Source organism: Melozone crissalis, unplaced genomic scaffold (assembly GCF_028551555.1).
Source record: "Melozone crissalis strain CALT ecotype California unplaced genomic scaffold, PUWL_Pcris_2 ptg000013l_1, whole genome shotgun sequence".
Classification (NCBI taxonomy): domain Eukaryota; kingdom Metazoa; phylum Chordata; class Aves; order Passeriformes; family Passerellidae; genus Melozone; species Melozone crissalis.
The window spans coordinates 5,838,077-5,909,723 of record NW_026535791.1 but is presented as its reverse complement, the minus strand read 5'-3'; the positions used below and the strand labels follow the sequence as shown (position 1 = coordinate 5,909,723).

Below are 71,647 nucleotides of genomic sequence, written 5' to 3'. Positions count from 1 at the left end.
TACAGAACTAACTCCATAAGTTCAATTACAAATCATTTTTCTTTAAAGGGCAATATCTAAAAACACAGGTGCAGATGCATCAGATATAACTTACCTATAACTAAAAGCTTATTATTATATAACAATGTAATATATAACAACGTGCTGACAATTTCAGATTAAAAATGTGGAGAATACATAGTTTTAGCCTCTTAGCATACAAACAAGTAATTTTATTACCAATGCACAACAGTCCAGCTCCTGGAACCAAAAAAACCCCTATTTTTTTTTTTTACTAAACTGTACAAAATTCAGCTGGATACACCTACATACTAGTATTTAAAAAGGGCTTCAATGCCAGCACACTGGCTGAGAAGTCCTGCTAGGTAATGTGACTTTAGGTGCTGGTAAGAGAAACAAAAAATGTTTCCTCTGACAGGATCCAAGTCAAATGAGCATCATTTGCTTGGGTTATAAAAAGGAATTACACTTTACCCACCTTGAATGACCAATCAAGACAAGACCTGTCTAACTGGTAAAGTGAAAGGAGGGTGCAATCACAGTTCAACTTTCTCAAATACCGAGTTTCAATACATAGAATTTCATTACTTACTTAACCTGCTTGTTAACAATAATGCCCACAGCGTGCTGAGTAACATTATACACCCTTCCAGTCTTGCCATGGTAACACTTGTGGGGCATGCCTTTTTGAACAGTACCCATGCCCTGTTAAGAAACATAAAGAAAAAGGGGAAAAAAAAAAGGAGGGGGAGGGGAAAAAGAGGGTTTTTTCTTTAAGAAGTAATTTAAAGTATACATTTCAAATTATTTGAGATTTATTACAAAATATTCCCATTTTACCCCAAAGTTGGAATTCATCGCCATGCATTCTGCATCTGAAGACTACCAAATTTTGCTACGTCAGTTCTGGTAGCTTTCAGTGTCGGTGAAATGACAGATCACTTTGCTTCCAAGACAAGCAAGCAATCACAAGAGACATTCATCATCAAGCTCCAGCACGTGAAGAAGTGTCAATTCTGAACAATACGTTCTCCAAGTCAAACAACAAACTAGCAAATTAAACACCATCTTCTGTGTGACTGCTACAAGAACATGGCATTCCAAATGAAACCAAAGGATTCAACCAAGTAGGAATCCTTGACGAAAGGCTTTCACATTCACTGCAAGTCAGTTGTGAAAGTACAGTTGACTTTAAAAAAATCCTAATATATACCAAGTGATGGGAAATGCTGCTTCACTTTTCCCCCCTTTATTAATATATCTGATGTATCCTGCCATTTATTTCTTGATTTCTAGTTTTAGTATAGCTTTGCAATCACCTAACTATGAACCCCCCCCCCCCCAAATCATGGCTCATAACAGAATATCAACTAAGTGACAGCTGAGGCTCCTAGGAAAGCTGCGCCAGTAGCCAATTCAAATATTGGCTATGGCATACTTCCCTTTTGCAGCTGAACACACCAAAACAAAGCACACCCAAATTAAATGTATCTACAAAATGCCACATACACCAGCATGTGACACTGAAGTGCTACTACTGGTTCAGTAGCACTGTCATTCCAATACTGCCATTCCAATACTGCTCCCCAAGTGAGCACAGGCACTTGTGTTGGCACACGAGACCCAAGCAACAAGAGCCCACCCCAAGGAGCTGGAGACTGCTCAGGACCATACTGCTTCAGCTTTCAGTCACACAGCACTGCAGAAAGTACCTTGATATCCACTATGTCACCCTTCTTGTAGATCCGCATATAGGTAGCCAGAGGGACCACTCCTGTTAAGAGATACAAATTTGGATACTTAGGAAGCCTGGAATTTCACACACACATAAAAAGGAGGAGGGACACAGATCATGCATATGATACAGTTTTCCTAAATACCTCAAAAATCAAACCACGCTTTTTTAAAGCAGTAATTACACACTTCACACACTTCAAATTTTTAAAATGCCCAGCTAAAGAAAAACCAGATTTCTGTTCCTAATGCCAAGATTGAAGAGACATTAAACATTAATTTATCAATATAAATGCAACTGCTTATTGATCAGAGGAAAAACCCCTCTATGTTTTAAGTAACTGCTGAAATACTTTCCCCACCTTCAGATTAATTTTCAAGCACTGACAGAATTAGCACTGCGGCTACTGCCAAACAACCAGAACACCAAAGCATCTGCAGTAAGAGCTCAGAGCTCTGTGTATAGTTCCACAGAGCTTTCAGCCCAAGTTGTCAGGAATCCCTTGGCACAAGGCCTTGTTTCACAGCCCATCCCCAGGGAGTGCAGCTGTCCATGAGGGCAGTGAGTGGATGCAGTGCTGGCACTGCCAAGGACACTCACCATGCTTGCGGAAGGGCCTGGAGAACATGTAACGCGTCCCCCTCCTCTTTCCCTTTGTGTTCGTCATTTTGGCTGGTTACTGTAAAAAAAAAAGGCAAATTATTCACAACTATCAGTTCACTCAACACAAAGCTGATGGAATTTTCAAGTATTTCAGATTAATGGACTCTTTAAGCCTATTCAGAACGACACTGCTTCAATTCAATCAATGGGATTCACTTAGGCATCGGAAGAAATCAGAGCTTACAGGACCACAGCTTAACTCAGGTTAGAATGGATGCCAGCAAGGTACCCAGTTTAACTCCTGCTTACAGCAAGGTCTGCTGAGGTCAAGCCAAGCTACTCAAGAACTTTCTTCACTCAGGTCTTGAAACTTGACTGGAGAAAGTTATTGAGTAGGACCAAAGAATATTCAGCATTAGAAGAGACCCACAAGTACCAACTCTTGGCTCTGTCGAGAACACCTGAAGAGTCACAGCATGTAACTGAGAGCATTGTTCAGAAGATTATTGAATCTCTAGGGCTGGTGCTGTGACCACCTTCCCCAGGGAGCCCATTCCAGTGCCCAACCACCCTCGGGGTGAAGAACCCTGATACCCAAAGTAAAACTTTCCCTAACACATCTTCATGCCACTTCCTCGGGTCCCATCTCTGGTCACCACAAAGACCACTGCCTGCCCCTTCACGTCCACTCATGAAGAAGCTGTAGCAATGAGGAGCAGCTGCTCCTTGTATTACTTTCCCCCAAGACCTCAATGCACAGCCTTCCTAGGGAGCATATTTGGAGGCCTGGCTATCGCCATTAGCATTATTCTCCTTATATCCAGTCTGAGCTTCTCCAGACTTCAGCTGGTTGTTCCATGCTCCTTCCACATGCCCTTGCCAGGCACCAGGATACATCCTCTCGCTGTGAGATGTCCCTCGATGACACCCCTGCCCCGTTCCCTAAGCCCCTCCTTACAAGGCATCCGTAAGGCAGGATCCCCACCACATTTACAGGCCATTATTACATCTGACACAAGGCTCACATGCTCCGCAGGCCTACGCGGCCATCCCGGCGTTGCGGCCCCGAGGAGCCGCCCCTGTGCCGCCTCCCCTGCCCCGGCATTCCCGCCGGGGTGGCCGGGCCCGCCGCCACGTGCTGCAGCGCTGCTGCTCCGCACCGGCTCCCGCCGCGGGCCTCGGCGGCGCCTGCCTCCCTCAGCACCCCCTTGCCTTCCTCAGCAGCCCCCTTCCTCAGCACCCTCTGCACCGCCATCCCACCCGCCCCCCGCAATCCACCCGGCACCGCCACCCTCAACCCGCGGCCTCCTCGCTCCCCCACTCCCCGCCCTAGGAAGGCCGTGGTGCTCCCATCAGGGCCGGCGGCCCCCCGCCCGCCCCCGCCGGCAGCAGGAGCCCTCCGGCCGCGTCCCCGCTCCGTGTCCCCGGCACCCCGCGTCCCCAGCGCGTCCCCCGGAGCGGCGGAGGGGCGCGGGCGCTCACCGTGCGTGCGCACAAAATGGCGCCCCGGCTCCAAAGGAAAGGGGCGGTGCCGCGCCCGCCCTTAACAGCGGGGCCTCGGCGGGGCTGTCCGCGCCGCGCCTGACGGGAAGGGAACGGGCTGAGGGGCAGCCGGCCCCGGGGTGCTGATCCCGAAAAACAGCAGCGGCGCAAGGCGGATCCTGCGGCTAAAGCAGGGACTAACGCCGCGGGTTTCCGGGCTGTGCATGTGTTTTCATGGCAACGGGCAGAAAGCGATGCACAGGAAGTTCCAGCTGAACGTGAGGAAAAGCTTGTTTCCTGTGCGGTGACCGCGCACTGGAACAGAGCGCCCAGAGAGGCTGTGGAGCCTCTCTCACTGGAGATATTAAAGAGCTGTCCGGACGCGATGCTGTGCGATGTGCTGTGGCACGGCCCTGCGGGAGCAGGGAGTCTGGACCAGATGCCCCTTCCAGCCTGAGGCACCCTGTGACTCTCTGAGATGGGGGTGGGAGAGGTCTGGCAGCGGGAATGTCGGGAACAGGGAAAACAAGCGATGTGTCTGTCAGGGACCCCGAGGAGCGAGTCCTGCGGTGAGCCGCTGGCCCGCCATCCTTAAGGAAACAAGTTTGGAAATGCAAGACATAAGCAGCCAGCAGGGTGTTTTACGACGTGAAAGTACTACGCCAGCATTTAAATTGGCGGCAGTGTGAGGCTGCCGGCGCTGCCGTGTGTCAGTCACGGCTGCCCGACCGGAGATCCCGCATTCCCGGGCAGGGAAGCGGGCTGGGAGAAGCATGCTAACAAACAGGCGAAGAGGCTGCGCAGGTTTGGGTTTTCTTAGTATTGTAATGAGGCTTTTCGTATTATGATGCCATAATCTTCAGTTTGTACGGCAGAGTTTTCCACCAGATAAATAAAGCCCGGATTCTCCACGAAGAGCCCTCGCAGTGCCACAGGTTGCATGGAGAAGGAAGGGAGTGGTGAGCAGGTTCCCGAGCCGGCAGAGTGACTCGCTGTGTTTGTGCATCTCCGGTATCGGAGCAGACAGGAATCACCTTGGAAATCACTGGTTGCAGTGAGTCAAGAGAGGGCCTCCTTCCCCCAGGCTAAACATGCAGGGACGGTTCAAAACTTGTCTTTGCTGAGGAGTTGCCCTACTGCAAAATTCTTGTTTTGAATGAACGAAGCACTTATTTAATTTAGGGGAGGAATGATTACTTAAAGTGGGGTATAAAATCCTTTTTGATCCTCTGACTAACCTCACGGTTCTACTGATACTGTCTTGCAAAACTCAAGCCTTTTCAATCATCGCTTTGAAGCAAGTTTAATATTTATGGATCACAAGAATGGATATAGAGGATTAAATTCACTATCATGTTCTGCTTGCAGAGCTGCCTGGCAGGACGTGTTCCGACAGACAGGCACTGTCTCCACATGAAACCTCTTGGAGTAAAGTGTTATATTTAGAAAAATGTGTCTGTACTCCATCCCTTCACCATGAAAAATCTAGAATTTACAGCACCTGATATCTATGCAGAGAAAAATCTATATAATTTAATATGCATTCAGCCTAGATACCATGAAACTTTTTCCAGGCATGAGGATCATTACAGGCCTGAACAGATCTTTGCTGAGAAAGTGCATTGACAACAGATTTCAGAGAGGATATCAAGCAAAGACAGAAAGCCAAATCCTAAAAGGCATTATTGGGTAAAGAAGCTAGGCATTTGCAGTGAGTGAGCTGAATGCCTTAATCTTGCTAGTGATTTACATGGAGGACATATTGCCACATCCACCGGGAAGGAACAGGGAAGAAACACCACATGCTAAAACCCATGTCCACAAGCAGAACACATATGGAAACACGTATGGAAAGTGTCATTCATAAGGGAGTGGTAACTGGGAACTCACTTGAACTCTGCTCTGTTTGTGGCCAAGTAACACATTCAGAATTTGCTACATATTTTTTCCTGAATAACATGACAGGTTGATTCAAGTTTCTGTAATGTTTTTTATTCATAAATTTACCTGGATTAGCACATTCCCAGGATCCTTCTTTAGCTCCACGTTTCAAAGAAACAATCATGTTTCACAGTTTGTCTCCATTGAATCATTCCCTAGGCATGCTGAGTCTGATCCAGAAATCCATCTTATCTACCAGCGTTTGATACATGGTTTCCCAAAACTGAGACCTGTTGAGCAGTTCAAGACTGCAAAGCCTTTGCATATTGCTCACAAAAAGATTTCTTAATAATGGCTGTCTGCAGCAGATAAAGGTGCACAATTTGTGGGGTGAGTTCTGGTCTGGAAGCTGGAGCTAGGAGCCAAGCAGATGCGGGGGAGACCTGCAGCTCTGCATTCCAGACTGCATGTGCTCCCCTTGCTGCCCAGCCCTGCCCTCTCGTAAACCCAGCCTAAACTGCTTTTCCCTGATCAAACCGAAGTTGTAGAATGCAGACTCCAATTTCTCCTAGGCTGTAGGCAAGCACCACATCTGGTTCTGCTCCAGAAACACCAGGTACTCAAGATGGTGAACACAAGTAGCAATCCACAGCTTAACACAAAGATCCAAAACACCCTGAAGGTCCCAGACTGGTGCTCCACCCATTGACGTACGCCAAAAATCTTTCTACGCTAAACTGCTTCCCTCCCACTTTGCCTGGTGTGGAGGTAGAGCAAGACAGGGAAAACAGCTTCAGTGGGAACCAATTGAAAAGTTGCTGGGGAAGGGAGGGCTCATTAGAAGTCAGAGGAGTGGAGAGTAGATAAACATCACTTTGTTTTTCTCAGAGTGGAAAGTACCATGCCAAGCCCCAACCGCTTTCAGTCCCCAAGTTCCCACAGTCAGGATTCTGGTGTCTTCTCTGGGAGAGCCCTATTCTCTTCTGACATTTCTCTGCAGCATCTGTGTGGATGATGGCTCTCTGTAAAGAATAAATGTGCTGTGATGATTCTGCACATGGGGTTGCCAGGAATCCTTCACTGAAATTTTAATGCACAGTGGGATCTGGCTTGCTCTTGTCTGCTATGCTTAGTGGACCAAGTGATACACACAGAGATCCTAAGTGTGACATTCCATTTGTGTTGGGTTATTCAGCAGGTGTGTGGAAGGAATTTAAATTAATGAAGGTTTGTAAAGGGCTTTGAGGTGACAAATGAAAAATATTCCCCTTCACTAAGGTGTAGGTTTCCTGTGTCTCACAAAATGCATTCATTACATGAAAAGATAAAAAGCTGATTAGGACTGGAGTTAAATTTTAACAGAAATAACTGAGAATAAGTGTTAAAGAGGATTAAAATCTACAGTTCCCTTTGTGATAACATTGCAAAACCAAGATCCTAAATTGAAAATGAAGATTGTGAAGTTAATTGGTTACTCATCCACAGAAGTGCAGCATCTATACTGTGCTTTTGATTGAAAAGTTACTGACCAAAGTAATCTGTCACCTCCTCAGCTGACCCAGTTATTCCATTGTTCACTCTTTCCAAAAGGATCATGTTATATGGCATCTCAGAGTCATGCTTCTGTCCCCTTTTATGGTCTCTTCAGCTCCCCCATGATTCTAGCCCTAACAACCAAACTTTTTATTTCTGTAGTTAGTTCATCTCTTTATCCACGAATCCCCTTCTGTAAATGCAAGCTTGAGCCTAGTTCCATGGGAGTTAAAATCAATCAAATTAGTGTCTAATCAACCAACCTCCTTCCAAAAATGACAGTGCAGACAAATTTCTTCAAAGGACTCACTGTGGAATTGCAGAAGTGCCAGTACAGGTGGATATACTGAGCTGGATTGCCAGTGAGGCATATCATGGGGAAAGGAATGAGAAAAATGACAGCCTATGAGAGAAATAAAAAGGCAAAAAACTCTGTAGACCAAAAATTGTGATGGGGCTCAGCATGTCACACATGGGTGGAAGTTTTCATTACACTTATGGTACTTACAAATTTGTTGCCAATTCAAAGTGTTCCTCAATGCAGGATTGACGCCAGAGTGAAACAAATGGCCCTTTTTCCATCATTATCTAGACTGCAACATGAAATCTCAAATACTGAACAAGTTCTGTCATTCCACTGCTTATTTGATTAACATGGCATTCTACCCATACAGAAATCATCAGGAACTTCCAAGGAAGCAGTTTTGTAACTGTGACCATCTTCTTACAGGTACCAATTAATATAAGACATTTATCAAACTTCATTTCAAAAGCAATTAAGGTCCCTTTCTTTCCTTACTAACAAAGCAACTTCTCAATCAATTGGTTTTATGATTCAATGTATCCATTATTCAGTTATTCAACTGGTATCATCATTCTGTGTTTTCTCAAACTTCTTGTGTTTCCACATTTTTGTCTCTCTGTAACCTCTCCTGGGTCCAAACCAGTTACCCAGGAACAAGCAACTCCTTATACTGTCACCATCAGCTTTACTGTAGTTTACCTGTTTTGGCTAAAGGTGATTAGCCACTCCTACACTGATACAGCTGATAATTACAGAAAATTCCTCTCCTTTGTCATGGAGGAACTCAGCTGCTGCCAGCAGCAAATTTGCATAAGGTGGGGATTTTCGTGGGGATTTTCTTTTGGTAATGTATGAGATATAAGTATACAATTAATATTAAAATGTATTTTTTAAAATTTGATCTTTCACAATCCAACCTTGAGCCTTTTGCTAGCCCTCTTGGGAATTACTAACTGCAGCTGAAGAACTGGCTTAATGATTAGGGTGCTATTTTCTCTTCCTTTATGTCTGATCTTATGCGTTCTTCTAGCTGGTAGAACAATGCTTGCCCTTTTTCTGTAATTATTTGCACAGAATATCTCCTGTACACTTTAATTTTACCAAACTAAATTCTCCATTCTCCTGAAGCCTCCACACACGTAGCAGGCTCTGTGCATTTTCTCCCATTCCCACACACTTCTCTTGATTATCAGTGATCCAATTTATACACAACAGTCCCAGTTAACTTGCTGACTGTGAACCCATTACTTCTGAGATACTTTCTGCTGTGTACTGAGGGTAATCACAATCATCAACAAAACAAAGGTGCTGTTTTGCTTTAAAAAGGTCTGATGGATATAAGAGCACAAAGTAAAAATGTGTGTGGAATCATTCTCTTGTCTATAAATACTCTATGGCATTCTATTAGCAAATTGGCATCTGAAGTAGCCATTTGCATTTCTCATTAATTGTTCTGATCACAGCTATTAGCATAATTGTTTTTAATTACTTATGAAATGGCAAAGAACCTTGCTGGAATGAAAGGGCTATATAAAATATTGCTAGTTTCATTTCAGGTAAAGAAATGTTTTCTACTTAGTGTTAGCTGAACTCCAGTAAGCACAAATTTAAATTTCTCTTCCAGCTATGCCAGGTTAAATTTGCTTTTCTGTATGAATGCCTAAAGACAAAGTAGGCTCTTTATGATTTTAATAGTGCTACAAAATGCTGGTTTAATAATGCATGAAGTAACCAGAGTTATTGCAAACTCATTGTAACAATCTTTCAGTAAACATTATTGTCTTGACTTTAGATTTAAATATTTGGATGCCAGAAGAAACTCCTATCCTGCTTCCATAGTATCTTCTTGAAAGAAAAGGAAGGAAGAATCACATCCAGAATCTTACAGGAGTAAAAAGCACACTGTTATCTGCATTAGAGTGCTTCACATGTGTTTATGATTCCACTTAAGTATTCTTTCCTAGGTGCTTTAGCAGAGTTTGGATCTGTGGTCAGAAAATGTTGGCCTTCACTGAGTGATTTCCTTTCTGCCTCCTTTCCAAAGTTGGAAATGGTCTATAGCTTCTGCAGTCTTACACATACCAGAATCTTAAATGATGAACCTGAGACAGAGTCCTTGACATCACAAGGTACAAATGCCTTAAAACAGCTGTATTTTTAAAAAATACATGTGCATTTATTTTCACCCTGTTTTGAACATTTTCAGTCCTGCCATAATTTTCCAGCTTTCTAGCTGATTGAGCCATAAACTTGTTCTAATAAGGTGAATTTCTCAAGTAATCCTCATCACCTGATCCCAGGAACTGTGGTTGCAAGGGAGCTATCAGATATCACAAGGCCTGCGATAAAATAATGCGAGTTGGCTACACTCTGACAACCCCTGTCAGTGAGACAACAATAGCTGCTCTGAACAAAAACTGCAGCCAGAAAGGACCAAATTAATGGTCAGTCAAGGAGAAGTGAAACAGAGAATTAGCAAAGGATAAACTTGGCCAAACTTTGACCAACCGAGGATAAACTAGACCAACTTTCCCATCTATGTAACAGGAACAGTAGGACATATTTATGGATTATATATATATGGGGTTATTGTTAAGGATCAATTAATTGGTATTTGGGAAATGCTGTGGAGTCCTTCATGGAATGTGCAAAATAGCAATGTGAGCTAATCAGCATATGGGCTGCTCCAAGGTAGCTGCAACTTATTCAAGGGAAAGAGTCACGTGAAGGGACAAAACAAGGAAAAATTCCCACAGGGCAAATAGCAATAAGTACTGCAGGGAGAGAGAAGGAAATGAAATTGCAGGGCAAATGGAAGGAGGAAATGAGACCATACGGGACAAAGAGGTGATGCTTGGACTACTGCAGTATAAAGACACAGGGCACAAACTGCAGGAAATGGAGCTTTATTAGTTCTGCTGCTCTTGCAATAACGTGCACTTGATTGGTGGGTTTGGATTTTTTCTTTGTTTGGTTTTTTTTTTTTTTCCCTTTTCTGTTTGTTTGTGGGGTTTTATTTAGCTTTGTTTTTAGAAAAAACTAAGTATAACCAGAAAAAAACAAATATAACCAGATGGGAGTATTTAACTGACCATCTGCAAGTACAGAGGGGAACTGTGGGTTCTCCAGGGTATCAATCTTGCAAGAGAAGAAATCAAAATTATTCTACTTCTCTACTGCTGACAAAGAGAGCATTATTTGAGAACTGATTGCAACAAGGACTTGAACAATAGCTTTAGATCAGCGGAAGCACAAAATATTGCTGTGACATATGTTTCATTAAAACAAAAGTAATTCACCATCCGTTAGTGTCATGAAAGACACGGGCTATTAACAATAAATGCTCTTTAACAAATTTGTTATCTCCACAAAGCAGTTTCCAGTATTTTTTTTCTACCTCTTATTGGATATTATTTCCTACTGCATATCTATCTCCATGCTGGTTTACATATTCCCCCTTAGCCTCCCTTGTATCTTGGTACTGCAGAGAGCTGATGAGTGGGGGAGATTGTAAGGATACAAAGTCTTCACCTGGAGGCTGCCTGTTGTCAGATGGTGCGTCACTGTTGTTATTCCGTGACAGCTAATCTTGCTTTTGGGAAACTGCTGCGCAGATCACAAAAATAAAACCTTGCTGACTGCAACGGGAAGCGTTGCTTGGTATTCTGGTAGGGAACACAGAGACTGAGGAGGCATCTTGTTCTTCTTACCTCTAACAATGGACTTTCCAAGTTAGCGTTAGACACTGTCACTGACTCACGACGTTTCAGATTAAGGAGAAACTGGAGTTACTGAAACAGCGGCATCTCAAGTGCCTGGATCAAGGATCAAAGCCATTAATTTTTAAAAAGTTTCCATTTTGAAAGCATTTCATTACAATATTAACCCCCCCTTTTTAAACATACTTGTGGCCTTATTTATTCAAAAGATTATGTTCAGAACAGTGTAAAAAATAACACAGTTATTATTTTTGTGCCTAGCCCACATCCTTTTATATCAAGATCACCGAGACCCAAGCTATGCACACTTCTCTTGCAGAATACAATAACATCATTCAAAAGAGTTGCCATTTTATAAATGGACTCTTTTTCTACAAATTATAACTTTATTTCCAGTTAGAATGCCACCTTTTTTTAGAAGTCCAAAGACTCAACATTGATAAGAGTTTAGAAATCTACTGTTATTTTCAACACAATTATATTCTTACATTTTACAGTCCATTGGAAATCTCTCTTAACTGACATATATTTTATATTTGTAGAAATTTTTATTCAGTTTAGTAGCATAACATTTTTTATTTTCCCTTTTAGCTTCTCAGATGCTGGTTATCCTTTGTATAGCAGATTAATTGTTTGCCAGCCATACATATATGGCAAGATGCCCAGTATCAGCTGAGCTGTGAAAATCAAAAGTATGAAAATATCTCTGTGTGTGAACTCAGCAAGAAACAAATATTAGCCTCTGCTTAAAAAGAAAAAAATAAAACAAACCAAACCCACCAAACCAAAAACCAACAAAAAACCAAGAGAACTCAACACCTTTACTGAGGAAATCTTTGATCTTCTAAAATGAATGTAAGGGGAAAAGTTATCATAAGCAAAATTTACCCTGTCAGAGAACTCTTGCCTAATCTATTTCCTTAACAGATTTGGTCTAATAAGGATTATTTATCACACCTCTTTGTAAAATATTATGAGATATACTGATAAAAGAGTCTAATAAATAAAAAATATTTATGTATTGTATAATTATACATAATAATTTGTACATTATATATACTTTCCTATGATAATAATTTCTTCATATCTTCCTAATGATTATAACTAAGACAAGTCATGCTTTTGAAACTATGAATAAAATGCATAATTGTTTAACTACTTGCTCAGATCCTCCTATATCCAGGGAGTTTACCACCACCCCTGTCATGGCTGCCAGAAAGCATGTACAACTGTTATGGAAATAGTTGTATTTTCTGAAAATGTACCTTCAATGTAATTTACAAAAATAATTTACTAATAGAGACATTTCACTGTCAGTCAGTACAAGATGGTTTGATAACATTATTTTCTAAATATATTTCCTGTTGTCTCTTCAGTTCCCCAGAGGGATCCAATTTCAGTTTTCATAATGTGTTAAGATTCCAGTTCTGTATAATTTATGCAGCACCAGGTTTTCTTGGAATTATGAGATACAGGTTGGGGAAAATTTCCTTTGTGTCATACTCTCTACTGCCTCACAGCACAAATCCTGGAACACCCAATGTCCACAAAGGGAGGTGCATTTCCATAGCAAGGCTAGTTTATCTGTCATGAGAATGGTGGATGACCTCCACTGGGGTATGTGTCAATAAAAATACAGATGGTGAATTCAGATGGCTTTTTTGCAAGGACAAAACCGCCTCCCCTCCACCCCCACTATTACGTCTGGATCCAAATTTAAGAGTTTCCAGAACAAGTGGAGAATCTACAGAACCTACAGAACCTACAGAATGATAGAGCCATTTAGATTGGAAAAAGACCCTTAAAATCAATTCCAAGGGTTTACCCAGTATTGCCAAGTCCACTCTAGCCCATGTCCCTAACTGCCATATACACACAGCAACCTGTTCTGGCCTCAGGTCTGACTGTGCTAGGAGCAGAAGGCTGGACTGAAGACCTCCAGAGGCCCTGTCCAACCTGAAATATCCTATTACAATATGCACTCTGTACACTAGTCCAACAACAGGTGTGCTATGTCTGCATGCAGGTAGTGCATCAATAGTCAGACCAGCTGGTGGTTGGACTGGCTAGTGGAGGGGTAAATAGGCTTGTGGGACCAATTCTGTTGTCAAGCAACATTAATGAATACCTGACATGCCCCAGATTCAGCAGAACCATCTATAGTCACAGATGGGTGGTACAGGCGCAAACACACCTGTACCGTCCCTACTCTTCAGTTTCTGAAGCCAACCTACCCACACACCCTAGACTGAGCTGAGTGCTTTCCAAACCACAAGATTATGAAACAAGGAGAGGCACAGGTTAAGCAGCAGCAGTTTACCCTTGTTATATTTTCTCTTTACTCCCCTGTATCTCTGTACACTTGCAATGTAAGTTTTTCAGAAGATAGAATGGGGTTTTCTCTTAGTGTCTCACACATTGACTGAGAAGGCCAAGTGCTGTGGCCTCTGACTTGTATTCTTAGATGTTGTGGCAGTACAAATGCTATGCAATAACCACAGCTTCATGCTCTGAGAGATTTTCAGGGCAGGGAAATAATTCTATCTGTTCAACTGATGTACCTCTGTAAGAAAAGAATCCATTCTTTAGTGAAGCCCTTAGGAGGTAATGTAGATGCCATTTCTCTTGGCAGCATATTCCAACCATTAATGTCTCCCACTGTTAAAAAATGTGTGCCATTTATAATTAAAACTTGTTTCATTTCAGCTTATAGGTATTTTTCGTATTATGCCTCTCACTCTGCAAGATTAAAGATCACTGTAGACACCTTCCAGTCTTTTTGAAAAGTCAAGCAGATTGTGCTCTTTAAGTCTCTCGATAAAAAGAATTTTCTCCTTCCTCAAATAATTTCTCAGCACTCTTTTGACAACAAGGACACCAGAGGCTAGTGCAGTATTACCACAAAAATCTGTTCAATGCCATATCTGAAGGAAAAATAATGTCTCTTCCTGATTGCCACATCCCTGGCTCCCTTGTTATATAGGCAAGAATTCACTTATTTGCTTATACCATAGTATTAGACTGGCCCCTGGCCACTCTAAATTTCTTTTCAGTCACTGCTGTGCACACCAAAGCCCCCCATCTCTTGCAGATGTGACCTGCTCACTGTATTTTTAAGTGACTCTACTTGAGAATATATTGAAATATAATGTATCTGAATGGGATGAATTTACCAAACCATGCAGATCTTGCGATGATCCGAGAATAAATTTAATTTCTCGTTTAGCTACTCTTTCTATCTTGACAGCATATCAATTTTGCTTTCTCAGTGCTGAAAATACTAATGCCTCTATATGTTTTTCCTGCTATTAGGAACCCAGTACTCTCCTGCCAGACTTCCTGAGTAACTTCCTGAGTAACCCTTCAGTGCTGCTGTTTATGGCATTCCATCTACCAGTTTCCTGAATAAACTTGCCTGATCCTCCAAACCCAGGGTTGATAATCTCCTCCACTCCTTCCTCAGCCTGCACAGGATCATGTACTCCACTCCTCAGTCTCTACAACCCAGGCTTTGATAACCAAGGGGTTGATTACTACATCCCCAGTTTCTCCTTGGTAGAGGAGAGCAGATCCAGCTGCCAAACCCTCCTGGGTGGCTCAGCCACAATTAAGAAGTTATCCTTGATGCCTTCCAGAAATCTCCTTGATTGTTTGCATCCTAATGTGTTATACTGGCAGCAGATATCAGACAGGCTAAAACCCATGGTTTGTGATCAAGGAACTTCCTTCTTTCTTATTACAGTTCTCCTCAGCAGATTGGTGGCCAGTTGGCAAAGATGCTCTGGTTGCCTTTTGTCAAGCAGCGATACAAGACATGGCTGATATCTTTTCTTGGGCCAGGTCAGTTACTGTGCTGATCTATATGAATTACAGGCATTCTGTTTTCAAAACACTGTAGCCTCAAGCATACACAAACACATGCACAGTCCTGGTCTACCTTCCCTGTTTTCCTTAGTTCACCAAATATACTTCATTTTTGAATAATTCCAGTTGCCCCAAAGGGCTTGATGATGACAATTATGGGATGATTTTCAATTCTATTCCTCACTTCCTCATATTTTACTCTAGCTTAATGGTTGATCGTACAGAAAGTGTTTCTGTATTTCCCCTCATTCTGCGTGGTGTGAGTTCAGTTTGCTTATAACACAGCAACTCAGTTTACACAGAACAAAATCAGTCTCTCTGTATATTATTAATTTAGCATCCTCCCAACTGCTCTTAGTCTCCGACCACAATTATCCTTACCTGCCAGATACAGGCCAGCACAGCCATACATTCTCCATGCTTTTTGAAATGTAATCCAACAATAACTGAAACAATTCCAAAATAACTGAATTTTTGCCTTGGAACTAGAGACAGAAAGATCACTTCACAACAAGTATATTTTACCTTCTTTCTCTAATTTATGGGCAGGAAGAAACTTCTAGGCAATCTCTGATTTTCCAGTTGAGTGCCTTTCAAAATTTCCTGCAGTATTCTCTGGCCTGGACGGTTCCACTTGATGCCACATAATTGGTTCCAAACTGAATTATCTCCCAGATAACGGTAGCAGCTTCTGCAACAGTGCAATTGCTTTTTGTGCTTTTCTGCTTCAGGGAGACAGCACACTGCCTTATTTTTTTCTTGTCATGTTTTGAAATTTGGTCTACTCTGGATGATAGAGGAGTATCTGTTGTGGTGGGTCTGATTAATACTGTAAGGAATTGTTTTAGAGATGTTTCTGGCAGCAAATGTATTTCAGTAGATGAACTGCTGGATATCTGAAGGTTTGACACATCTATCCTGCTAAATACCCGTTCTTGCTTTTTTTGCTCAAAAATGGCCAATCCACTACTTTTGTTTCTATTCTTTCTCATTCCCCTGATGCTGTCCTCCCCCATGGTTTCTGTGGCAACAGTTTCAGAATATATTCATCCAAGAGGTGTTCATTTTCTCAGCTACTATACTTTTGAAATATACAATTCGAGATGACAGGTATCTTATAAAATGGTTTTATGTGATATAAAACCATTTTCAGGATATTTCAGATTGCAATAGAGTTCATTTATAATACTTTCTAAAGTCATATTCTTTATGTTTCAGCTGAAGGAAAATTTACTATTCCATTAACTTAGTTGCTAAAGAACATGTACTTCTGAAGAACATAGAAATTGAAATGATTTAATGTTACATATATTAAAACACTTTACAGTGAATAGATGTATTTATGATCAAGACCTTGTATGCATTGACATTGTTCTTAATGCATCTTGATCTACTAGATTTTTCCTATGTATGAAAAAAGACAGGGTGGCAGATACCTTAGCTAGCTTTGTGCTTCTTTAGTGCAGGTATCAACACCCTGAACAAGTCATCCACATTTCTTCTTACAATCTGCAGACAACCAACATGGCTAAGCTCTTTCTCAAGTAGGACCCTCAGTTACCTGGTATGACTACTGTGCACATCAGCTTTGTTTTCCCACATGTCTGAGGCTGGCGCACTTGTGGTCCCTTCTAGCCCGACCCTATTCTGTGGTCAGGTATTGGAATGGGTGGCCCAGGGAGGCGGTGGAGTCGCTGTCCCTGGATGTGTTTTAAGAGGCGTCTCGATCGGGCGTTGGGCGATGTGGTTTAGGGTCACAGTGCTGGGTGGACTGAAGATCTGAGGGATCTCTCCCAGCCTTGTCGATTCGACGTCTCTGTACAAACTCTGGTGCCGCTGACGGATCTGTCGGTTCCGTCCGCGCCTCCCGCGGCGGCGGAGCTGGGCCGGCCCTGGCGGGGCGGGGCGGGGCGGAGGGGCGGGCGGGAGCCGGGCGCTGACCCGGCGGGAGGCGGGGCCGCGCCGGGCGGGATCGCTGGGAGCCGGCGGGCGCGGGGAGCGGCGGGAGGGAGGGAGCGGGGCTGCGCGGCGGCGGAGCGAGCGGCGCGCCCGGCCGTGGGGGCCCCGCGCCGGCGGGGGCGGGGGGTGCCCCCGCCGCCTGCCTTCACTGCCTGCCTTCACTGCCTCCCTCCCTTCCCTTCCCCTCCTGCTCCCGCTCCCGCCCGGCCCGGCTCCGCTCGGCTCGGCGCTGTGATTGGGCGGAAGATGGCGCTGGGCGGATGGAAATCCTAATGACAGTCTCCAAAATCGCCTCCATCTGTACCATGGTGAGCGCGGGGCCGGGGCCGTGCCGACTGCCCGGGCTGGGGTTGCGGGGCCGGGCTGCGGGGGAAGCCGGGCGAGGGCGCGGGGCGGGAGCGCCGCCGTGGGAGGGAGGCGGCCGGGAGCCGAGCGGGGTTAATCGGCTTTGGGAGACTCAGCCTGGATGCGGCGCCGAGCGGCTTGAAGCCGCGTCCCGGCTGCGGACGGGGCTGGAGCGCGGGGGCACCGAGCGCAGCCTTCCCAAAGTGTGCCGAGAGCGGGAACAGCGCTGCGGGGCATCGCCGTCGCTCCCATTGCGGGCGTGGGGGGGGTTACGGTCGGGCTTGTGGAAGCGCCCTCCTTCTCCCCGCACACTCCGGAGCGTCCCTGCTCTCCCTCCGAGTGCCGCGCTCCTGGGCTGGGCTGGAACCGCCCGTCCCCCGGCGGTGCTCCCCGGTTACCCGCACACGTGCGGGCATCCCAGCGAGGCCGTGTGATCTGCCTGGGGCGCATCGACCCGGGTCCCCACAGGAGGCTTCTCCCTGGGATTGCTTTCTCATTGCTCTCTCTCTCGTGGTGAATTAGAGCCATAAGCAGAAGCACAGATGTGATAAAGCTCTCTTGGGTTGTTTTAAAGAGGGTTGGGGAGCTCAGTACATTTGCTGATGGAGGAGTGATGAATTTAAGGAAGGAAATATCCCTTAGTCAGTAGAAGTTAGTGCTTGTTATGGAAGAGATGTGCTGATGGTTCATAGCAGAAGTTCTTACATTTGTGCTCTCTTCTACCTATTCCATGGCCACCTGAAAGTTCTTGTTACCAAATATGTTTCCACAGGGGGAAGAAAAAGATGAATAAGGGGAAGAACGTGCTCTGTCATCTACTCTGTTAATTTGCTCCCATTATTATGTCTCATCAAACAGTGGGAAATGCTTACGTTTCATATTATTGGAAACTGATTTATGGTTTTCATAAATCGTGCTGCAAAGAGGCTTGAATGTCTCAAACAGATATTTTAGAGGTGGCCTGTGAGAATTTTGTGTGAATATCTGTAAGCCCATAGGATGGGATTGCTCAGGTGGTGTTTAGTCACTGGAATAATGGGTTTTTTTGATATGGGAGATGACATATTTTAGTTTGGAATTGGAAGAGTCTGACTTCTTAAATTTATCAGCTGTATATTTATCAGGTATCATACTGACATCTTGGTGTGGCCAGATTGGTAGGACACGTACCATGTGCTTCAGGAGTTTCCATTCTCTGAAGGCAGGTTTTTGGTTGCTGAGGAATCAGTGTGATTGTTCCCTGAGCTGGGAAGAACTTTTATTGCAATTCTGGCTGGCATCTCTTCACCCAGAGCTGGCCGCTGGCCTTTGTGTCAGCATAAATTCAGTGCTGGCCTCTTGATTTGGGTCAAGTGTGAGACCTCACTGCTTGCTTCTGGACTGCATACAAACCATAGCTCTGGACAGGCAGATAGTTTGAGATTATTCTGTGTGTATGTTTATTAGAAGTGATGTTGTGTCACTGAGATTTAGGTCAATCCTGAAAGAAAATTTTCAACCAAAAATCTTCTTATTACTGACCAAAGTGTCTGTATCCATAAAGCTGAAATTCTGATGGCAATTAAATGCTATCTGTCCAGTCACTGTCATGTGCACTGGGGTGGATCAACTCCAGGCATAAGATTTTTGCTGAGCCTTTTTGATCCATAAGCTTTAATAATACTGTGATATGAGACACCTAGCATAGGATACCAGCTGTAAAAACTTTTCAGCAGTTAATATAAGACTGTGCTTAAAAGTGTATCTGTAAAGATAGTGTGAAGGAGCACGTGGTATTTACTGTGGTGTTGTTCAGAACCATGTGGTTGAGGTGAGGCAGATTTGACTCTAATGAGAGTCAAATACTTATGTTTAAGCCTGTATTTTACAAAATTGAAGAGGATTATAATTGCTGAGTAATGCTATTTTTTTTTCTGGCAATGCTTCTTTGTGTCGACACACTTTGATAAAGTGCCAGACAACTACCTAAAAATTCTTACAAACTTTTCTTGCCTTTTCTTGCCTGTTACAATAACTCTCAGACTGTTCTGTGTCTTCTTGTGAAGAAAAAAGTTCTTGTTAGTACAAAACCAGTAACAGGCAATTTTTGTCAAGAGACAGTTTGTGCCTACACAAACCTAGCATGCATATACACTTACAGTCTGTAATAGAGCAGTCTAGAACTGTATTGAAGAAACTCTTCATTGCAGTTCTGCTTTTCATGACTTCTTTTTTTTTAATCCAAATTCAAGTTTTGCTTCTGCTGACCCATTTGCATTTTATGTGTCTTACCACTGTTGTTCAAGCCCTGAATATTACAAAGTAGTACATTGTGTTTTATAGAATGGGCAGGTTGTGTGAAGAGTGATAACCAGTATGTTTAATTTATCTGTGGTACCTTTTGGGGATGGTCTTCCGAGAGGACATCCTGTCTGTGTTGTTCGGTACCTTTGTGTATGCTGCATTTGTTCATTGTTCTAACACCTCAGTGTTGCTCCCAATGTTAACAGAGCTCTTTCTACAGTAATGTGTCCTAGTGTTGTGTTGCCTTTCAGCTTCCTTAAAATTCTTTGCTGTATATCACCATTCACATGCTTCCTTGTGCTGTAGTAAGTCTTAATTACAAAGCTGGAGATTGTGGAAAAGCTCTGAAAATACCTTTGCCCTTGAGTGCTTTAACCACTGTTCTTGTTGCAAAATGGATGAGGTTAAAATTGTGTGGTCTACTTTTAAAAATTATTTTTAAAGTCTTTGCAGTAAAAGTAGAACTTGGTCTTTACCCCTCATCCACGAGTAAAACTGCAGTCAAAGCCGTACTTGACTGAACTGTATGGGATTTTTATGCATGGCTGAGGAGGGATAAAGTAACCTAGGCTAACTGCAATGAAGATGTGCCCCATGCTGTACTCACAGATTGCATCTAGTACTTTTGCTTCTGTTGTCTAGAATCCAGGAAATGCTTGCTAGCAGCTAAAAGGCATCAGGTCTTTGAGTAGCTGAAGCAGAGAGAAGATAGAAATTACATTTGTAGCTTACGAGCTGTGAAAAGCCTCTGAGATGTCAGTCTCAGACATACACAAGGAAGTTGAAATGGCAGTAGTACTTGTTTTCAGTGTTTCTTCTACAAAGTGGTTGATGACGTTGGCACAGCCTGAAAAAGCGTGATCATATTTTAAAACTATGCTAATCTAGAAGCTGTAGCATTAGACATCAGAATCTTCATGTTTTGGGTGTTTGTATTCCCTTCTCTGTCTGCCATCTCAGCATCTGGCATGCAGGGTCTGTCCCTGAATGTCTTCAGTGATTGTTTCAAGCCCCCCAGCAGTGGCATCAAATACACTGTTGGTGGTTAGATGTTGATTGTGTGATGTAACAGTGTGTTCTGCGGGAGAACCTCTGCTTATCTTACAATGCAAATTTTTGTTCTGTTTTTGAGAGGATTAAGATATGTAGAGTCACTGAATGGCTGGCTATTGTCCCTTTCCTGCCTGCCTCCCCTCGAGGGGCACCTTTTTGTCCATTTCAGTCACATTTCACAAGGGTGATGTTTCAGGGGTACTAGAGTTGAAACAAGCATGTGTGGGAAAAGCATCTTTAGAGGAAGCAGACCCTGGAAGTTCCTAGCTGAGGGAAGGCTGAGGTGCATCTACCTTGAGTGTCATAGCAGAGAGGCTTTATAAAAACTCCCAGATGCAGGAACATTTTCTAGCTGACTGTGAGAGAGGTGTGCATTTATGGGCTTTCTTACTGCTTCAGGAATTGCTTGTTTACAGTAGGGTTTCAAACCTGATTGTGAAATCTGCGCTTAATGTAAATTGATGTTTGGCAGAGTCTGCAGCCAGCCAGCAATGGCTATGATGTACTTGGTCCTGTCCTTCTAATTGCACTGTCTCCTCTGAAGCACACATTATAAGACTTAAACATTAATTAATGATCAGGTTAACAGATTCCACAGGAAACTATATAGAGGGCCCATGCTGGAAGAAAGAAGAATTGAATTACAGCAAGGAAAGAAAAGTTATGGGAAAACGGCTTCAAAATGGGAGGTGATGGAAAAAAACCAAGACAACAGCAGAGAAGGAAAGGACTAAAGTCACACAGAGGAAACCACAGTATTGTGAGGTTCCTTTATCCAGCTGGCTGGCTTGCTCGTGCAGCACACTTGGCAAGAGGGAACATGTGCTGTGTCTCAGCCAGTGCATTTCACTCTGGCACCATGACCTGGATCTGCGTGCTCCAGAGTGTTCAGACACGTGTCTGCTGTGGTGGCTCTGCTGCAAGCCCAGGAGTTTCTGGAGAAGTATTTGTTAGGCAGTTGGGGTATTTTGGAGAAGTATTTGTTAGGCAGTTGGGGTAGGAGCTTGCACCACAGTGAGGAAGTCCACTCATCTGTTGGAGTTCTTATCAGGAGACACTTAGATGATAAACACGACACTAAGATTCAAGCATTTGTCATCATCATTTTTCTAGCTGTAACATGCTACAATAAAAGATGAATATTTATATTTGGTCTTTTTAATACTAGGTTTGTGGCACTGTTCAGTATAATAATTAATTTAGACAAATTTGTTTTTAATTTTCATCAAAATAGGAATTTGACTCTAATATAAAACAATTGTCAAATATGAGACACAAAGAAAAAATTCTCAAAGTTACCTAGTTGTAAAGCAGTATTTATACCAGGACAAGGAATTACTTAGTTGACATATTACTTACTTGGATGATTTATGCAAGTGTTCCGTTTTCTTTTTACGTGCACACGTGTGTATATTCATCTTGCCTGTTCTAAGCACAAGGAGAAATATATGAATTTGGACTCTGGTCTTGGCAGCAGAATTTTTAGCTGTGTCATTGGGAACAACTGATCCTGTTACTAGACAAGGCTTGAATATTTAGATTGGTCAGTTCTGTAGTCTTTGTATTTACTTTTTACATTTCTGAAGCAACTAATTAGCATTAAAATTTCTGGGAATGATTCTGTAAAAATGTGGCAAAAGGGGCTTTTCTACTCAAATTTCTTGAGGGGAAGAGGTGTATAAAAGCCCTGTGTAAGGGCTAACTTTTGTTTTTGTGGCTTAGGAATATTGTCAAAGTAAAATGCTTTTAACAAATGGTTTGTTTCAGTAAGATCTATCTGATCTCTCAGTTGAGAAAAAAAAGAATCTAGATATTTTCTGTAGTGTAAAACCAGAAGGTTGTATTAACATAAGTAGACCAGAATAAGAAAACATTTTTTATCATCTTTTATAAACTCAAATTCTTTTTATGATTCCATGAAAATGGGAAGTTATAAAAGCAATATATTTGTTTTCTGAGAGTGGAATTGTGTAAGTAATAAAAGCATGTGAAACACACTGCAGGATGCAGTTTATCAAAAACAACTATTGAGCAAATGTGTTTTCCCCACTCGCCCTGCATTTTGGATAGTTAGGTGAATCTAATTTTTCTGAAATAGTAACTTGTCTTTGACTTCAGTACTCAAAAGGATACACCATCATACGCTTCTCCTGTACAATGAAGTGCTACTATATGTAGTTGCTTGAAGGAAAATACATTGTGAATGTTCAGTGGGGCTCCAATAGATGGGTTCAGTAGACATACCTAATGTGAACAGAAATTAATTTTGTGCTTTGGTATAATTTTCCTTACCCAGGCAGAAGTGTTTTTACTTCGTACTCCGAAAATCTTTTGTCTTAGCTGCACTTGATAAGAGTATATAGGACTGTGTCTTAGACTGATTAATAAAATAACACTATTTTGAAGTATTTAAAAAGCATTAACTGGAACTATCCAAATATTTAATGTATTAATAATGCATATTCCTTTGCAAAGAAATGAACAACAAGGATTGTTGAATCCCACTCATATTTCAGTGCTGCTTCCTGGCTAGAAACAGTATCAAAAGAATTGTGTTTCAGTTTTGGTTGCCACTGAAGCAACAAATATAAACTGATTCGAGATAGCTGTTCTCTTTGCTCTTAGTCCTGATTCATGTGAGTACACAGAAGTGTATGCATTCACATATTCTGATTTAATGTAAATGGAAGAGTAGAATTCTGCATTTCTTCTTTAGCAGAGAATTCCATTCACAGTGCATTGGGCTGTGAAATTCTGTACGTCTTCAGTAGTTGCATAGAGAAGGAAGAATATTTCTAATCAGAAAAAAAAGTGAAAGCACTAGTGAGTGCTTCTGTACTGAGATTTATTTTTGCAAATTATAAATAATTCCATTAATTTTACATTTGTTCAGGAACATTGCTATTCCTGATTACTGAGTTTCCCATTTATTTGTAATACCCTTCTGTCACTAGAAAGAGTGATAGTTCTATGTTGTGTGGTTCTATGCTTCATTTACCTATAGGTAAGGTCATGTCTAAAAAATTTATCTTGCATATACCTGTGCAACATGGTTTATTTATTTGAGTCACCTTTAATCAGTGTTGTTCTTGCTTCTTGAGTGAGGTGGAGAGCATTGTAGGGAAGGATCTAGCATAGTGCATGTGTGAAGGGAGAAATGGATCTTCAGGGTGCTGGAGACAAATGTAAGTTTTCAGAAAAGGAAATTCTTTTAAAGGTGAAATTCTGATTTTACTCAGAAAATGTACAGCTTAGTTAAAGTAGAGGGTAAAGGTGTTAAACCACGGAAAAGATGACCCACCAAGCTATCAAGTGATCTTTATTCTAGAAAGGGGTAGATCAGACCCCCTGTCCGAGGCCAATAAGATGTGCAAGCTTCCAAGCACGTTAGGCTGGTTATGAATCAAGGCTTTGTAAGGGAAATTCTGCCTGCTAGGTTGGATGCTAATGACCAGGTAGGACACTTTAAAACTGCAGTTGTTTGCCTGCTTGCTGACATGTTTTTAGGCAGTATTTTTAATGTAGGGTGGCATCCCAATTTACCACGCTTTGGTTTGCATTTTGGGAGCGGTCTTAGAGTGCACAAATTAGATGACTTTTGGAGGAAACTACATCAGACAACACAGACCAGCTGCAGCTGGTGTTCAGTCACAGAACCAGCCTGCAACTAATCTGGCAAGAATGCTCTGAAGCCCAAGGCGTGTATGTCAGGTCCTAAGCACCAACTGATTTGTTTTACAGATTGGCTCTGGTTATCTTATCCCTGTGTCAGCTGTTGGTGTGTCTCAGAAGGACTAGTTCAACATGAAACACCACAACAGTGCAGCCTCTGAGGCTGTGAGAAATGGCAGTAATAAATAGCATTTCATGACACTGTTTCAGCAAGTGGAAAACTAAACAAACAAAAAAACAAATCTGCGTTTGTCTGTGCTTTATTTTTTTTCTGCCCTTTTCCATTGAAATGTATGGCATCAGTGGGCTTTTTAGTTTATTTTAGAAATTTGGGATGATGTATATTTGTAAAACATGAAAATCAGGAAAATACAACCTTACATATTTCAAAGATAATGCACCTTCTTATTCCACTGTATTTCCTGGACTTTGATTCCTCTAAACTGAAATAAAACCCTCATCTAGTTAGTGTCAAATGTGTTAATATTTACAAAACTAAAGCTCTTAAAAAAAAAGTTGAGAAACTTACTTAAGGTACTTCCATGGTAAACACAGATTCTTATCCCTTCATTAAGAAATTAGCATTTAAGGCAAATGTTATAAATCCAGTAGTATAGCTTTTTGCTTTAACTTGATGGAGGAGATAAAGCAATTTATGTTCAACTGATTTGAACATGATTCAATAAAGGTTACTTTACTTATCATTTTGAAGGATGAATTCTGTAGTAGCTCAGTTTTACACCTAACTTTCATTAGGTTTGTGAACGTTTTTGTGTAACTATTGTTAATTTTAAGTAACAAATAAAAAGCAAATCTTGATTTCATATTTTGTTCTTGTAAACAGAACTTTGTTGCAGAACTTGCCCCATTTAAAGCTATATTTTATCTACCATAAGAAATGAGTGTTTTGTCTGCCTGTAGTATTGTGTCTGTGCTGGAAGGGGGTCAGTGTAAGGCAGTGCTTGGTTGTGCAGCTGTACAGCTTTTATACTGATGCCATGCAAAAAGTGGTAAATCCCAGAACTACAGCAATATTATCATCTTCTTGAACTTCTGCTGTGCCTCTGTTGCTTCTCATTTCTAGATGATGACCATGTGTGCTTCCCCTCAGAAGGACAAGGGAAATAGGAGGTGGATGTGCTGACCAAACTTGATGATGTTCCTTTCTGTCCCCTGTGTAATACCAAAGCCAGGTTGCGGTGTGGAGACTGAACACCTGTTGTATGTGTTATTAAGTGAGCCCCCCAAAAAAGAGTATATTGGGGCATTTTCCCTGGGGATCCCAGTTAGGTGGCAGAGGAATAAATGCTCTACTCCACACCATACAGCACAGCCTGAAATTTCCCTGGTCTAGTTCCCGAGTCCAGTAACTCCAGCTTGGCTGATGAAAAGAGAGGCACTCCCACTTCTGCCCTAAACCTCCTCATGTCCAAGAGATGATACAGTACCATAATAGTTGGTGCTGCTGCAGTGCTCTCCCCCTGCATCTGTTTTTGCATAATGGAAGAGTCTGCTGGGACCGATGATGTGGACTGTAATCATGACTGGGAAAGACTTTGAACCAAGGAATAATTAGGTTTTAAAATAGCTTTTATGGGTCAGTTGTGAACATGCATTTTAGTGTACTCTTGCTGTGTTTTTGCTCTTTGCAACCAGTACACTGTGCACAGTATCAATGATTACTTTGGAGGGAGAGATAGCATCCTTTATGACAGACAAAAAGAGAGCTGTAAAGGGAAATCTGAGTAGCTCGGGGGGTTTTACACTGTTGTAAAACACCCGTGCTGGTTTGTAATAACATTCATAAACAACTGCATTTAAACATAGATGATGCCATGCTTTGAAGTCATGTGAAAGTCTGAGCCTTGAATGAATCTTCTTTGAGTAATCAGAAAACCGTGACGATCTGGTGCTATCTCAGCATGTCTTTCTTATTGCCAAGTCAGATCTTTATTGTGCTACAAAACTAAATACAGTGTTCAGGTCTGCACAAACAGAAACATCAATGTTTATAGCATAATATTTACCTTTCAAAGATGGAGTTAAGTAGCTACTCCACCCTGGCTTTGAAAAGAGAAAGAATTTCCTTAAACCTGCTCTTGAATTTATTTTTAAAGAGGTAGAGATTTTAACAATAGTGTAAAAGTCCCCCACAGTTCCATCTTTTTCATAGGTTATTTTTAATACTCACCTTGCTGGAGTTTGTGGGTGCATTTAAATAAGGCTGCAAAACTAAATATTGAGAATCTCAGAGTGCTTTAATCTTAAATGAAGGTTTATACCCCTTTTCCTCACCACTATAATCTCCATTTGAAAACACCTTCTAAAGTAATAAGCCCCAAAGTTAAATCCTCAGGAAAGGAGAGGCTTTATCAAGCTGGGTAATTGGAGGGGATGTGACTGATGACAGCAGCCAGGGCTGTGCTATGAATGGAGCAGAACTGTGTTGTGTCAAGCATGGAATTTTCCTGGCATTTGCCCTATTCTGTTTAAGTTTTTACTCCTTATGGGCCTTTGAGCATGTGCTTCCAGTTTCAGAACTGCTAAGGCAGTTTGTGTAAAGTTCTGCAGTACCATGCCACATCATCATTTCATTTTAATGGTATACATTTTAACACAGTTCTAATATTCATTCTGTTTCACTTCTCCCTGTCTGTAATTAATCTGTGCAATCCTGTGTGCTGATTTTAATGCAGTCCATGATTTTGATGTAATTTGATTGTTGTAATATGTCATGTAATGGCTTTTGCTGTATCTTTGGTGTAAAAAATGACCTTGTTGGGATGGAGTTGCGCCTGGTTTTAAGGTTCTTTGCTGTGTATTATGCTCTGTTTTAGCTGCACTTAGACCACTTGGAATATTCATGCTCATGTATTACTCTCATTGAGGATATATATAAATAGATACAAATATATAGATAGCAGTTTTGTTGAGTGTAAAAAGTTGTATACATTTCCATTTCTCTAAAAGCAGTCAATGTAAGAGCTCATCCAAAGCTAGGGGTTTTATGTTCTCTGAATTTTCCAGCATACAAGCTTTTCTGTCTCTAAATAAAAAAAGAAAACAATGCTTTTCTTTGAAACACAGTGTTTACTGCATCGGTTCAGTCAGCAGCCGCAGAGTAACCAAAGAAACATTCTCTGACTTCTTTTTGAGGATCAGACCCAACAGAGTTTTTGGGCAAAGGCCGCAGCATTTGTAATGCACACCATCACTAGCTGTTCTGCATTTTCTTTTAGTTTTACAAAGTTCAAGGCATTTAGCAAAGCACTTTGAACAACTTATATTTTGAGTGTAGGTGAATCAGACCAGTCTCTTTGCCTGCTGTGAACAATCTGCATCTCTTAACTTTTTCTGGAATGTGCTTTACAGTATGAAAATTATGCTTCTTAGAAGGAGCTGACCAGTTGGCCTTGCATCCTGTGTTTGACCTGCTTTGCATTAGTGCAAGTGTTACTAAAGTAATTTGATTGTGGAAATAATAAGTAAAGAACATTGAAGCAGTGTAATTGCGTGAAAATATATAAAAAGTGTATAACTTTAAGATGCTTTTGAACAGCAAATATTTGGAAACATCTCTTAAGGTAATTTTTAGTTGTAATCAGGTGTTTTGCAGAGTTTTTTTATGGATGGTTAGTTGGTTTTGATTGTTTATCCGTGCTGCACAACTCTTTTCCACAGCTGTTTTCACTGTTGCCACACTAAAATTTTGCTGCTTTTGATTTTTTCCTAGGGCGCCAATGCCTCAGCTTTGGAGAAAGAGATTGGTCCGGAACAATTCCCAGTCAATGAGCACTACTTTGGTTTGGTTAATGTGAGTCTCAGACCATAACTTACTGCTTTGGAAGGACAGGAATGGATTGGTTAAACAAGACTGGGATGAGTGAATACTTAAAATTCTGAAAGATATAATCACTGAATATTCATACTATTGAAGTGTGTTTCAGTATTTAGTGTATTTGTTGAAATATGCTACTGGATTGCTAAAATGGGCTCTCTATTGAATACTTTAATTTTATTAGTTGTAGAGTAATTTTTACTTCACTTGAATGTTATTAAAATGTCTAAGTCATAAAGAAGGCTATTTAAAATATGTAGCTTGTTGTTCATAATGTGGCAATAAAGTAAAATCAATACATTAAAAGAAAAAATATCTTGTGAAAGACTATGATGCTATGAAGTATTTATAGCTGCTCTTTATATTAAGATTAAAAAAAAATACAGCCCAAAGATGAAAGCAGAAAAAATATATTGGATTGCTTGAATCAGTAATTATTTTTAAGGAACGATTTAAACTTTAATTTCTGATATTACTGATGAAAAGTGTTTCTTGTTAGAAATTGAATTATACTGATGTGAAATATTAAATTAACTGGGCTTCAGAAATGACATAGTTAAAACAGGTTGATTTAACCAGAGCTATTGTCTTGCTTTTCTAAACAGAACTGATTATTTAAAAGTTGTCCTGTTGCTGTAAGGTGTCTCTGCCTCCAGGTGCTTAGCACTGCCCTGGTTTGAGAGTCTGCAGTCTGAACGTGCACTCTGGAGTCAGCAAACACTGACAAGCTGACTTCCATGCATCTCCAAACACCATCTCTTAAATTCAAGTGATTCCTTTCCTTTCTCATGAAAGCTGCCAAACCCCCCAGGTTACTTCTCTCAAAGAGGAGATGCAGCAGTTTCACTGTTAATGCCTGTCAGTTCTGCAGCTGAGCTGAGCCTTTCTGTTTTTCCAGTGACAGGGTTTTCTCAAATCTGTTACTCTGTTGGCAGATAAACTGTTTTCCTAATTTCTTGTACAAGTCCAGAGAAGATTTAAGACTTAACGGTGAAATTGTATTGTACACCTAATCTTAAAATTTTACATAGTTTTTACCCTTAAGAGAAGGTTCAGTAAAGGACAATCTTCTTAATATGTCATGAAGATCAACAAATTCTGGCTTTTTGTACTCAAGGGGGAGTAGAAATTTGAGTGGGTATCTGTCATTGCACTCATTTAAGAGGCAGGCAGCTACAATATATGAGAGTGCTTTTAATTTTCTGTGTTCTACAGGACTTTTGCTTATTTTAGCTTCAAACAATAAAATTTTATGGGCTAAAATTCTTTGAATTGTAACAAATAATAAAATGGGATCTCATTATGTTTATGGCATGCTGGTGCTGGTTTTCAGGTACAGTGATGGGAAAGGAAATTCTATGATGTTGATGCCTGAATGGTTTTCAGGTCTGTTCTGCAGGTTGTGTTTACTAACACAGCACATACAGACCATAAATGTGTAATGAACTTGCAGCATGTAAATTGCCAGGAAAAGTGAAAGTAACTATGGCCAATGACAAAGAATGACAGAGATAATGAAAAGAAATACTAGATAATTAGATAATAAATTAGTACTATTAGATTGAGAAGTGATAGAAATCACAGTTTTTGCCTTCATTGATTTCTCTAATTTATTTGTAGCAATTACAGAAAGTGAATCTCCTAGAGGCTTATTAACATTTACTGCTAAGTTTTTCTAATTTGTTTATTGATTTTGTTTGTCCTAACTTTCTCCAGGGTAATGGGAAAAAGGGAAATAATATGGAAGTCAATAGCTTTTTTCTAACTGTGTGATAGGTGGCCATTCGAAGTGCCTGGAATACAGAAAAGCATTTTAGATAAAGATGACAATCCTGAAATAGAGATCTGTCAATTTTCCAGATGTAGCATAAAAGAGGAGGAGGCAAAAGCCCTGTCTTACCTCTTTTCCAGCTTTGTGGTAGAATCCAGGGATTGTTCAGAGGATGTGCTGAAGGAGCAATTTGAGAGGTAAAAGAAGACCTAAGAAAGGGCAATTATGGGGAACATATGGAAGACCAGATGGTTTATGGGGGATGGAAAATTCAGCTTATACTTGAATGGACAATATTGTTCACTAAATCAGCAGGAAATATCTAAGATACATGGTAAGAGGAAAGTATTAGGAGTGTGATGTTCCATGCATCTGGACAACCAGGAGCATCAAGTCTGCTTATCACTCTTCTTTCCCTCTTCAGTGCAGTAATGCAAACTGTTCGAATCTATGTGCTTCACAAATTACATCAATCATTTTATCCAGTGAGGATGAAATAAGATTTTTAATCTCAGAGAGCTGCTCTGGAAACTCTTCAGCAGTGTACCAGATTGCTCGAGCAGAAGGTTTGGTTTTTCAATCTCTTGCATTGGATCTCTGTGTTTTGGAGAAATATTTTTCCCTGAAATGGCCCATTGCAAGAATGAAAAATTGTTAGAGCTGCCAGTGCATCAGAGCTGGGAGGAACCCCAGAGCTGCTCAAAAGCAGTGTTCCAAACAGATCTAAGTTCTTGTAAATCTTTTTGTTGAATGGGTTCGACAGCCACATTTCTTCCCAGTTGTATGTGCATCAGAAGAGTAAGCTGTAAGATTATAAATGTTCATAGGTGTGCAGTGATTTTGTTGCACAGTGTTTTTTTTTGCCTACTGTCCCATTGCTCCACATAGGTTTGGGTGTTGTAACTTTACTTGCAAAATTTAAATGAGAACAAGAAAAGAGGTGTGTGTGTGTAAAACATAGTCAATGCATTATTTTCATGAAAGGAAACAATCTGATTTCTCAGAATTTAGAGCAGAAGAGCAGTATGAATAGATAAAAAAGAAAAAATGTGGATTTTTTTTTACATCTCTTAGTCATGCACAGCGTAAGATGGTCCCAAAAAGGTCTTTTTGTGTTTTCTACAGCTGTTCTGAGGCAGGCTGGACAGGCATGAAGTGCCACAGTGCAGGGCTTGACTCCCAGGTGCTGTGGCTCTGGGGCAGTGCTGGCTGGGGTGGGGAGGAGGAGGAGGAGGAAGGTGTCTCTTGGCAGCCCAGCCCAGTGCTGAAGGTCCAGGATTAGAAGGCAGAGTGTGAGTGAGTGGTGGGAGCTTGGGAGACTAGAACCAGGTGTTGGGTGTTTCTCTAAAGTTGGGAACTGAAGTAATACTGGTGGTAAGAGCAGCATTTGTTCATTTAGCAAATTGAGTTGTACAGTCTAGAAACCTCCCAACCATTTCCCACTTGTTGCATAGTACAGGTACAGCCTTTTACATTTTTTTCCATGATTGGAAGCATTTATTTTAAAAATATTTTGAGTTTTGAAGTGATAAAGACTGATGCTTTAGAGATAAAACAAATGGGAGCTAATTAAATTTTCTTCAGGAGTTTGCTTTCAAACATTCTCCTGTTGCCTACTGTGTTTCTGAATCTGGTTGGAGAAAGCCTTTTATGAACTTAGTCTAGTTGTTTTTATTTCATACTCACAGGCATGTAGGTTAACATACATTCATATTAAATTAATCTGAATTTTGTTCAGTGTTCTGAGGTCTTCATATTTTGTCTGTCTCTCACCGCATGGTTGCCGTTCTAATTAATTTATCATCAGACTGCTCCTTTTTAAAATTGGAATCTTATGAAAATTCTAATTTGCTTGCTTTTCATCTTTTGACGCTTGCTGTAGAAATTTTAGCAGTTTTCCAGTTTGATTAAATTTTAAGAACTTTCTTAGCACTTTAATGTAGTTCTCTTTTTATGGCTGTTTCTAATTATAAACTCCTAAACAGTTTACAATATTAAATGTTTTGACTGAAGCCAAAGCTGTGTGATTTCTTCAGCTTCCTTTAAGGTAAAAAGCCCCAATTTTCCTCTTAAGTTCATCGACTTATTTGCAGATTTGGACCACAAAGAAGCTAATATAAGCATTTTCGTAGCTTAAAAAAAGAAAAATAATGGATGTTAAATTCATCACTTTTTAATATGGATGCCTTAATGACATCTTAATATTTTTTCTTACTTATTCTTTGAGTGTGTCTTGGTTATTTAGAAAGTAGTTCTTTGTATTTCATTTGTTTAAAATAGAGGAAAGTAATTAATTTTTAAGTTTTGTAATTAAATTGCATGGTGCTCTTGTTTGTCTTAATTGGGAGAGAGCAAAAACTATTTACTTTCCTGTTATTCTTAAGGTGTGAAAACTTTTGGTTCTTTTTCTCTATTGAAGGAACCTGCTCTTAAAATATCTCTGAAGGCAGTCTTTGCTATATAATTCTCCCCCTCACAATGATAAAGTCTCAGAATTTGCTGCCTAGATGTGCTGCTGTCTCTGTATAACATAAATCTGAATGTTATTTCCACATTTTGCAGAATGTGTGCAATAGGTGTATGCTTCAATTTGCAGGTTGTGTAAAGGCAGCTGAAGGGTTGGATTACTTGCTGAGTGCCTCGTAAAGATTTTTCCCACACTTTCAGTGTTGGATAATAGGTTCCACTGGAGGAGGGCAGCTTAAAATTAGAATGGCAGCATAAAATTAGGATGGCTTTATCCCCTGATGGTTCACAACTCCTTCACAGGATTGGTGGGGATGTTTGCAGTGCTGGGGGGAGCTGCAGACAGCGTCAGTGACCTCAGGTGCCTAAAGGAGTCTGAGGAGGGAACATCTGGGGTGTCCCACCTGGGGTGTCCTGGTACAAAGTGGGTTATGGATGCTTTTCTTGCGATTCTGCTTTCCTCTTTCAGTCCAGTGGCCTGTCTCCTTCAAAGTGTGCACATCCCATTTGTGTTCTCTTTTCCCTGCAATCTTGATTTCAGGCTACCAGCTGCCATAGCTTGGAATCCTAAGCAGGCCATGTCACAAATTTCCTTAAACAAATCTTGTCACCCTGGAATGAGAACTGAAAATGTAGGAGCAGGTTAAAGTAGTTATTTCAGACATTGATGACAGCTATTAAGATTTGGAGAATCTAGTTCCTGAAGTGTGTGAGGCACTCTCCATTTTCAGCTGAATTTCTTTGCAGTACAAGGTCATGCTGTGCATGTTCATTGCTGTTGTGACTGATGTGTGGCAGACAGATATTTTTACCTGAGCTTATTTTGGGAGTTATGACATTGAGGGTATTTTTTGAACATTTTGACCCAAATACATAGAAAATATTACCAATAAGTTAAATTTTAAGTGAGACAAAATTAAATAGTGTTGTTCAAATTAGCCTAGGTGTTTCATGCACTGACATACAGCATACTTGGTAATCCTTTGTGCAACATCAATACATTTTTCTACCTTAAAGTCAGGAAGAAATGACTTGCAGAAAGTTGACCTCTGCTTATGCACTCTCTTATGGGTTGGAGTTAATTTTACCTCTCTACAGTAATGCCATGCAAACTCACAGATCTCTCTCTTATTTTGTAGTTCGGGAACACGTGCTACTGCAATTCAGTTCTCCAGGCACTTTATTTTTGTCGACCATTTCGAGACAAGGTCTTAGCCTACAAGAGTCAGCCAAGAAAAAAAGAGAATCTCCTTACATGCTTAGCTGATCTCTTCCACAGTATAGCCACCCAGAAGAAAAAAGTTGGAGTAATACCTCCCAAGAAATTTATAACAAGATTACGAAAAGAAAATGGTAACTTTTTTTTTCTTTTTCTTGTGTAACAATTATAGCATTTATAATTTGATTCTGAAGCTGACATAGTGCATGCCAGCTAAATGCCTATGTATTTGTGTTCTGTGGAGTGCCTATACAGAAAGTGCTCTTGGTGCTGTAGTATAAACAAGAGGTGGCCCCAGGGTAAGGGTGTAACCCTGGAGCAGTTTTGAGAGGGAATCCTTGTTTCTGTGTATTCAAATAGAACTAAAGTGCATTGTCATTTTGTCACTATCTGCTTATGAAATTGCTTGCTAGTTTTGTTTCTCTGGGAGTTTAATATTTGTAATCAAAATTCATTGTAAAGCCTTTGTCCTTTATTTTAAAAAAATATTTTTTGAATGGAGGAATCAGTCTCCCAAACTGAGTCTGTGAAAAGACTTGCCCATAAGGATCTAGATTAAAGCCACCCCACCTTTTTAAATTGACTTAGAATTTATATATATTTATATAAAAGTAGTTGACCTCCTTTTAAAACCACTAAGTAGTTTTAGCAAATGATTTTTTACATGTCATCATTATCTTAAATTTCAAGAGATTTCTAGGGATTTTTCACATTTCTTGTTTCTTATCTGCAGGCCTAATTTGTCAGAATGTTCTAGAAAATTATTTGATGTTAAAATATAAATGAAGCCTTGTAATCTGCTATTCAATTTGGATACATTTTTATAAAAATACAGCTTTTTTTCCTTAAGGAGTAATTACTATAGTTAAATAAACTGTATGATGTACTATACTTAACGCTGCTGCAATAAATGTGTTCAGACTGTTGCAGTCTTTTCAAAGACCATGAATACACACTGAAAAAGCATTTAAATGATGATTATCTCTGTAGTAAAAACAAGAAATAAAATATTATGATGACATTCCTAGTTTGACATGGCTCTTCCAGCAAATGCACTCCATGAGCTGTAATGATATTGTTAAAAAAAATCTCTTGGGTGCTGTACAATCACTTGCCTGTGCAGAGCAGAAAACTCATTCCCTTCTTTGGCACGTATCTTTGGGTAAGTGTGCTTATGTTTGATACATTTACAGAAACAGTTCGTTATAACAAATGCAGAGAATCATTCAGATGGAAAGCAGAATGCAAACCACAGGAGCCATTAAGTTCATTATAGAAAGTGTTCTTTGTAATGTGTAATTATGTCATGCCACTAAAATTCTACTCAGAGCAAGGCAATTGGAAACCCTTCAGTAGAGAAGTCAGATGTAGAAGTTCAACCCTTGTGTTTTTGGGCCTCTTTTAATGATGATACTCTCACCTTTTGTACAAATAAATAGCTGCATTCAGACTGCAATTGCATGGGTATCATATATGCTATTAAGTGCTTACTGTAAGGGTATATGATTTTGAGCCTTAAAGAAGAGTTAGTTTAAGAGCCATGTAGGTGTGCAACACCAGTCTAGAGTCTCTTCAGTCAGTGTCCAGCTATACCAGGGTGATAACTGAGGAGACAGTCTTAGTGTATTCCAGACTGCAAAGCTGCTGCTCCATCTTTATTTGCAATGTCTGAATGCAGCATGGATATATTGTACATCTCTGGGCTGGAGAGGAGCTTTTCACAAGGGCATGTAGTGACAGGACCAGGGGGAATGGCTTTAAACTGCAAGAGGCCAGGTTTAGATTAGAGATTAGGAAGAAATTACCATCTGTGATAGTGGTGAGGCATTGGAGTAGGTTGCCCAGAGAAGCTGTGGGTGCCCCATATCTGGAAGTGTTCACGACCAGGTTGGATGGGGCTCTGAGCAACCTGGTCTTGTTGGAAGGTGTGCTTGTCCAGAGCAGGGGAGCTGGAACTCAGTGATCTTTAAGATCCCTTCTAACCCAAGCAATTCTGTGTTTCTCTATTAATGACCTTAAAGTTTAATTGCTTGGGAAGCAGCTGCTGGCTTGAAGTCAGCTGGAGGTGTACTGTTACATTTGCATAAATTTATTCTAATTGTGGAATGAGCAATCTGTAGCTCTCACTTTGCTGTAGTTAATGCTTATTACTGACTGGGCACAAAGCCCTGACAGGCCTGTGGTAGTACACTGTGAAGAACCTCTGAAGTCTTTTACCTCAAGAGACTTGTAGCTCTTGCCCTGCCTTGATTTACTTGATTAAATAAAGACCTTGCAATTGGCTAGATTGAACTCACTTGTCTCAAAAATAGTGTAGTAGTTCATTAAATAAACTACATGGTTCCTACTCTTGCCTGGCCTATTGCACTACTTAACCTCTCCAAATGACCTAGATTAGCATCAAGGTTTCCCTACTTAGCTAATAACCTTAGACCTTTTTTTTCTATTTGAAGTTTATTCCTGGATGCCATCAGGTGACTGTAAAGCTTCCCTGGAGTGCCTGTATGCATTTCAAAACCTGAACTTCACTGGGTATCTTTTTCATTCATATATCCACTCCTGTTCACTGAAGACCTGTCTCTTAGAAGATTCTTGGACTGCCAGCAAAGTGAAATAATTGCACATTAAAAGATTTGTGTGATACTAGCTTGGGATTTAAAATGCTTTTTTAATAGGCAGATAAATTTCCTTTTAGCAATTCCTGGTCAGAGAGAAAAGAAGTAACTATTACTGAATCTGTGTTATCCAAGATACTGACCTAAGCTTGGCAGAGATAGCATAGTCCCTGTAGGAGATCCAGTGGCATCTGGAGGCTGGGCAGAATGACCTGTGCCAGTTCTGGCAGCACCCCACATACGCCTGTGTTTGGGCCATTGAATTTTTGTGCCCTGCTTTTCTTGCAGTATGGTTCAGTTTTCAGGTAGTTCCAATCAGCTGAGTGATTTCTGTCAGTGCAAGCTGACTTGCTGTCCCCTCTTCCCACCCCCTATTTTTTTTGGCTTAGTTTATCACGTAGGCATTTTGGGTTGGTGTCGTATTGCCGTGAATGATTCAAGATGTGAAATCTTGACTGGTTTTGAAATCTGACTCTGTTGAAAACCTTTCTGTAGCACAGCACTAACTGATCAGTTAGTAAGTCTTGTGTTTTATCTCGCAGAACTGTTTGATAACTACATGCAGCAGGATGCACACGAGTTCCTGAACTACCTTTTGAACACCATCGCAGACATCTTGCAGGAGGAGAGGAAGCAGGAGAAGCAGAACGGGCGCGTGCCCAATGGCACCATGGACAGTGAGAGCAACAGCCCCCCAGACCCCACCTGGGTGCACGAGATCTTCCAGGGAACGTTAACTAACGAAACCAGGTGTCTTACCTGTGAAACTGTAAGTTCTCGTGGGCTTTGTAAACACCAACATGCCATGTTCAGAGCTGCGTGCTTCACGGTTCATTTGTCCCAGCAGAACAAGATATTAGTTCCTTTCTTCAGTGATCTTTATGTTTGTGTGAATATTTGTGTTTTTTCTTTGTTAGTAAGAACATTGCAGCAGCCAATGAATGAATTGTAGGAAGAGATGTCTGATCAATATAAAGAAAATGCCCAGTTGGATTTTTTGTCAATGTGATCATAATCACCTTCAAAATTTAGATCAGAAAATTCTAAAGTGGTGTATTCTTAAACAAAGTAAACTCTGTGATTTCAGGGTGTGAGGTCCTTCTCAAATTTAATGTCTAAATAACTTAGTGTTGTGCTTACTGATGCATCTCATAATTAAGTATTATGAATCAGTTTCCATGGATTCCTGGTTTTTAAATTTAAAGCTGTTGAAATCAAGATACTAATGGTTGGCTTTTGGCACTTTGGTAGTAGACTGGGATTCTCAAAATACCTTCATGTTCATGAAAAGTAATCCTTCCCTAAATGTCTGTCCACAGGCATTCTTCTAATACTACACGCTGAGAAATAAACTCTTTCTCTGAGTATGCTATACTAAAATATTTTTGAGAAGTTCTACAATAAGAGAAAGAATGTATTTCATAAAAACTTAAAATTGGATTTTACCAGCTTGAGAAAGAGTAAAAGCAGCACAATTTTAAAATTACAGTAATTCTGTCATGGTCTATTCCTTAGAGATTGTAAAAAGCTAAATGGCTGTGGGTTTTGTATAACTTCATGCCAATTTTCTTTAACTTAATTAGGTAACGCAGATATGTCAGCATGACGTTGGAAGGCAGGAATTAATCAAATCTGTATATTTCTCATGTAATTTTCTCAGTCTTCTAGAAATACCTATCTCTTTTATTTCAAGGAAAAGAGATTCATAATGTCATGTATAATGTAACTGCAGACTATGAGTAATTTAGGTGCTCATTCCACGCTACCATCTTTTTTTCTAGCAGATTTCCCCTCCCTAATCAGTATTTCTTGGCGACTGTCAATTGTTTCTCTTCTAGTTCTTGAGCTGTTCTTTTTTTTTTTTCCTTGAAACATGAGTTTAGCCTGAGTCTTTTGACACAATTGGCATCATTACCTTTCCCTCACTGTGGCATTATGAATTACTGCTGTCAGGATTTTGATCTAGGTACCGTCCTTAATGCAATTTTAAAGCACTGATACGCTCTTTGCCAGCATATTTTATTAGTTAACAGGTCTGTCACAATTTTGAGAATTCTACTAACACTGCTTAGGAGTTTTTTTCTATTAGCTGTAGCTAATAGAAATATTCAGCTATTGCTGAACAAGATGATAATCAAAGTAATCTGGAAACTATTTTATCAGGTTCTGTATTTTTAGTATGTCAGCTTGTGTCTAAAACACAGTGACCTGGAAATGAGCACTTAGAAACGCATTTGCCCAAATTAAATGGGCAATATTACTGTGAATAGTGTTTTATTTTTAAAAATACTGAGTATTTATGATTGTTTTGATGCTTATAAGGAGCTGTTGGCATTTAGATTCTTTCTGTGTTTAGAAATATAAGCTAAAATGTTAGGAGTACTTGAAAATAGCTCATGTACAAGATTACAAGCAATAGTGGATGGATTTCTGCTTCTTAAGGACAAGACAATAGCCCTAGTATATTTTTAATTTAAATTGGAAAATTATTGCATATTTAAATATAAAGCATAACATATATCTTTGCTGAAAGTGACAGTCATTATCTTCTAATAGGACAAACCTCCTCAGTGTTCCTAAAATGAGCAAAATTTTATTGTGATTTTGGTTGTCCTGGTTATATGGGAAAGAGCATCCTTCCAGATGCACTGTTTCATTAGCCCATCTTAAAGATAAAAACTGAACTATTTAAAGATGCATCCTCAGTTTAAGTATGGACAGTGGAGTATAAGGAACGTAGATATGATTCTTTAACAAAGATTTGTGTTGTGAATCAAGCCAATTTATTAAATTAATATGTTACTAAAGGATTGTAAGTTGTTTTTTCATATTTTTAATGTGGTTTCTCTTTATAGTGGTTTCACCCTTCCTGGACAGAGGCAGAATGATGAAGTGAATGTAAATTTTAGGGCTAATTTATAGAAACTGTCTACAAGCTAATTGGTTTTACAGGTTTCTCTCATAGTTTAAGGAAGGATAACAGTAAACCAGAAAGTATTATAATTGGCTTCATTAAATATTGAACAGCTAAATGTGGCCAGTACTTCTGCAGAGAAATATAGGGATTTGTCAAAACCACCATATTAGTCTCCAGGTGATGGTCTTGCTCTTGGGTTCAAATGATTCTACGACTGAGAGAAGGCAATAAGGAAAATCCCAGTGTTCTCTCTCATATGGGTCCTACAGAGCCTTTAGCTCTGCTCAATTTTCATTTCTCTCTTTTTTTTTAATCAAGATAAATCACTTTGTTTCAGCTTCTTTTAAAACTGCTTTCTGTTTTAGCACACATGGCAGTGTCTAGCTGCAAGAGCTCTTTTGCCAGTGAGCAGATTCACATTGCAGTGAAATCCCCAAGTGTAGGAAATAATGGATTCTGTGAGTTTCGGCCTTCTGAGCTTTGTGTTCTGTGCAGCTTTGGTCATCAGAGTGCAGCTGAGCTGTGTGGGTGCAGATGATGTCCTTGACGTGGGAACAGCACAACATCCCCTTCAGCCAGAGCTCTGGAACATCCAAAGTCCTCACTATTACTCAGATGTTCCTGTTAGGAGTACTCAGACAGCTTTTTGAATACATCAGGGCTCCATCCTGCAAGTGCTGAGGTTTTCTGATCATGCCCATCATTTTTTTCATTCTATAGATGATTGCAATATATAGCATTGCTGATTGTAGTCTAAGCATAGTAATGTTTATTTGAAACAGAACCTTTACAAAAAGTGGGGGGAGGGAAACTTGTAAGACTCCAGAGTGGCTTTTAATTTTTTTTTTAAATTAAAACTGTATGAGTTCATGTTTGAAAAATCTGTTCAAATAGTAAGGCTCAAAGAATCTTAACAATTAAGAATAACAATTTATAAATCACCAACATAAATGGAAAAAATTCCACTTGGCTATTCTTGCAATGAAGCCTTTAATGGTTCCTCATGATCCTAAGTGCACAGTGGGCTGTCTAACCTGAGTGAGGTGTTTTAAGGCCATATTACCACAGAGAATGGAAATTGTCCTTTTGCAAACTTCTGTTTTCAGTACCAACCTCTTTTTAACCAAGTAGAGCACATCCTTTCCCTCCTCTCCATTGCCCTTACAGCTTTTGTGTGGGATAAAGCTGCCTGTGAAATCTGTATTGTTTCACGTAATTTTCTTTGATTAGACCAAAAGAGGAAGAATTACCTAATTGCATGTCTGAATAATACTGATCACATGACTCCCTAATTCCAGCTGTCCTAGCTGAAGACTGCAGCAGCAGAGTATTTTCTAGAACTGATTTTATTTTTCTGAGCCATTCCTAATCCCCAGTTACAATGATTTCCACCAGAGTTCCTAGTATTATAAATGCAGGTCTGATAATTCCAAGAGTGATTTGCAAGGGGATATTTTGAAGAATTGACCACACAAATAAACCATAATACATCCCTGAATACAGGAAATGTACAGCACACTGAAGATGCAGGTGACTTTTTTTCCCCCACTCTAAACATTCTGGAAGTTTTCCACATGTTCTCTGTGGTCTCTTTAAAAGTAAAAACATTATACTTGAGCATCTGAATGTTGCAGTAGAAATGATGTGTACTGACTTAGTGGTGTTTTTTGACATGCACACTCAACTCTTGGAAAGACTAGGGACAGAACAGTGGGAGCCCAATCTTCTCACAGGTATTAACAGAAGCTTTCAACTTAATTTCCTGGGTGTTTGGATTTGCCCTGTGTTTTTAATGCTCGAATATGGTTGTCTTGACCATCTGCCTTTTTCTTTTTTTCTCCACGTACACTTCCCTTAGGAGCTGTGTGTTTCTCATCTCTTGATTATTAGAGAACAAATTTCTACTTCCTCTTTTTTTTTCCCCTTCTGAATTGAAAAGGGAACATAAATCTCATATGTTTAAAAGATTCAACTTACATTATTTCCCTGTACCTATTTCACTTTTCCTGCATTCAGTCAAGAAACTGCAGCCAGGTATCTTTTCTAAAAGCATTTACTTCTGTATCTAGGCAGAGACCATTGTCATGAGTGACACTGAGAATATTTAGATACAGAGAGGACACACTAGCAGGCAGAAGTTAAGGTTGCACATCACTGGTTTTTAAAACTTCAATAGCATAGTTGGTTTTCCGGGCAGCTGTGGATTTTTTCATCATTTGTCAGGGTTTGTGGTGGAATTTATTTTCTACTTCTAGAATGTTCTGTTTTACTTTCTTGTTACTCTTACATTTTTGTGAGAATTGGCTGCTATTCTGCCTCTGTCAGACCAAGCTCTCATTTGACAAATTTAGTGTCTGCTGCTCCTTTAGGAGTATGAGTCTAGCCTGGAAGAGGCTTCAGAATATTCATGCTGTTTATTGGGTACACTGTGACATGCAAATACATAACTTTCGGTTCAAGGGAGTCAGAGAAGAACAGAAGTGAGAGCAGTAAGCAAAGTCACAGTGATTCTGTTCTTTTGAAAAATCTGAGGTGTAGAAGAAACTTGGCATTAATATTGTTGATCTGAAGTCACAACATAGTGAGAACTGGCATTACATACACCCAGAGACTCATACACACCTCACCCTTCCTGAAAAAAAAAGAGAAAATACAGAAATCTCTGAAATAGAAAGGCTACTTGTAAAATTTTTTAAAAGGATATTATAGGGTAAAAGATACATTCTGTCAATAGAAAGTGGTACTGAAAAACAGAGGTAAATTAGTATTATTTGTCTTAATTATGTTCTATTGGGTCTTCTTTTCATGCAGGTAAGCAGTAAGGATGAAGACTTCCTAGACCTTTCAGTTGATGTGGAGCAGAATACTTCAATCACTCACTGTTTAAGGTAGGCACAAAAATGCAAATTTTTGTGATTTGCCTTTACCTGTTACCCAGAAAGCAGGAAATAAGCTGCCAGTCCTATCTTTTGTAGATTGAAGTTTTGTTGATACTGTACATTTCTATGGATATTTCATATTAAAAAATTAGTGTTTACAGCTTTGTTATTTTTACTCAGGGGTTTCAGCAACACAGAAACTCTGTGCAGTGAATACAAGTATTACTGTGAAGAGTGTCGCAGTAAGCAAGAGGCACATAAAAGGTACAGCACAACTGGGGAAGGAGACAAATAACGCATGCATTCAATGAAAATACTCTGGTACTGCTTTTGTGTGTGTGTAAAGGAGAGAACACCCTTTTCCCCTTAGTTTTTCTACTCTTCTTTCACTTAAAAAGTAACTTGCCTTCCTTTCTCTCGCTAGAATTCAATGTGTCTCTTTCCATGAGTAGTGAGAATCCATGTAAAGCGTTTTGGGACTCCTTTGATCATTATTTATTTTACAAATGAGAAAATGAATAGTCTTAAGACCAAAAAAAAAAGTTAAAAAGCCAAGTCAAAACAAGCTCTCAGGGACTAATAAAAAATAATTGGCAATGACGAAGTCATTGATTGCATGTGATTTCTTAAACTTAGTTTTGTTTTGAAAATGAAGTAATTTCTCCAGTTGCTGAACGATTCGCTTTGGTAGCGCTTTTTGTAACTATTGTTGTTAACTGAGTTTCTGATTTTTTGAACATGTCTGATTATTTGTGCCAAACTGCTTGACAGAGCTCCTGGAAATCATCCAAAGCTCGGTGGAAGCCTGAAAACCATTATGTTTGTTTAAAACCAATTCCTGTCTGCCTAATAGTTCTAGTCTTGTTTACACCTTTGAAAAACCTGTCAATTTGTGTACTGTGTGGTTATTCATTACCTGAGAAAGTATTTGGCTGAAGGACTGAGAGCTCTGACATGCTCTGCTGGTTATGCCACTGCTGCTGGTTATTCGGTTTACCATGGATTGCACACACAGATTTTGCATATCTCATCTGCCAAGTCTGCCTTCACACATTGCCTAAGCTTACTAATTGGTGTCTGGTAGAGGTTGTGGATCCAGGCCTGGCCTGTTTTCTGTTGCCTGAGCTCTTTTTCTGTGTGGGAGGTCATGTGAGCCATGACCAATATAAATTGGGTTGGCATAAACCTGTACTGTAGGCACTTCCATTTCAAAACACAGCTTTGATTGCTTATGTTTTGGGTTTCACGTGGGGTGTAGCTTCAGTTTCACTGCAGTCATACTTTTCTTCCATCTCTATGAAACAGTTTAGCTGTGATGGGGACTACTCAGCTAGCAGAGATGGTGTATGGTGTACCAAATTTCTTCACCATTGAAAGACCTCCAATTACCAAACACAGTTATATTGTAAGGAGAGGACTTAGTTTTGAAAAGAGAGCAGAAATTGTAGCCATAATATAATAAAAATGTAACTCACCCTAAAAAATAGTTGCTTCTGTCATCTTTCTGCCCTGCTCCAGCTGTTTTCATTGCCTGGTCCCCTTGTGGGCAGGTGAGTTATCAAGGAATTTGTCCACAGTCCCCTATCTTTTGAAAACCAGCTGTCTTTTACAAATTTCCTGACATTCTGAAAGTGTGGCCTTAATAGACCTGTCTGAAACCTGGCCTGTATTGCAGAGACTTTTGAGCTGCCATTTGGGGCTGAAAGTTTGAAAAGGCAGCACTGTGCTGGTCCAAGGCACTTGGCTGTGCCAGGAAGCAGAGAGCTCTGGTTTGGTTGCTCTGTTAGGATGGGCAGATTCATTGCCCAAAGATTTGGAAATCTGTGATGCTGCCAGGCCAGCTGTGGTTGGCTGAGGAGGATTTGTAGGCGCTGATGTGACATGTCAATACCTCACGCTAGGGAAAGGGGCTATTGAGCCCTCAGTAGAACTAGGTCCCTTTCTGGCTTTGACTGCTGTAAAACATTGCTGCAACATTTGTACCAAATTTTTGTGCCAGAGGTCAGCCTTATCTTGTTTGGATAGCAGGAGGTGGGTGCATAACAGCAGGCTGTTTGTGTCCCTTGGAAATTTTAAATGAATGGCTTGGAAATGAATGGCTAGGAAAACTTGGGAGTAATACTTATGTGACAAAGTGGTGTAACAAAGCTTATTTTAAAGAGCTTGTTTGACTTGGCTGGTTTACTGGGAAATTCAGCTGGAACAGGACCTCTGAAATAGCTCTGTTGCAATACCTGCACTATACATCAAGTGGGATCTAGGTTTTACTTTTGGAACTCCGAAAAGCTATGGGTAGATAGACTTAAAAGTTGAATTCTGTGCTGTGTGATCTTTATGTCTAAAATGCTATGTGAGCTCATCACAGTTGTTTTTATGTAGTATATCTTACTGTTTTAAATACATTTTCAGTTCTCTCTCTTTCAGTTAAAAATCTTTAGTTTAACAACACAATCAACTTTTAAACATCTGATTGTTTTGGTTTCTTTTAATGCTTGCAAAGGTTTTTAAAGACTTCAGTAGAACAAGTTTCTTGGTTTTTGCTACTGACTGAATGTTTAGGATGAATATTGGAAATACTGCTGGTTTTTTGGCTTTGCTCTTTTTTTCAGGATGAAAGTAAAAAAGCTGCCTATGATTCTAGCTCTCCATTTGAAGAGATTTAAGTACATGGATCAGCTGCATCGATACACAAAACTCTCTTATAGAGTAGTTTTTCCTTTAGAGCTTCGTTTATTTAACACCTCAGGAGATGCCACCAATCCTGACAGAATGTATGACCTTGTTGCTGTGGTAGTTCATTGTGGAAGGTAATTACTCTGCTATAAACAAGGGGGGTTTTTTATAAACAAAACTGTGCTTAAAAGAACAACACAAAGCCCCCAGTGTCATATAAATCAAACAAAGACCTCTTAAAAAAACTTTTTTAGGAAAAAAAGTGTTGTGGGGAAAAGCTATCAGTCCTGACAGAAATTATGGCCTTGTTGCTTTCAGAGATCATTGTGAAACATGGTGACTGTATTTCACATTACAGATCTTTATATGAACTTAACTGTGTTTTAAAAAAAACAACACAAACCACACATTATCATACAATAATATTTAAAAACAGTTTCTAAGGAAAACAGCTTTCTTAGGAAGGAAAGCATTATAGAAAGAATAATTTATAAATAATTTCCTTTAGGGTGTGGTTTTTTCCTTAAGGCTTGAGCAACATTTTCTGAAATATATCCACATATTATGAGTTTTGTTGATTACTTTGTTTCTCTACTTTCAAAATAGGACTGTTAGATTTATATTTGATTTTGCTATATTCAGCAAATGTTCTTGTGGTTTCAAGAACATTTAAAACCAGCTTGTTCAACAAACTGCTTATTGAGTGGATAAAAGCCTCAAGTTGAAAATTTGAAAATTACAATTTGACACCTAGAATTGCAGAATAATTTATATTGTAAGGTTAAATACTAAAACTCAAAACAGGGTAACTTTGACATTAGATTAGGTTGCACTGATCACAGTTTCATAGCTAGGAATCCTAATTTCGCTTTCTCTTTGGACAATTTGCTCCACTTATTCAGGCTTCTCACAATGACTAAAGAGTAGACTTAAGATAAATAGATCTCAAATTGGACAATTTTGGAAAAAAAGCCTTTGTGCTGTAGTTTTCTGGGACACTCTTGTTCTGGATTACAGGGAAAAATCTTTCTGGCCATTTTGACCATTTCTGCTTTCTTGGGGACTTCTCCATTCTCAGAGGCACGGGCAGGAAGCAGATGCCCACGCTGTTTTCATGGAGATCTGGTGCACAGACATCTCCCTCAGGATGGCACCTTCCCTCCCTGATCTGGGCACAAAGCCATGGGAGTGCTGCTGGCCAGTTGTGGCAGTTCCAGAACTGCTTCAGCTGGGTTGTCCACTCTCAGTTGTAAGGTTCAGCTGTTTCAGAAATTGTGCTGCTTCCTTACTTGAGACCTGATGACAAATAAGGCACTCCTGCAGTTCTGGTGGGTTGTTTTTTCTGGCACAGTCGTGGAGAAATTTCTTGTCTGCCATAACTGAAGATGCTGAGCATTGTGACGGTTTTAATTGGGAGCCTTTCTCATTGCTGAGCTTCTTGAGACTCCTAAACTGCCCATTTAATTCAGTTTCTGTTTACTGTGGACCAGATAGAGAGACTGGAGATGAGCAGCAGCTCTACAGGCTTTTTCTTTCTAAAGATCAGAAATAGTTTTGGATCTGTTCTGTCTCTATGAAATATCAGAATGCTTTATTGATTTCACTTCTCTGTCTCTTTTTGAGATTTCATTTATATTGTCAGTGCCTGTGTTGCTCTTTCCTTATTTGAAATTGTAATACTTTATTTAGCATAATAAGTAAGACTGTATTGTGAGGATGATGTAAGTAGAGAGTAAAAAAAAAAGACAAGACACTTCCAAACAGAAATTGTAGTGGTAGCCATTTTAATTACTGTTAAGTGCTGCTTTTCTACAAGAAAAATAATTAAAGGGAATGCATCTCCACATATATGTAAGTTACGGTTTATGTTCTTTTCCCATTTTACTTTACAGTGGCCCTAACAGAGGACATTATATTGCAATAGTGAAGAGTCATGATTTTTGGTTGCTTTTTGATGATGATATTGTTGAGGTAAGCCCAACCAGAGCACATGCACCTTTCTTGTGGATCTGATTATTTAAAGTAGAATGACTGGTGTGCTGATGAAAAGAGGCTTCAACCCCAGTCTAAATGAGCAATAATTGTGTGTGCAGAGCAGTGCGTCACAATTTGACTGTACAACGCTTTGAATTCCATTTAGGTTTTTAAAAAGAAACTCTTTTGTTCATGACCACTGTCTTCCACCATTGTTTTATAAACTGTTCTGTGGCAAGACAAATAATGATATAGATAAAATGGGTTTTAGTTTACAATACATAGGAACTTAATGCAACACTTACAACAACACTTAAGAATTTATATATAAAACATACATAGCTGCTACCCTCTGTGCAGTTGATGGCTGAGGAAAAGCTGAAACATAACAAATTAAAGAATTATTTGGATTTTATTGTGTTACGTAATTATGTGAAAGTTAATTTGGTTTTACAATAACTTTTAGAGTGGAACCTAATTTTATGTCTGTATTATGCAAGACATTCCTACTTGAATTTTGTTTGTGTTTTTACATGCAGAAAATTGATGCACAAGCTATTGAAGAGTTCTACGGGTTGACATCAGACATCTCAAAGAACTCTGAGTCTGGTTACATCCTCTTCTATCAGTCCCGGGACTGAGGGGGAGCTGTGGTGAAGAGAGATTCTTGTGTCTCGCATCTTCTTGTCCTGGAGTGGAGCAAGCACTGAAGAGAAGGAAAGCAGGGAGCTCTAGGGGCAATAGCACAGTTTGCACACAACTAAGGAAAGAGTTTGGGGTTCTTAAAATGTTTATATCATTTTCATTTTATTTGCTCAGGTATCATGCTGACTACACATCTCCACTGCATCCCATAAAAGCAAAAAGAGAGATACCAGCCACTCTTGCAGGAGCTTTCCTTTGGGGAATGCCATCTCTGTGGTCCTAGTTCAATGCCCATTGAAGCCTTCCATGGACTTCAGTGACCTTTGAATCAGGTTTGGTGCAGTTAGGAGCGTTAGAAATCTGTATTTTATACAGACTTTGTGTAGAAAAGGTAAAGGATTCCCTGTGAAGTTAGTTTCCTGTGCTTAGGTTTGAAAGAGTGAGGTTTGGAAGGTTAACATGTAAGCAAGAAGTTATGTCTGGGCCCAACTCAATTGCCTTCTTGATGGAAGGGGTTTACCTGAGGATGTGAAGTGGTGTCAGGGAGGCAAGGATGCTTTGCTTCTCTGGAGAAGCTTACATTATTTATAATGTGTGATCGGGAACAATCAGTCAAGGTTATGGCTTTTCATCTCCGTATGGGGAAAGATTTGGTTTGTAATAGTTTATTTTTTATTTATAAATTATTGTAACTTAGGATCTTGTGTATTGTCCTTTATTCTAACAAGTATTGGAAATTTTATATATTCATTTGAATTTAAACTAATTATGTTTAAATATTAAAGGAGAGACAATAAAAATTACAAAAGCGACACCTACAATATCTGAAAAATTTTTAACACAGAAGAGAGATTTCCTTCTGGAGGAACTGGTATCTAACTCAGGTACTTTATTTAATAAAGTCAGAGTAGACTCTTCCCATTAACGGGTGAAAAAAGTGATGTAGAATACTTAAATCATAAGAAAACATTGGTGCAGTGGTGGTATACCAGTCTTTGTAGTTCTTTGATGATTTGTTAATGGTTCATACTCCAAGCAAATTAGAATGATTTGGATCGAAGTAAATAATTTTAAGAATATTATTTCCTCTCCTAAAAGCAGATCAACTTCTGTTAAACATTAAATTAAGTCTGAGTAATAAGAAGAAATCGGTTTGGAATTTCATGAGACTGAAGGTATACCACATTCTTGTGAAAGTAATAATATTTAAGTCTTGTATAGTGGAAATTTTTTGAAACTAAGCAGTTTACCTTGCTTTAGGCTTATGAAACAGCGTTAAGAATTAAATCTTGGCAAAACACCTGATCTGTAAGAAATGTGAACTGTTTGACATTCTTCACTTAGGAGTACGTTGTCTGACAGTAGCTGAATGTAATTTCTGGAAGGTCATTGGATGTGCATTCCAGATTATGGCAATCAGGTCTTGGATGTCCTTGTCACTCCCTTGTCAGCTAGTGATTTCTACATTACTGTAATTTTCTAAGGTTATTTTATTGGTACTGTTACAACTTTTAAAAAGAATGTCTCCTGTCTGCTGCTATAACTGACTATTTACTTACCTGTATCTTTTAGCTCAGGAAATGACTTCACCTATTCACTCAGTTGAACAAATCTTTAACAGGGTCACTAAATAAATTGGGCTATTTAGCAACTGTCATACTATAACAAATCGCTTTTGTAAGATGCAGAGTTTCTAACGCCTTGGTTTGGCTAGAATTCTTTTATAGAAGATTATGTATCATGATTAAACTACCAGCATTGTAAAGTAAAGGCTGAATATTCTGAGAGGTGCAGAAAAATATGATTGGGTTTTTCTGAAAGGATTCAAATAATGTTAACATCTATTTTTGGCTTTCAATACAAAAAGGTTTAAGGGGTAAATCAGTTGCATAATGGTGCATGTTAGAAGGATGAAGTCCTTTGCATACTAAAGGTACAGTATTGCAAAAGAACTGTCATATTACCTTTTGCTAATTTGTTTGGTCTTTTTCATTTTTTTCTTTTTTTTTCTTCTTATTTTTGTTTTGTTTTTTTTTTCTTTTGTTTTAATGTAGTTGAAAGTTAAGGCTAGTTGATAAATGTTTTATACTTTAACAAAATTCAAAGCATTTTTGTTATTTCACTGGTTTTACTCCTGCTATGTATTTTTATAAGATCCTGACTTTTATTTTGTATAGGGGTTTTGAGATAGTATTCCAAATTACATATTTCGTTTTTCTTTTAGTGCAGCTGAAATAATTATAAGTTCTTCATTAAACTGATATCAGAAGCTGCAACTTAAAACAGAATTAAAAGAGACAGAAATACGAAATATAACTGATTGGTATGTAAAACATTATAGGATTTTTTCTTGACTGTAATACAGTGAGGAGTGTGGGAAAGTTGTCAGTTGTTGTAAATGGTGGAATTTATTTGCTGTGTACCTATGTAAATGTCAATTGGGATTGCAGTCCCTTATTTTGTATATTGGAGCAAAAAACTTCTATTAAATAAAGTTATGTTCTCTAAAGATACATACTGTTTCCTTTGTGGAGCCCAGATGATCGGTCAGCTGCCTTTTGTACTTTATGATGTTTTTTTTAAAAAAAAACAACTATGTGGAACTTGCTGTGTTAGGCCAGATGCCCTGAGCCCTGGGCAGAGAGGTGTGTTTAAATACACTGCATTAAGTATCTTGTGTGGTGTTAAGGAAATCACAGGGTGGCAGCTGTGTTTGGTGTGGTGTGCTTCTCTAGCAGTAGTTTTTGGTAAGTCCCTGGTCTCTGAGCTAGAAGACAAGGGAGTTTTAAATCCTGTTTTTCCTGGATTTCTTCTCCCTTAAAAATAAATTTGCCCCTTGCCACAAAATACACATCCGAGTTACCCAAGGGATTTCTTGGGTGGCCACCTTGTGGGAGGGAAAACGGAAGGAGAGAAAAATGGGAGAATTTACGTCATTGACATGTGAGAGACGGACAAAGGACAGGAGTCCAGCTCACGAATACAAGCTGTAGCTGGTTACAGTATCCATGGATGATCCGGGATCTTTCTTTGCTTGGAGTCCACTCTTCTTTGTAATGTAAGTGAATAAATGCAAGGTTTCACAAACAGCTCAGACCCTGCCATATTTGTAGTTGTGATGACTGTGTCTGTAGCCTTCCACTGCCCAGAAATGGTGACTTTTAGGTGTTGGGGTACATGTGTGAATGGTTAAAAACCAAGCTGTGTTTTCAGAATTTAGTCATAAACCAGATTGCATCTCCTTAGCTGGCATTCAGGTGGTGTTAGCACACAGGGATTTGGGGCCACTTCAGGTCCCCACCACCTGTGCCATCTGCATAGGGCTGGCAGATTAATGTGGGATCCACAGATCTGCATCCCTCTGAAGCAGCAGCTTGAAGCTGGGTAGGACATCCTGACGTGTTCCCTGTGGGAAAGGGTGGTGGTTTCTATCTGTGGGTTTGGTTTTTTGTTTTCATTTTGTTGTTGGCTTGGGGTTTTTAAAAGTTGTCTGAGAGCAATTTCTTGAAATTGTATTCATAGATGAAACCACCTCTTTGGTTACCTTTGTCTCTAAAAGAAGGAAATGTTTCGGTGCATGTTAATTACCTGTGGGCTGCAGTATTACACTGACAGTACTTTTGTGACTTTTCTAAAAGTTTAAACAGTGCAGGTATTGATTGTTTGCTTCCAAAGAGTGGCTGTACTTTGTAAGGTTTCCAGTTTTCCCCCACATTTGTCCGAGTTGATCTTAACTTTGTGTGCCTTGGAAATTCAGGGGGTTTTTTCCCTCTTGACAATACAATATGCACTATTAATGGTTTTGGTCTTACAAGGCTTCAAAGTCCTCTAACCTCTCACAGCATAATGTGAGATGTATAATACATTAGTTTCTTTACCTGTGAGCCTCCAAGAACTCAATTATTACTGAATTAATATTCTGCATAATCTGTATTCAAGGGTGGTTCACTTTGCAGCATCTTTGCCACTGATTGATTGCTATAAATGAACAGTGCAAGTCAACTACCATGCAAACAAACACAGGCTTCATAAATACAGAGATCCCTGAAATCCATTGTTTCCTGTTTTAGAGTGTGGTGAGGCAGTAATGAACTTTCTTTGGTATTTGTTAAAATATATTCTTTGGGGAACTTCTATACTAAGAGTGTGTTGGATGTATAAGGAAGATTGTAGATATCACCAGTTTTAAAATGAACAGAGTAATATCTTTGGCTTTCTTAATAAAAGTACAAATAAATTCTTTCTTTCTCTCTAGTGGCTTGTGATTGCTGCCTGCATAAGAGACTGTAAGGACTCAGAAGAGGGTAAGGTGCTTGGTACCCAGGTCATTGTTATAGAACCCATGTTGGCATCATTAGGGAACTCTGATTACAGAAGGACCATCAGTGGTGTCCTTGATCTGCATTCTGCAGGTTGTGTAATCCAGGAGAGTGAATGCACAGCAGGAATCCATCTGGAAGCAGAGAGACATAGCTTTACAATTATTTACTGGCACAACAAATAGGAAAGCAGCATTCCCCCAAAAGACAAAATATTGTATTTAGTGCAGATTTCTGGTGTTTGGAGAATTTAGGGGATGCTCAGAACATCCTGCCATTCTTGACTTTTTCATGCCTTTGTGTGTGTGTTTATTTTGCTGTTTGAAATTTCTGTCTGTACACAGATACTTAAGGTTGATATGATTGTATTAATGAGTGCTCCTCCAGAAACAATTTATGCATGTATGGAGTGTAATATTTTAGTGGTCTGATCTACAAATATTTTCTGACTCTTCACTAGGACTCATTTGTGTATTTTCTGTAACTGATTTTAGGAAAAAAATAGTGAAGGTCTCAGAATATTTTATTATTGTATTATTAAGTGATTCATTATCTAGGGATGCCTCTGCTCTCGAGTTCATCAGCTGAATTTGAGTGTCATTGGGTCATAGCACAACGTGATGTGCATCAGCTGCTTTGAGGTGTGATTGTTATGTTGCTTCAGCTCTGTTTCACTGAGTGTTGCTTTGTTGCAGTGGCTGCCGTGATCAGCTCTTACAAGATGTGCTAACAGCATTCAGCTGCAGTTGCCTATTTCCAAGCTTGCACATTTATTTGGCTTTCTGGAGAATCATTATCCCAATGTTGTGTCACATCCATCTTCTCTGCATCTTCCATGTCAAGGAAGATTGCCAATACACAGCCTCAGACAGTGTTTGGTAAATCACTGAGTTGTATGTCAGAGATGAGATATAAGGTATTTGCACTGACAATATCTGGTGCTTTCTGTTTTTGTCATGTCTCTGTGGTGAACATACTCTTCAATATAAAAAAGAAAATTGGAATCATGAGATTGAACAAATGCAACCTTGGTGTACCCTTTTCCTCCTCTTTTTAAGGAGACTGTGAAAGGCATGCAGTGTTTCCCCCTAAGATTGCTACATAAACAAACGCATATTTGAAAAATGAAATCTTTGTTTTACAGAAGATGCCTTTTAAATTGTTTTTGAGCTTATTTACAGTTGCATGGCATGGCAATGTTACACAGGGGTCATCAGAAGCAGGTTATGAGAAGATCTGTTAGGAGCTAGATGCCAAAGAGGTGTCACTGTAATTGCTAATCCCAGTCTAATGTGGCCCTAAATTTTGCCGAACAGCTACCATGAACCTTCAGTGAATATTGGGAGAAAAACTGCATTAATCAGGACTCTACTTGCTGCATATGCAATACTCTGAGACTCTTTTCCAATTTTTTTTTTTTCATAAAAGAGAGACAAACCATTTTAAATGTACAATTTCAATATTTATAGGATGTATGTTCACTCTTTTTTGGTTTGTTTTTTTTTTTTTTTGTGAGGGTGTTGTTTGTTTGTTTTTAATTCTGGTAACTTTTCCTGTATTGGAGAGTATTAAAGGGAGATACTACAAGTTGAGATCAACAAGTGTGTTCCACAAATATATCACAACACCAATTAGCTTTTTCCCCCCCATATTTTGCATGTAGAATTATTCATAATTCACCAAAGGAGAAAAGAGACAAAAATTACTATAGTTCCTAAGTTTTCTTTTGTCTTTATTCATTATTGGATTGTGTGCAAGGTAATATATATTTGCGGGAGTAAAAAAAATTAAAAAATAACTTGTCCATTTAAAAAAAGTAGAATGCATGATAATTTTGTGTTTCAGTGAGTAAAGAAATTTTTTTTAAAAAATATGAAGCAGTGAAACACTGCTTTTGGACAGATTGGGTAAATGTAAAAAATAATAGTAAAAAATAATGATAAAATAAAAAATAATAAAAAATAATACCAAAAGCTTGTTAATAAGGATTACAGTGAGAGGGAAAAAGCCCCAGAGCCTTGAAATCTCTAAAAGCAGTGACAGGCTGGCTGATGGGGTAGTCTGTATGACACCAGTTATCAGCCTGCACTGAATCCGTGTGTCCAAACCTGGCATCTCCTGGTGGTTTTGCTGTACGTCAGGTACATCTGCACACATCAGGAGACACAGCTGTGTGTTCAGCTGGAAACTTCCATGGGGAACACAGCTGGGATAGTAGTGACAGCACAGCAATATTTGTCTCTAAGTGCACAAATGCCCACCTTCATTTTGGAAACAAGGAGGAATGTGAGACCGCAGCTGCCAAGTGTCCCCCTCGCGAAAAGATAAATCTTGGATTTATATGGGGATGCTGAGTCTTGAGTAATCCAGTCCCACTTCAGTGTTTTCCATCAAGAAAATGTGCTTCAAACAGCTGCCACACATCTCAGGAGGTCCGGCCTGCCTGGCACTTGTTCTCCTGTGTTCTAGTGTTGCAGCCACCTACGTGAAGGACGATAAAAATTCCATCTTATAAAACACTCCTTGCACAATTAGTGGTAAGCCTGGACAGAAAGCTGCCTGAACTGGTTGCCTGCTCTTCCTCTTGTGTGCAACAGGCGTAGCAGCTTCGAGGGCTTAGCATGTGCTCAGTGGTTTTCATAGTTGAGACATCTTGTTCCAACTTGCTCAGTTTGGTGGTTTAATTGAGGGGCATTTCAGCATCTGCTTGTGGAAATTATCTCGTTGAACCATGATCTGACTCCAATTTCCCTTCCTAGCTGGGCATGCATATCAAACATTTCCTGATGTTCTGTGCCTGTTTACCTAAGTACTAAAAGCAGAAATGTGGGGTTTTTTGTTCGGTTCCCTCAATGTTTGGGTAAGATTGTAGGGGTCAACATGCAGGAAGGTTACAAAAATCCAGTTAATCATTAAATTTAATAGGAGTTACATATTTTAAAAATTGTTGTTGATGAGGATAACAGATCATGTTAAAAAAAGGCATGATTCATGTGGAAGCAAGGAATGATGAAAGTTTGTGGCCTTGAATATCTGAGAGAACAAACCTTTTCAAGTGCTCCCTAAGAGTATCTGGACCCTCAAAAAGCAACGTTTCTCTCTGAGCATTATCTGATATGGTGATTCAGTGCAGATCTTACCTTTTCTGGTGAAATGAAAAGCAATGAAGTATTTTTCCTATTCTGCAGGCAAGGTCTGCAGTAATTTTGGGGGCTTGAGGTGTTTTTCATTAAAAATCATTTTGATGTTTTGTGATTAATGATTTACTGGAATCCTTACAGATGATTAAATTTGGTGAATTAAGGTTCTAAGTCACCTTGTATCAAGGCTGGTTTCCCATTGTTGCTGTTATTTTTTTAATTATATTAAGGAAGATGTGAAGATCAGAATCCAGCTGTCACATTAATGTTCCATTTATTTGGCTGATTGCTCTGTTGTGGATGTCTAGATAATTATATGTAAATCACTGACTTCTTGCTAATGGCCAACTTGAGGGGTTTTTGCCACAAATCTGTCATTTCCTGAATGTTTCTCCTAAAGTGTGAAGGGGAATTAAAAAAACGTTTTGACATTTTCCTGCAAATGTAGGCTGAATGTAGATGTGCAAATGCTTAAAGTGTGCTATCTAAACGTGGCTGTTTTCAAACTGCTGCTTTTGAATGGGGAATCAGGCTATGTATTTAAAAACAAAAACTGATGAAATGTAAGTGCCTGAAACTAATCATTGCAATATGATTTAAAATCCTGCTTGTCTTCTGAATATTTTTTCAGTGTCAACATTAAAAGTCCCCTGAAATGAAAAGGAGCTGCATAATCCCAGTGTCTATGGAAAGGTCATTACAATGTGGATGCCTAATACGGAGTTGGAAGCTTAACTTTTTATACAGAGTTGGCAATTTTGGCCTGACTTAATTAATAGAAATTTTCTGTAGTTTTACATAAGGTAAAGAATCCATTTTGTGCCTGGTGATGAAAAAAGTTTTTGCATTAAAAAAATCCCTGTTTTCATAAAATCACTAGAAATAGCAATGGTCAAAGCATTAGGAGTGTCCTAAGTGTGGCATATTTAAACCTGTGTGAGCAAGGGCTTGTGTTTATGGATGATTAATACTGTTCATACAAAAAGACTAATATCAGCAGTGAAGCTTTCACATTTTGTGTGTGAAAAAGCAGTTCAGTTTCAAAGAGGCTTTTGAAAGCAGTCTTTGCTCATAACTTTACTGTGCTCAGTTAATTGAACTGTTCTTTCTCATTCAGATACCAAGTGGGGCTTGGAAAAAAACATTTACAGTAAATTTGGATGCTTTTATAAATTCAAGTGAATAAGTTTCAGCCTAAAACTGAGTGAAGTATGCAGGCAAACATAATTATTTCATTCACATGTCAGTAATGGCTGACTTATCCGATAAAGAATTTTAAATCTTCAATACTCAATTAATAAGCCTTGGAAAATTGTGCTTAGTCTGTTTTCTTATACTGTTGACCTGAAGGTTTTTTGTTTTGAGAAGAACAGCCTCCTGCTAGAATATGTTATAAACTAAATGATAAAGTTATTTAATATAGGTATGTCATTCTGTGAAACCATTTGTATAGCTTTCATAAAGTACTGGAATAAACCTTGATGATGATAATGTTGACTAATAAAGTGCTATTCCAAGCTACAGAACGGCCAGCTGACTGTAGGGTTTGGATTTTTTGTTTTGTAAGTCATTCTTTGGTTGCTGGATATATACATGTGCCCATCCCTATGCCTCCACTGTGCCCTGAGATGAAAACCTAAAACTGATGTTCCTGTTGCTGGATTAGGACTGGTAAACCATGAGGAATAGTGATGACTGTGGACAATAGAAACAGCCATTAGCGTTGCCCCATATTGCTGAAGAGCAAGGCAGACTGAAACGTTGTGGTTGTGCCTGAGAAGAGCAGTGGTCCCACCAGGATACCCTGGGACCTGGGCCCCAGGACTGGCTCTGGCTGCTTTGTGGAGGGACAAACTCTGTTGCAGAGTTCATACACATTAAACCAGTCCTGCCAAGGCAGTGCCTTCCTTGTATATGTACTAAATACTCAATGCCATCGGGAATTTTGCTGATGACTAACGGTGTATCAGGGATTTTTTGCTTTAGAGTGCTGATGTGAGGAAAAGCAATTGCATTCATATCATTAATACACGCTTGTAAAAGCAGGGCTGCAAGAGCAGCTGTCTGAGAAAAGGGAATCTGGTTCTGTTGAAACATGTTTCTCTTTCCACATCAAAATAAAACCCAGAAATTTGCTTGGGCAAACAATGGGGCTGGAGAGGGAGCACAGAAGAAGTTCCAGCTTGTTGAGCGTGCGGTGGCCACCACCCAAGCCGCGCTTGTCACAGCAAACACAGCACCCAGCACGCTGAGCCCTGTGCTAGGGCTGTCCTTCCAGCAGGACGCTGCCTCAGATCCACTGTGCTCTTCCTGGTCTTCAGAGCACCAGCAGGATGTGTCTCAGCTTCCTCAGGACCCATCCATCTCACCCTGGTGGGTTGGAGATCACCAAACCACCAAGGGCAGGGTAAAATCCGCTAATGGCGTGTGGCAAGAGGCTCCGCTCCTGCTGTATTTGTGCTCTTGTGTCCTCAGAGCTATCACTGGGGAGGAATTTCCCAGCAAAGAAAACTTGGCTAGAAATTGATGATTTGTGGAAACTGAAGTGTTATGTGGGAACATAATTCACCAGTTTTTGGTGAAACAGCTGCAGAATGAAGACAGTGATCCATTCACTTGCCTGCCAAGTGATTGGATGGGTTTATGGGCAGTCCAGATTTCAGGAGCACTACAGGTCAGTCATGAGGGTTTCAGACATAAGTACTTGAGTCTGCTGTGCTTATTTAAGTTCCCTACAAGATACAGTGGTTTCAGATGAAACATTTGATAAGCCTGATAACATGCATGCACTAAGAGGCTGGATTGAGACTGCCTTGCTCCCTTTGCTACCTTTGCATGCTTGGCTGGATTTCACTGAAAAACGACAGGGAGAAGCAGAGGTGGTTTATTGTGCTGATAATTTATCAGTATCTAGAACTGAAAACTTTGGATATGTACAGGAAACTCATTGGAGCTCATAGAGCAAGAAATAGGATTATTAGCTTCAGAAGACTTTGGTATTAAAAAACCATATGAGATAGCAAGGGAGTTTCACAGAGACTTTTGAAGAAAATAGGTGACCTTGGAGTGATCTTTTGACTCCCCAGGGTGAAGGGGATTGTTTCCCACTTAACCCTCTTTTTTTTCGTGTCTGCCCGTGGCAAGTTTTTGGAATTATCTTTCAATGCCATCCCCTTGTTTGCTTAAAATTGGTTCATGAAAGAGCAGGAGCTATTCCCTTCCCAAATCTGTGTTCAAACAGCATCTCTGGTCATGCCAGGTTGTTCAGGGCTTTGTCCATTTTGGTCTTGAAAACGCCCAAGGCAGAGATGGTACAGCCTCTCTGAGCATCCTGTGTCACAGCTTGACTGTGCTTGCTGTGAAAGTTTCTCCTTGCAAGTCTGAACTTCTCCCTCTTCAATTTATGGCGATGATCAATCATCCTCCCACTGTGTATCACAGAGAATAGCCTGGTTTTCATCTTCTGTGTTTTAAAATCAAAGACCTATTGTTATTTAATGTGACCCCTTGTGCATCACAGAGCTGTAAATTCCATCCTGCTGCTCCTGGGGGACACCTCTAAGTGGTAAATGTCTCCTCATTTAAGGTGCCTCTTGCTGGCTTTCTGATGAGGCTACTTGTGGCAGCTCAGTACCCTTCTGCCTTCAGAATTTTCACGTGACCTTGCATATGGTTGGTTTGAACCAGCGATTTCCTCCCCGACATGGCTCATCTGTTCTTCCCTGTGTTTGCCCTCACCTCACTCTCCCTGACTCGCCAAGTTTCTTTGCTTGTGTCTAAGTCTCATGTTCCACAGGACCTGCTCCCCACCTCTGGATGCTGCCTCAGAGCAGATGTCTGCACCCACATCATTCTGCTTTCTGTTCCTCCCTCTGTCTTCCTCAGCCTCAACTCCCAGCCTAGCTCATCCCACCAGCTCCAGCCCTGCTCTCCTCTTGCTCTCTTCCCTCTCCTCTGGGGTAGATCTGAGATTTGGCTCCTCTGCATTCAGCCTGTAAGTTCTTGGCCTCTCCTGACCTGGGCTCAGCACCAGGATGTTTCTGCTGCAGATTCAAAGCTAACCCCCAACCCCAGAATTTAATTTGTGACTCATGAGTTCTGCCTTTGAGAGCTGCAGGTTCACAGGCTGCAGGCAGTCCATGTCACAGGGGGTAACCTTCACCAGGGACTGGGCCATGCTGCTGGCCAGAGGGACAGCACCACTTACTCTGTTTTCAGCCTGGAAACTCCTGTGCAGTGCTTCTGTTGTACCATACAAAGCTACACATTCCAGTTTTGAGATCTCCTACCTGTCAGGGTCTGCTCCTCATCTCTATCTACACTTTGGCTTAGGCAGCCGTGCCAGCTTCATTTTCCTAGCAAAGTCACAATAACTTTTTCTTCATCTCCATTTACGATTAACATGAGGGCTCTGCTTAACATTTAGTAATTTGTAAACTAAAAGCATTGGAAAGATGACTTCACTTCATGATCTTCTTCTCAAGAAAAATAATCCTTGGAACACCTGTAAATTATCTGAGGTACTGTGTCTGCTGCTAATAATATCCTATTTATTCTCATTTTCTACTTTTGAGTTTGCACTGCTCATATCTATTTATATCTCCCAGTGAGTTGCTGTGTTATCCTGAAACTGTAGGAGGATCAGGCTATTTCCACTAGTTCATACAGCCTCAGTCCAGTGGAGCTGGGTCCCTACATGCTGGAGAAGGTAAACCACAGTAATAATTATCTGTGGCAGGAGGCATTAATTACACAGAATTCCTCATTCTCAGCTGCACATAATGCATTGCCATTTTAATTTCCTGTCCTGCACAGCAGACGCACTGGGCTTTCCTGTTGCTGTGGTTAAGCCACAGTGGTGGAGCTGGGGCCATGAGGGGGTTCCAGGGAGGCAGCAGTGGGGTGGAGTGCTCCAGCTGTGACCCCCAGCCTCAGGACTGGGCAGCTTGCACAAACTGTTCCACCTTGAAACCCAGCAGCTGCCAGGTAAGGCAAGAAGGAAACGCTGAGATAAAAGTGTGCTACAGCAGCTTTCCTGCCCTCAGCTGTCCTCCTGCTCCTGGATCTAACAGCAAGCCCAGAACTCCTCAGTTCTGCAATGACAAACCAAGCTTGCAGGGATGATTTCTGCCTAGCCAAGAGCACATGGCAGCCCTGAGAATTTCTGGTTTTCTCTCCACAAGTAATGAGTAGCTGCAGGACGGACCCCTAAGAAATGACAGGGAGCAAGTTGTTAACCATCCATCCAAACAACAGTCCGGTTTGACACGCTGGTTTTTGACGACGAGAAACGGAGTTTTCCCAGCCCCTTGCAGAGCAGAGGATGCTGCTGCTCCTGCCTTTGGTGGCAGCTTCTTCCCCAGCTGCTGCTCCAGCGGCTTCCCCAGCACAGCCACACCAACCCGTTATGGGGAGATATGGCTCCCCAGCACCCCCTCCCCTTTTCCTTGTCAGTGTATGAGCTCTTTGCCCCCAGGGGAGGTGAGCAGCTTGGCAGCAACACCAAAGCCCTCAGACACAAACTCTGGGGGAAGTGTTTTATAAACATCACACTATTTTTTACAAAATGTAGTGAGGCTGTAATCAGGAGTAATGAGAGGAGGTGCAGCTCCAGCATGCTGCTAATTAGGCACTAAAAACCTAAGCACAGTTGTCAGCACCTCTATCTCCAGTGACAATTCAAAACGTGGTATTCCTCCCCTTCCAATTCCCCCCGATGAGTAACTCAAGTGACATTCAGTTATAATCGCAAAAAGTTACGGCAAAACCTATTCCCCTTAAGCTGCTGCACACCCAACAGTCTCTGGCAAAGTCAAGAGGGCTTATTCCAATTATTGAGACACAAAAATATATTGCTATCTTTTTTATAAACAGTTAGAGAAAATCGCACTTATTTCCCCACAGCCGATGGCAGTAGTGCCGCTTCCTCGCTTGGCTGGAATCCAGCCCCAGCCTGAGCCTGCCTTGGCTTGTTTGGGAAATCAGCTCCTGAGCTGTAATTTGTCCCTCCAGCTGGTGCCTGTGCAGTGCTACTGAAGGGATGTGCTAATTACCTTGTATTAATTCAAGTAGAGACAAGCAAAGTGCATTTTCTAATTTGTAGGTGGAATGAAGATGTTGGACATTGGTCCTGCCTTAAACAGCCTTTGTGCACACATCCAAGCCATGATCATTCCAGCTTCTCCAGGAGAATGCTGTGGGAAAAGCATCAAATGCCTTACTGAAGTCCAGACAGAAAACATCCGTGGCCTCTCCCTCATCTACTAAGCTTGTCACCTTGTCACAGAAGAAGAGGAGGTTGATTGAGCACAGCCTGCCTTTTGCACACCCATGCTGGCTGGGTGTGAGCCCTCATTGTCCTGCACATGCTGCATGGTGTCACCAACTTGCTCCGTGACCTTTTCTGGTACAAGGGCAGGCTGACAGGCCTGTAGTTCCCTGAATCCTTCTTCCAGCCCTTTTTAGAGATGGGCATCACATTTGCTGACCTCCAGTCAACTGGAACATCCCCACTAAGCTAGGACTGCTGGCAAACCACAGAACTGTAGAATGGAGTGGGTTGGAAGGCACCATAAACATCAACTAGTTTTAACTTCCCTGCCATGGGTACCAGCATCTTCCACTACACCAGATTCCTCCAAACTTCATTCAGCCTGGTCTTGAACACTTCTGGGGATGGAGCATCCCCAGTTTCTCTGGGGCAACCTGTTCCAGAGCCTTATTGTTGCTATCTCATTGCAGGGGTTCCATACTGCTGTCTCCTTATCACAAAAGTTCCATACCTTCTTGGTGTTTCTCATGGGCAACTTCTCCAGGCACTGACTCTTTCTTCTCCACAAAGCAGCCAACTAACACCAGTTCCCCTCTCACCCAGCCACCCCACTCTTTTATAGCACTCTTCTTCTCATTGCTTACAGCTGTGGCCTGGTAAAGTCAGGCCTGTTTCTAATCTTTGATAATTGGCCCAGCTGCAACTCCTTAGGGGTAAGATTACTTTCTACACTCTCTTTATTTTCTTATATTCTATCCCCCTGCACCTTATCACTCTCACAGTAAATAATTTCTTCCTAATATTTAATTTAAACCTATCCTCTGATGGAAAGTTGCTTGATGAGCACTTGATCCAGGTCTCTTGGTACCCTCGGATGAATCCTCTCCAGCCCCACAGACTTGTGTCTAAATGGTGCAGCAGGTGAGGATAACTAAACATTTCCCTTTGGAATCTGAGGGCTTCACTCTACTCCCCATCCCTGTCTTCCATCTCAGGGGTGAGCCCTGTAAACTCCTTTAGGCAGGCCATGTTGCAAAGGCTGCAGGCTGTAGTTATTGCTCAGATCTTGCAGGAAGAGAAAGTCACTGCTTTTCTTTAGAAAATCCTCACTTTTCTAGATCACTCCCTTGTCTTTTGAAAATCCCTAAATGGAATTTAGGATAAAAACCCTGATAGTTGGCATTCCTGATCCTAGAAACAGGTTGATTAGCTGGGATATCCAAGGGAGTGTGGTTCTTCATCATCCTGGCCTGTGGTTCCCCTGTGCACTGCCAGGGGCTCAGGACCCTCTCCCCTTGTGGCTTCTGCTGCCAGCAATGCCCTGGGGCAGAAGGACACTTCCCAGAGCTTTGAAGGCTGGGAAACTGGAGGTGAAGTTGTTTACTTCTTCACCTGACATTTACCACCCAAGTAACAATGAAATCCAGCAGTGGCATACAGCTGGCAGGAGGTGCTGAACCCAGGAGTCTGGTGAGACAAGCAGATGGGTGGCTTTAGCTTCAGAGAGGAGCGGGTTTGTGCTCTCAGCCCCCAGAGATGTTCTGGGTTCCAGCTGCTGCCCCAGGGGATCCCATGGGATCCTCTCCTCACCCTCCACACCCAGTGACTGCTTGCTGCAAGGTAGATGTCCTCATCTGAGAGACCATCCTGTGGAAAAGCCTACCCCCACTTTTGTGCCTTCCCCCTGTGCTCTTTGTTCAGCAACTTCTGAACCAAACCCATGCCTGACTCAGGAGTCTCAAAGGTCATTGTTAGGAAAATTAATCCACAAACACCAGGAGTTTTTGTCCTAAAAGGAGACAGAGGGGTCCTTTTACTTTATTCAAATAAAGGGAGAGGCCATGGGGCATTCCCCTGGGGTCTCTCAAATTTTTGGAGGATGCAGCCTCCCTTTTTATCCCAATTTCCCAGCCACATTTCCCTTCTCTCGTTCCCCATTGCCTGAGGTACTTGAGAGGTTCCTGATACACCTGATACTGAAGATTTCCCTCTAATGTACAACCCTCCCTTTTAATTTTTAATTCTTACAGAATTTAGGGGATTTTCTTCCCCATTTTTTTCTCTCATCTTTCAATGTCTAATTTCATTTATCAGCAAACCTAAAGTTTATATGTAAAGGCAAACATCCTTTTCCATTCATCAATCAGTAGAATCCTTCCCATTGTTTCTTTTATCTCCCAGTGCTAGTTTTATCTACCAGCAGACCCACAGCTTGTTTGTAAAGACAAATCCACTATTCCTCTCATCATCAAGTTTCTCCAAGCTTCATGCATGGTGTTGGATGGGTAAAGGAGAAGACCCAAATAATTATTTCCACTAGTTGTCTCTTTTAAACTTTTCATAACAGGTTTTCTTGAGGTATTTTCACTCTTGAGGATTGAAAACCATCTCTGAGAGCTGAAGAGGAAATAAAAAGCTCCCTGCCAAGTGTCAGTGACTTTGCCCAAATCCCAGGGATGTCTCCTTCACACCACTACCCTACCAAGCTTCTCAGAGTTCAGGTTTTTATAACAGCATGGCTCCTGTACCAAGGGGACCATGTATTTTTGTAGGCTGAATCTCATTTTTTTTCCATCTTAGTTTGTATTTTCTATTTTTAAAATTATTCTTCTTCCAATATCTCTATCAAAACACACACCAGGGCTAATTTTTCCTAACTATTTATAGTCCTTCACTGCATTTGAAGTTCCTTTTAGGGCCCTCAAATCTTGGCACAAGGAGGCTGGCCAGGGGTGGGGCAGGGTTAAGTCACGGCAGGATGTTTTAATTCCACGCATGACAGGAAAGCATTAACCCCAGGATCAGTGCCTTAGTTCTGGTCCATGTGCTTTGCAGGGCTTACCTGGCGTGCAACTCTGTCAAGAAACATCCTAAACTAAGGCATATTCTTGGTATAAGCAAAAATACCCCAGGAGTTTGCCACTGCCTCTGCTGTGGCCGATGTCCTTGAGATGTGAAGATGCCTGAGCAGGGAGCATCCCGCCCGCCCTGGGGCCGCCCTGGGGCTGTGCTGCCCTGCTCCAGCCCTGCACACAGCCAGAGCCGGCTCAGCCAATCCTCCCAGCTCGGCAGCCTTTGCATCTAAGCCCTTTGCCGTCTAAGCCCTTAAATAGCCCTTGCTGCTTGGAGGCTAGACACAGGTACTGAAGTCCCGCAAATATTTCAGCTGTCATCAAAGGCAAGAAAGAACTTGAGTAGGCAGCGGCTTATTTTTAGAGCTGATGATACACCCATGGAAAAGGTTTTGTGGTTGTGTTGTGAATATCCTTCCACCTAATAAGAATTATTCACCCACTCTGCCACAGTTTGCTTGTCTGGAGTAGGCAGTGACTTGGAGTTTCAGTCACAAATCCTCACTCTCAGTTTCTGAGGATCTCTCCCAGCAAGGTCTGCTCCAGCCATGTTGGGGACAGAGCTGGTGTCAGCCCTCCAGTGTGTCTGATAAGGCAGGGAAAGCCAAGTAGTCTGTCATCCCACTATTATCAGCAGCAGGGAGGGACACCTGGTGAGCAGAGCGTGGGGACTGGGGCTCTTCCCCTCTCTCCAAGCAGCTGAGGGTTGCATGCTGCTTGCTGTTAGCAAAACACTCCATCCCCCTCTTCTTTAACCCTGGAAATTATAATCTGTTCTTCTGGCAGTGCTTCTAGAAAATCTCCGGGCAGCAAGGTGAGAGTGTCCCTAGCAGAGAGGCACCCTGGCATCGTGATGGCTCAGGCCCATGTGGTTAACCAGTCCCTTGGATAATTAATGGATGTTTTTCAGATTGGTAGGTCCTGAAGATGATTCTATTATTCAAGGCAGTAATACTAGAGAGAAGGTGGGAAGAGGCCTCTGGGCTGTGATGAGCAGTGGGTGTGCATGGAGCTGTGATGAGCAGGGGGTGTATGGGTAGCACAGCAGCTGCCCGCCGTGTTTGCCCACATTAGTTAGAGCCTCTCTGAGAATCAGGTTGCTCTGAAAATGCTAAAACCTGCTTGCAAGCAGTCCTAACAGTGATACTGAAACTTGAACAGAGATCAACTTGATCTGGAATGAGATGAAAAGTCCCTGCGTTTGGATATGAGGAAGGCCTCCATCTCCAAGTCCCTTGCTCTCTGCAGCATTTTCTGCTGACTTGCTCAATGCAGCTCTCTCTCAGATGGCAGGACTCTTGTTTTTAGAGTTGTTTCCCTGCTCTGTCTATGCTACCATGTAGAGTATTTTATTCCAGTGGGGGATGAGAGATAGAAAGGGAGAGATGCTGCAAGCCTGATTGCAAGTGCCTCAGTCACTCAGCAGACCTTTCAGTGAATTCCTCTCACCTCCCATGAAACATTCTTATTTCAGGTATGTAATGTGAGAGATGTAATTAAAGAATGAGAGGCCTGGCAGTGCAGCAGTGAGCCCCTGTCCCACAGGAGGTGCTGCCTGCAGCCACAGAAGCCCTGAGGAGTTCAGTGCTGGGCAGCTGGGGACAACCACAGGTGGATCTGTTTGGCATCTTCCCTCTGCAGAGCCCCAGCTGCCCAGGGCTCAGTAGCCAAGCTCTCCTCTGGACAAGGATGTTCATGCCCTCAGCAGTCAGGGCAGTGCTAACGTGCCCTCCTGGGGGGTCAACCAGAATTTCCCCAAAGACACAGCCAGACCCAGCCTTAAACAGGGTCCTGAAACAGCACATTTATTTTAAGACAAGTAAAAGATTCAGTAAGACCTACAGGAAGGTTTCTAAAATGCTTTTTATTTTTTTAAATCCAAGTCTATAGGAAGCAAAGATGTCACATTGCAACACTCACACTGGGCTGTTTGATTTAGTAGGTCAGGTTGAGCACAAATGTAATTTTGTCAGTCCCTCCTCTGCCTGCTGTCCTCAGATATAGGCCAACATCCTTTTAGATACAGTCTAATGGTAAAAGATCTGATTTCCAAGGGCCCGACCTAGCTGTGCCACCTGCTGCTCCAGCAAAGTTCAGGAGCTCAGGGGTGTGTGAAGAACCAGAGTGCCAGCAGCACATGGCACACACAGCCTTTACCTGCAGGTCTGCCAGGGCCTGAAATCAGCTGTGATGTGAGATCCACACAGAGCAAAGGCTCATCCAGCTCAGTGACTGGTTCAGGCTGTCCTTTGTTCTCCTCCTCTGCTCGTGGTGCCGCACTGAAGGGTATGAAAGGTGTAGGAGTGCTCATCCATGTGCGGCTGCTTGGAAGGGGAGTGGGAAGGGAAGGAGCAGCTGGCTCTGCTGGTGTGGGTGCTGTGAGAGGCAGTCGTGGGCCTTTGGGGTTATTTCTGGTGGGGACTGCAGAATAACTCGGAAAAACAGCATGTGAGCACCAGGGCCTGTCTGCTCAGTGCACGTGCCTGCTGGGCTCCCTTAATCACCTCTCTTGTGTCTTTTCCATGAAAGGCTGTTGGGAGCTTGGAGAGGCTCTTCTTGGGAAAAAACTGCAACTGGCAAGAGGAAAGAGAGAAGAGGGGCATTAAAATGAGACCTCACAGGTGGAATATCCTTCTACATCCAGAGGAGCAGCAGGAAGACAGAAATTCTTTATGCTGCCTCTCCACAGTGCCCTTCAGCACCCCCTGCCTCTCTAGGGGAGTGACTTCAGCAGCACTGACTCAGAACCGAGTGTTTGCTTCTCCAAGTCAAGAGATAAACATGAAGGGTTTTGTGGGTGTTGCCCACAAGGGGGATATGGACAGCACAGCAAGAATGGGACAATAATTCTTGCTACACAAATTTGCTGCTGGATGAGGGTTGGAGATTTTCAGGGTGCCAGAGGGGTGCAAAAACATCCATGCTCTGATCTAGGAGGGTGGGGGCTCTGGCAAGCCAGACACAGCTTGTGTGTGAGAATTCAGAACATCCCTCTGGCTGTCCTGGATTGCCAGAACCCCTGCCAGGGGGCTCAGAGACACTGGCACAGAGCCCAAGACACCTATGATTTTGATTACGACCCCTGGAGCAAATTACCAACCTTATATGAGGGTCTGCAAGCCATGAAAGTATAAGTAGAAAAATAATTAGTTTGTCATGGCGTGAAAAATAGATTTTTGGGGGTTTTTGAATGTGGGTTCAGGAGGCAAGATGGAGGAATCTGGCCATGTCCAGCCTTTCTCCTTCTTCTTTAGTATAAAAGGTAACACCGCCCTAGGGGCAGGCAGAGTGCCTCTGACTGTCTTGTTCAGCAGACCTCAGCAGGTCAAGAGAAAGAATTTTATAGATACAATAAACAACCTTGAGACCGAGAACTGAAGAGTTCTGACTCCTTCTTCAAGTGCCAGGCTGGGAAAAGAGACTTTCTGATGTATCTCAGGGTCACTCTGACCAGTAAAGTCCTGAGACTCGTGGACAGACAAAGCTTTTTGCTGCAAGACTTTTACCAAGCAGCTGTGCTTCTCCTGTCCACCTGACTAGCAACGTGCTCCTGTCTGGCTCCCTTTCACAGAATCACAGAATATTTTGAGTTGGAGGGCACTCCTGAGGATCATTGAATCTAAATGTAAAAGTGCATGGCCCATATGGGGATCAAACTTGCAACCTTGACATTATTAACACCATGCTCCCAACAACTGGGCTGATCTCGGGGTCTTTCCTCCCTCCAGCTCCTGTGGGGCCCTGACCTGCCTGTTGGGATTGCATTAGTTCAGCCATAAATACAATAGCACTGCTATTTATTTCAATTAACCTGTTTTCTGATTAGAGCAATCAAGCCAGCAGTCACACACAGAAAGTGGCTCAAGATATTTTTTCAGTGGCTAGTGCTGCCAGCTGAGGTCCCACAGGAACCTGGGATCCAAGGGCTCAGGTGCCTGGGCTTGCTCCTTCCCTGTCCCCTGCAGATGTTTCCCGCCACGCAGCTGAGTCAGCGTGTCAGTGCCATCAGCGCTGGCACAGCCATGAAGAAAAGCTCTTTGCAGTAGTATCACTGTCCTCTTTTGCAATCTGTAGTGTTCAGGGCAGCACCCACTCAGCTCCTGGGCTGAAAATGTGAGTGACAGTATATAGGATCATGGATTGGTTGAAAGCTCACTTAGTCCAGGACAGGTTACATCTCCCACTAGACCAAGTTGATTAAAGCCATATCCAGCCTGGCCATGAACACTTCCAGGAATGGGGCATCCACAGCATCTCTGGGCAAGCTGAACCAGTGCTTCACCACCCTAACAGCACAGAATTTCTCCTTAACATCCAATTTAAACCTCTCCTCTTTCAGTTTAAAACCAATCCCCTTGTCCTGTCACTGCAGGCTTTTGTAAAACATTACCCTCTCCATCTGCTGTATGTGGTATGGGGCTGTGGTCCTTCTTGTGCACTCCCCAAAATCTGTCCCTGCCTGCAGCTCAGGTGGGGAAGGACCAGGAGGTGGTGGCTGGGAGCTGTGGCAGCTCCTGCCTGTACTCCCCCCGTGGGTGCAGGATGGCTGCTGGGGTGTCAGGAATATGTCTTGTGCCTACAGACATATTGTGGTGAGAACCTGCAATCTTGTTGCTTTTATCCTCAACAAATCCTATGTAGGTGGAACCAATTATATATAATGTTCTTCAGCTTCCTAAATGCAAAGCACAGGAGGCTAAAATGTGCCCCAGACTGACGTCAGGAGCATTTCAAGTGTATAGCTGAAGGCAGTATCCCTTTGATATCTGTCTATTAGTATCTGTTTTGCTGATGTCATGGGTAGCTTTTTCTTCCATTCATCTGTTTAGAGGGTTTTTTAAACTGTGTTTTAAGTAATCATTTTCACCAGCAGAATGAAAGAGAATTAGCTAAGCCCAGGATGGGAGTGCATGTAGCTGTTGCAAGAATATGATGCCATGGAAAATACTCCCTTGAGCTTCCTGGGTTCAGAAATAAGCTCAGAGTCACATTCTGTGGAGGTGCAGAGCACATCACGCACATGCCAGTGGACTCCAAACTGTGCATGTGTCTCAGCTCTTGGGGATTCAGGTGATGGTTTTAATTTCACAAGCACATCTATTTGGTAAGAAATGGTTTCTCAGTAGCTCTGGAAATCCAAGGGCTGGCTCAAAGCTGTGCAGGCAAATAAATCCATTTCTGTTTCAGGCAGCAGGGAGGGGGCAGTGTGGGGGACATGTGGGGGCACATATTGGAGGGGGTTGAGGATGGAGAACAGCCTTCAGGGGGCAAGGGCTGGGATTTTCAGGGAGTGCTCATTGGGCTTTTCATCCCAAACCACCTTCTACTTCATCTCCTTGGGGAAGGGAACACCTCCCATTAGGGCCTCCCAGGTCCTGGGAGCCAGAGCCACCCTCATGGCCATGCTGCTGCCTCACATCACCCCACTGGATCAGCCCACGTGGAGAAGGTAAGGGATGCACAAGGAGTCAGGGAATGCAGCCCCCACAGGTAAACAGGAAAAAGATTCTCCACAGGTAGTCAGACCTGAGAAGGGTGTGAGATGCAGACTTTCCATAACTCCCAGACCTTAGGCAGACAAAGAGGAGTCCCTGGGATTGCATGACAGGCTATTGGAAGATGTACACTTCTCACTCATATGGAAAGTACTTTTAATTCATACAAGGACAGAGATTTATTTACAAGATGCTGGGCTTATTTAGCACACTCAGCCATCTCCTTTTCACCCATCAAGGATTTCCACCAGTTCAGGCCGGCCCTAATGCCTGCATCTTTAACTGCTACTGACATTTCCACTGCATGGGGAAAAAGATGGTGAAAAATAACAAGAAGGTTTATCTGTCTTCAGAAAAGACCGATAAACCTTTACATTTAATCTGATAGCACTGTATTTGTAGTAATGCTTCACACTGTGGATTTGGTATAAACAGTGGCTTTACATAAGCTGCTGCTTCAGAAAACTCATATCAAGCAGCTAATAAAGTGTAATTAGTAACCCAGGCCTTTCGTGATGTTACTTTAAACAGATTGCTCTCTGTGGATGGTAACTGTCAGTCTGTTCTCTGTATCAATTCCTTGAAAGCTCTCACAAGTAGCTCTGCCCTCCTGGTAAGGGCACTGCTCGGGGAGTTGGGAAATGAAGAGAGAACCTGAGCACAGAGGCAATTAGTTGAAAGTACATCTTGTCCCTTGAAAAGCTGGCCCTGTTAAAGAGCACTCAGCCCACCACACTCAGGCCTGAAAGAAAACACCCTGAGAGGTCATTTGGGAAAAACTGTGTCTCAAAAACAACATGTACCCAATCCACTCAAGGTAAAGGACATTCAGGTTCCTGACAAAGCCAGCAGCCATCATCCTGAGGGCTGTCTACACCAACATTTCTTGGAAACTCCTGTTCCTCCTGTGCCTCTCAATCCTTTTCAGTATTGCCCGGCCACCACACACTGCCACAGTCACTGCCCATCTCAGATATTGAGGAAGCTGGAAGAAGTGCTCACTGAGCCACTTTCATGGAATCATGAAGTCACAGAATGGTTTGGGTTAGAAGGAGGAGGTGGGGGCAACAGCAAACTAAGGCCTAGAAGCTGGGCAAAGCTTCATGGAGTTCAAAAGCATCATGAGAACTCCACATATCAGCCAGCAGCCTTGGAGAATGCAAACATCTCTCCAGAGATGGTCCTCTGAAGCCACTAATGCTCAAAACTGTTGTAGTTCTCCTTATTTCATGCTTGCAAGTGATGGAGCAGAGTGATTTTGGCTCAGTCTGTTCCAAGTCCACCTGAATCTCATACCTACCCTGGAAAAATCAGCACAGAGTTAAAGCTGATAAATTTAGACAGAAAATGGCACAGAGAGGCAAGGAGGGAAAGGAAGTGTCTTTGCTCGAATGCCAAACTGAAATAAGTTCATTCAAGGATAAAAGGTGTGGGGGGAGGAGGAGCAGGGCCTGAGGAGACAGACAGACAGACTGGAGACAGCAGGGGCAGGAGGGGTCACACTACCTCGGAGGGGATAAGCTGATGGAGAACAGCCTGTAACCAGCACAGCACACTCCCTTCCTGAAACCTGGAACAGGAGCCAGCCCTGGCAGTTCTCCACATTCCTGGGCAACCAGCAACATCTCTGCCCTCAGCCAGCAGTCGGGATACACGGGCACTGGCACAGGGGTGTCCTGTGGGTCCTGCAGCAGCTGGTTGGCCACAGATCCTCACAGTCAGCCTGAGGAAAGCTCGTGTGAGTCTCCTGGGCTTCAGCGGAGGGGAATTACTGCTCATAGATGTGCTGGAAAGGGAAAGAAGGGAGAGAGGAAGGAGCAGGCTGTACACCCTTGTGCTACAAGACCTCTGCTATGACAAAGTAGACATTGCTGAGAACACTGCGAGCACCTGGGAAATGCCACCACACATGCAACCTCTTCTCCATTCCTCAGAGAGAAGGAACAATCCTTTCTTGTTTCATTCCTCCTTTGAGTAACCCCATGCTTTAACTGGCAAATCCGAGTGGGTCCAGGAGCAGAGTCCTACAGCACATCCCCTCCTGCTGCAGCTGCCGAGCTCCTCACCCTTTCTGTAAGTCATTCAAATCATCAGCTTGGGTCTACTTGTCTAGGAAGGCTCTGTCCCAGGCTCTCACTTC

The 71,647-nt window shown here is 41.4% G+C and overlaps 2 protein-coding genes and 2 non-coding genes across 4 annotated transcripts in view; 1 reads left to right on the top strand and 3 right to left on the bottom strand.

Annotated features, from left to right (window-relative positions):
* The window catches only part of RPL21 (ribosomal protein L21), a 4,820-nt gene extending 896 nt beyond the window's left edge, over positions 1–3,924 (bottom strand). The window contains exons 1-4 of the mRNA XM_054271627.1: positions 3,821–3,924; positions 2,336–2,414; positions 1,713–1,774; positions 593–705 (exon numbers count right to left, since the gene is read on the bottom strand). Coding sequence (XP_054127602.1) covers positions 593–705; positions 1,713–1,774; positions 2,336–2,402 — 242 coding nt within the window. The 5' untranslated portion in view covers positions 2,403–2,414; positions 3,821–3,924. The remainder of the gene's footprint in view (positions 1–592; positions 706–1,712; positions 1,775–2,335; positions 2,415–3,820) is intronic.
* LOC128934633 (small nucleolar RNA SNORA27) lies at positions 401–533 on the bottom strand. The gene has a single exon (XR_008482868.1). It is a non-coding gene; the product is annotated as a small nucleolar RNA SNORA27 (small nucleolar RNA).
* LOC128934636 (small nucleolar RNA SNORD102) lies at positions 912–992 on the bottom strand. The gene has a single exon (XR_008482871.1). It is a non-coding gene; the product is annotated as a small nucleolar RNA SNORD102 (small nucleolar RNA).
* A 13,344-nt stretch (positions 3,925–17,268) lies between the features above and the next one.
* USP12 (ubiquitin specific peptidase 12) lies at positions 17,269–49,443 on the top strand. Its single transcript, XM_054271938.1, has 9 exons — positions 17,269–17,388; positions 28,167–28,247; positions 33,648–33,861; positions 36,885–37,111; positions 42,071–42,147; positions 42,319–42,402; positions 44,748–44,945; positions 46,704–46,782; positions 47,325–49,443. Exons 1-9 carry the CDS (start codon positions 17,341–17,343, stop codon positions 47,424–47,426), a joined length of 1,110 nt encoding a protein of 369 aa, XP_054127913.1. The 5' UTR covers positions 17,269–17,340; the 3' UTR covers positions 47,427–49,443.
* The last annotated feature ends 22,204 nt before the right edge of the window (positions 49,444–71,647 follow it).

Excerpts from the sequence above, each read along its gene's own strand:
- USP12 (XM_054271938.1), top strand. The coding sequence starts at position 17,341 with ATGGAAATCCTAATGACAGTCTCCAAAATCGCCTCCATCTGTACCATG. Across the intron at positions 17,389-28,166 it reads TCGCCTCCATCTGTACCATG|GGCGCCAATGCCTCAGCTTT; the intron begins GTGAGCGCGGGG and ends ATTTTTTCCTAG. Across the intron at positions 46,783-47,324 it reads TTGATGATGATATTGTTGAG|AAAATTGATGCACAAGCTAT; the intron begins GTAAGCCCAACC and ends TTTTACATGCAG.